This window comes from Rhyacophila brunnea, unplaced genomic scaffold (assembly GCF_057557595.1).
Source record: "Rhyacophila brunnea isolate RB1 unplaced genomic scaffold, BYU_Rbru_1.0 scaffold_13, whole genome shotgun sequence".
NCBI lineage: Eukaryota > Metazoa > Arthropoda > Insecta > Trichoptera > Rhyacophilidae > Rhyacophila > Rhyacophila brunnea.
In genome coordinates this window covers 16,814,181-16,886,269 of record NW_028232785.1, presented here as the reverse complement: position 1 = coordinate 16,886,269, position 72,089 = coordinate 16,814,181, and the positions used below count along the sequence as shown (strand labels likewise).

General features: G+C 34.0%; 2 protein-coding genes and 1 long non-coding RNA gene across 4 annotated transcripts in view; 1 reads left to right on the top strand and 2 right to left on the bottom strand.

The window, feature by feature from the left end:
• Nucleotides 1–15,421: 15,421 nt before the first annotated feature.
• On the bottom strand, nt 15,422–22,745 carry LOC147076685 (uncharacterized). Its single transcript, XM_085940407.1, has 3 exons — nt 22,565–22,745; nt 19,566–19,715; nt 15,422–18,327 (listed from the first exon to the last, which is right to left on the bottom strand). Exons 1-3 carry the CDS (start codon nt 22,724–22,726, stop codon nt 17,011–17,013), a joined length of 1,629 nt encoding a protein of 542 aa, XP_085796533.1. The 5' UTR covers nt 22,727–22,745; the 3' UTR covers nt 15,422–17,010.
• Nucleotides 22,746–29,084: 6,339 nt separating this feature from the next.
• Nucleotides 29,085–37,594, bottom strand: LOC147076684 (uncharacterized). The gene is made up of 3 exons (XM_085940427.1): nt 37,377–37,594; nt 32,304–32,447; nt 29,085–29,177 (listed from the first exon to the last, which is right to left on the bottom strand). Exons 1-3 carry the CDS (start codon nt 37,551–37,553, stop codon nt 29,145–29,147), a joined length of 354 nt encoding a protein of 117 aa, XP_085796553.1. The 5' UTR covers nt 37,554–37,594; the 3' UTR covers nt 29,085–29,144.
• A 29,811-nt stretch (nt 37,595–67,405) lies between these two features.
• The window catches only part of LOC147076683 (uncharacterized), a 7,729-nt gene continuing 3,045 nt past the window's right edge, over nt 67,406–72,089 (top strand). Inside the window, exon 1 of one of the 2 annotated variants that reach the window (XR_015069360.1) lies at nt 67,406–67,542. This is a non-coding gene — a long non-coding RNA (uncharacterized LOC147076683). Of the gene's footprint in view, nt 67,543–70,317; nt 70,751–72,089 lie in introns of those variants that run through there. The other variant, XR_015069359.1, reaches the window with a different exon arrangement.

The window sequence follows — 72,089 nt, the reverse complement described above, 5'->3', positions numbered from 1 at the left end:
TTTATCTTATTGAATGTCGTTTCGTCATACTATTGTCATATAATATTATTTATCCTATTATTAAACTAAACAATTCTGCTGTTGTTTCAGAATCAAAATAGACATAACCCTCAATCTGTATGTTTATATTATGACAAGAAGTGTAAGAGGCCATGTGCGTATATTATATTTGTCAAAACAATGTTTCCTTTTATAAATTAATAGTAGGTAAGAAAACGTTGCGAACTTAGCGTTTCCCTTGTCAGCTCTAGTATTTTTGACTAGTTTTCGATATTTGTAACCTGGCGCATGGTGTTAAATTTAGTGTTTTTCGACAACGCGCGTCAAATATCTCTCAAAAACTAGAATATTACACGAGGTTAACTTGAAAATGAATGTGTCCGGCTTTTGTTTCTTTTTGTCAAACAATATTCATCACGGATTAAGTATATTGTTTGCTTTGTATTTATATCGGTCATGTCGGTTATGGGGAAGCCAGCGGCAAGCACATTTTGAAAATAGCTGATAATACTAGATTATTTGTTAGGTTGGGTTAGTTTAGGTTAGGTGAAGTCCTTTTTATCTACCATGTCTTATTTAACTGTGCTATCTGCCATATTATTGTAAATACCAATTGGGAAACTATAATACGTAGTGCGTTCACGATGGAAGAGTGGTCAGTGACCTTCGTGGGGGATTGGCAGGTCATTCGTTGCATAGGGGCGGCGAGTGAGGGAACGAATACAAACATTATAAGATTTGAGAGCAGTGACGGTTTTCTATGAAGCAGATGACGCTGTAGCATCATTATAACAAATCAATATCTCATTTAAAAAATAATCGAAGCATAAAACCCTGATAATATAATTATTATTGTACTGTAATTGATACCCACTGTAATATATATTTTAGGTGTTGGCTTATCACCCAAGATAGCCGAGCGGCTTAAGCGTCGACTTATCATGTGTATCGTGGGTCCCAGGTTCGACTCCTTGGTCTGTCAAACACACATGTTGTTTTTCAATTTGTGTTTGGAGTTAGAGTATGAACCTAATAGGTTGAGCAAGTGGCTAAAATCTATTTTTCATAAAAAATCTGTTGATACAACCTCCACTCTGAGGAGGGCCATATTATGATCCTTTTCCGTTCGAACATGGTGAAGTGGTAGTAGCTATCACACAAGCAGCTTTTTAACAAGGTTGCCTCCAAACCTGTCAGCGCCACGAACGTCCACGTACCTAAAATTACCAGCGTTTGAGAGTAGATTTCGTGGAATGCTCCAATTCTCAATTGGTGTGTATGTATTTGTCAGTTTAATATAGCCGAAAATATATAATGCTATAAGTAGGTACCTACCTAAAGAATTTACTGATAATTTGTAACTTATAATGTAAGGCCATTTAAGGGCGGCACAGTGCCTATGGACGTCACAACGAGTGGTAGTGGGTTGCGGGCTAGAATCCTGCGTCTGTCAAATTCACATGTTTTTTCTATTGTTTGTTCGGACAAATCATGAACAATGGTTGACCATAATAATGGTTAATAACAATTGAGTCGCCTAGCGCTAAAACTCACATTTGACAATTTTGTCATTTTAAGTTAAATATAAAGGCATTAATCGATATAAAGGAAAATAGTTGGCTATCAAAAGTCACCTTAAACTATGTGTAAATTGTTGACAGTGTTGGCTGTCAGTGTCAAGTTTAGATACTAATTACTCGCCGGACTAAATTACTCGACTAATCCGAACCGGCCTTTAGGTACGAATGTGGTGCCGACAGGCTCGCAGGCACACTACTTGTGAAAATACGGTGGAATGGCCAGATCGTAATTGTTAAAACTATTGATTGACTGGTTTGGGAAGTCTGCTATCATGGAGTTGATTTTTTTAGACAGTTTCAAGACGTGGTTGTATATTATGGTTTCCTTGTTCAAGTATCTATGAATAGTGGTATTGCGAATGAACCGTGTGCAGTGACGTCTCCAGATAAAATGCTGCCCCTAGCCAGCGCTGAAATGCTGCCTCATTTTTTTTAACAGTATTTTTATCATCCTTTCATGAGTCCAATATCTAAGAAATGTGTTGTAAATAATACATTACTAATACAATATCAGACTAATTATTCGAAAATCTGCACGTGTCGTTTCTGGTCACCAAGGACGTCGAAGGGCAGCGGAAGTAAACTAGATATCGCGAACCCGATAAAACCAGTGAGCTGATTTTTTTAATGGAGAGATATTTTCGATATACCTACGATGCCCGCTCGACTTAAGCGTCAGCCTATAGCGACGTAGGTCTCAGGTTCGAATCCTGAGTTTGGCAAGTAAACATATTGTTTTTCAATTTGTGTATGAGTCAGAGTATGGTCCTAATAGGTTAAGCATGTGGCTGACATCCATTTCTCGTAAAAACAAAATCTGTTAATACAAACCTCCACTCTGTGAAGGCCCATAATTATGATCTTATTAGGATCGGACATGGTCGAAAAAAATCGTTAGTAAGTACTAAGTTTAGGTAGCTTTTTCTATTTTTTTCTAATGATTCTCCTCGATTTGTCGCCCTTCGAGTAACTGCCGCCCCCAAGCGACGCTCAATCTGCCTACCCCCGCTGGACGTCGCTGACCGTGGGGCATCTGTGATCATTCTTAGACAATTTTATGTATAATCTGAAACGTTTCAAAATGTTTACAAGATAAACGACTTATCGACGCTTAAGTATGAAAGACAAAAAATGAGACGAAAATGATCTCTCTCTCTCTCACTCTATGACTATTCAATGATAGTATAAGGGAACACAGAATTAATGAAAACTGAAATACCTAACGGGTGTGGAGTAACAGGTAACCGATCCCAAGTGTGGAAGATTATGGGATATACTTAAACACGTGTCAAGAATACGTCATTCGTTCTGATATCATCGGTTTATGGGCATTTTCGCCAAAGTTTATACATGTTTGAAATTTGGGTAATATTATTTTTTCACGCAGTTTAACCATTTTTATTTAGCTAGCAGATTCCTTGTTCTATTGCTGAATTGGTGATAGCAATTTTTCAGCAAAATATTGATTAATACAATATTTATATCAGTTTTATTATGAAATTGGGCATAATAAGTTTCCGTTCCGTGACTACGAAACTAAGCTTATAAAACATGAATGAGACACTTTTTATCACTTAAAAGAGCTCTATTAGATTAAAAAAACCATACACTTAAAAATAAAACTACAAATAGTCAAAAAATATAATTGGATTTTAATTCTTGGGCACATTTCGTTCCACTCCGTTACCCTATGTCTATAATGGCAGAGCATTTTTCCTTTAGTATTTGAAAAAACCAATCAATGTTCGTTCTGCTATTTTTTTAAAGACAGTAATTACTTTTACTAAATTTTATTGGAAAAATACATAAGTTTCGTTTTTTAATAATCAAATGAAAAATAGTTAACGTTCAACTTTTTTGGGGACATTTTCGGAATGGAACGAAATGGTAATGGAATGTAATTTGTAAAGCTAAAGTTACATGCTACCATAAAAACAAATTTTTGTTTTATGAAATTTATTTGAAATTTTTGATAGTCAGATATATATTCAACGTGCGTCACAATAACAAAACAAATCAAACCTAATCACTAAAATAGACATATTTTAACATAAATTTCACAATACTAGTAAAATAAGGTAAGTAATAATTTTGACACACTATATATTACCTAAACTTTTATTTGGCATTTATATTATTTGTAACTCAGGTAAAAAATATTTTAAAGCAAATTAACAATATATGAAAAAAATTAAATCAGCAAGGGATTCGGACGCGAGTTCCTAGCGCGGCACGGAGTATATAACTTTTACGAAAATAATTACAGTCGAACTCGGTTATTACGATCTCGGACATAGCGAGATCTCGGATGTAATAAGGAAACATTTGGTTTATGATTTTCGCCATATATTTAATTTATTCACTGTTATAACGAGCAACTTATCGGATATTCCGAGCTAAAATACTGCTAATGTGTCGATCGTTTTAAAACATTTCGACCCTAAGCAATAAAATCCGATTGGACAGGATGTTGCTGGGGTCGGATTACGTTTATGACACTAGTAAAGTGTCTAAGTACCTACCTTATTGGTGTTTTGCCGACAATAATAAAAAAGTATCCACGCGTATGGTTGAAAAATCCAAGGTTTGTGAAGTCCGTAGGTACCTACCAGCGTTCATTACAATAAACAATTTCTTTTGTAGTTTATGAATGCCATGCTAGTTTTGCGGATTTTTACGATGGTTTCCAATTTTTTTATTTTCGACTTTTTGTGTAATGTGACATGCTCATTTAAAAATACATATTTTCTGATATAACGAGTAACACTTATAACAAGCAAATTCAGTCGGTCCCATCTTCCTCGTAATAACCAAGTTCGACTGTATGTTGTCTTGAAATTGACTTGTATTCATCAACATAAAATGTAGCTATACAGGTTGATTGTAATCAAGACGTACTTTTCTGACATTTCGCGAATACCTACAGTTCCAGGTATTAAATCTAATATGGTACACATTTCTGTTAAACGTGACAAAAAAAATACTTTTTCATACATTTTTATAAATTTCTATGCCTAAAATGTATGGAGAGTTTTAAATTTTGGGTGGCTTATAACAGAAAGAGTATGACAGAGCCAGTGCCTGTCTCACAATTATTTCAGTCTTGTGTTTTTTCTTTTCCTTCTGTTGTTTTTTTTATCTTTCCATACTTTTATCTGCGCTAGTTTTGCGTATTCAGAAATATCACATACTTTTTTAATCTTTATTATATAGTCAGGTTATTTTCTATATTTTTTAATGAAAATATTTTTGTTTTTCATACAAACAGACAAAATAAAACTTTTTATAATCTATGAAGAACTAAACACACAATGTAAACCCAACTTTATGCATTCCATTTCGTTACTTTTACATTCCACATATACGCTACTACCAAAAAATTTCGGAATGGAAGTAACGGATTCTGTTTCAGAAGTGTTTGAAGCCAAAATTTAGCTTAGTTTTATTGTGAAACCTGCGAAATGTTTTATTATATCTGTAGTATGAAAGATAAGCTCCATATGTATAGTATGTGAAATAGAAATATGTGATTCTTACCTTAAAAATCGTGGTAACAGTAGTGGAACTTCTTAAATGACCAACCCAGAAAGCAACCTGTTCCGATAGCGATACCGACACACACAAACATTTTAAATTGTAAATGGCGATCAGTGTTATACAAAAGTGTTGCTACATTAAAAAAAACATATTTATAGTGGAAATTTTTCGCCTTCATGCTAAAATCGTTATAACGGAATGTGGAATTCCACTTTTTCAAATATCCTGGGACACACTTTAAACGTGATTTTTTTCAATATTCGTCCAAATTTACGGAAAACTATATAATTTCCAAAAATATATAATGTAAGCTGTTGAAGACACTACGAGTTTAATTTTACACACTCAAAATTAATGACGAAATCAGACTTTGTTTATTTGAATTTAGGGGTGGGACATGGTAAAAACACACTACATTTCGATCTAAATAATCAATTAAAAATATATACAGGTCAGACAGTTGTATTTAACTGATCGAATAAAGTAAATAATAAATTTACATGTTAAAAATACATAACTTTCCAATATTTTATAATATAATAACTATGAAAAAATCAATCAAAGTCATGGGACATGCCAAAAACGCAATGTACAAACTTTGGCGAAAATGCCCTTATGCAGTTACTCTCATTCAATATTGGCAACGCACACTATTGCATGTCTATAATGTGTATTTCCATTTTCGTAGGACACTCACACATTCAAAACCCTGTTTCAAAATGTAGTGTATTGGGGTATAGCCTATCGGAATTATATTTATTTATCTGTTCTGTGGATAATACCTTCTTACTTGAAAACCGCATTTGTTTACTTTTCTGCAGGCCATTATGGATTGTTTCCGTGAATCTGAATCACTTTATGCCATAATAGCGCCTGTACACGTGCATGGATTTACTGTCGGCAATAGTGCATATTTTAAACTAACGTGACAATAACTGTTTACACGTAAAAGTGCTCACTCTCTCCAATCTTATTCTTCAAGAATAAGTGAGACACGATGTTCTCATTTTATACTACTATTTTACAGGACGTATTGAAAATCGGTTAACTTCAAAGCAGATCTTACTTGCGCATAGAAAATCAGAACAATTCAGAAGCTTCCAAACTTGTTTGATTCACGCACGCAATCTTGCCAACTGCAGGATAATACCTACGTTTCCCCATACATTTTATTATTGTGCACAGTAAATCCATGCAAGTGTAAACGGGGTATAATGCCGGCGCTCCATTGGCACTCAAGTCAGACGATAATTTACAATTTTTTTTTCGCGTGGAGCACCTCAGATCTGAGGACTTTTCAATCCGCAGACCAGACTCGTTGGATTTCAAACATGTTTGATATTTTACTCTCCTAGTTGCCAGTCTTCGTCTGTCGATCACTATACAAATTCGATTTGACACTTATACGCGAATTTCGGACCGAAAAAATTTGTAATTGTTTTAAACATTTTCATTGAATAATTTGTTGATTTACACAATAGAAAATGAGAGATTTATCAATTATTTTTTAATTTGTATTTATGAAATCCATAAAAGAAAACGTAAAACTTGTGTTGTTTTCACTGCTATATTATTTTATGCAAGTCTACATATAAATAACACAAAATTATAGGAATATCGGAAGACATTACGATAATCGCAACTTTTGACTTTTAACAGTTCGAATTTTTTATTCGTTCGTTGATCAGTAGCAGAGTCTAGATAAATCGGACGATTCCTCGGATTTTTGGCTCGCCAATGGAGCGCTGGCATAAGCAATTACCTTTATAAATAATGCACATGAACAAATAGGATCCGCTTGACATTGTTATATATTCTAATGGATTCAAGCTCTGTACTATTCCATTTAAGTCGTTTTTTGCGACCCGGGTTTCGGTTTTCTTAGAATTAACGATTTACACCTCTTGAATGCAGTATTTTTATTGTTCATAAAGACTAATGATCTATTGTTATGTTTTGACGATTTATTATAATATGCTATCGAGTGTATTGTAATTAATAAGATAGGGTTTTTACTAATTAGGTTTTTTACTGACACTTCAACTATTCATAATATGTTTATTGTATTTTTTGTAACCTTTGACTTGATAGGTAGGTAATGGAGTACCTGCTTTATTGTATTGATTTATTATATAAGCTAGAGTAAAGAGAGTTCGTTGTTTGTGTGTGTTTACCTTTGGTGAGTGTACACGGCGCCTGAAGATTCCCAAAGGCGAAACCCGGGTCGCAAAAAACGACTGGAATAGTACAGAGCTTGAATCCATTAGAATTTAAATTCAAATTCCATCAAGTACCTTCATTAGATAGTATTAATATTGTTATATATTTTGAATTTCATCTTTGTTTCTCTGGAATAAATATATTTTTTTTCCTTTTTACAGTTGTCCTTCATAGACTGCAACAAGGTTCCAAATGAAAGCCCTGACGGTCGTTTGCGTCAAAATATTGACAACAACAATCATTATCAGACCAGACTACTTGATATATCTAAGATAGAGACAACGGCGCCGCACTTCGAAATCGAAATCGACGAACGTGTTATTAAAAGGGAAGTATCTCTGACACCAGAAAAAAAACTCGACTTGAAGATAAAAAGAACTTCATTTAATAAAGAGAATTTTGTATGTGGCGTCTGTTTTGAAATTTTCTTAGATAAAAATATTCTAACAGAGCACATAATCGCACACGGTTCGTCTTTGTCTGGTAATAAGGACAATGAAGGTGACACCAAGCGATTTGATTGCAATAAATGCGATTTTACTGGGACTTCAGCTTGTCAGTTGGACACACACAAACTAATCCATAAGGAAGAAAAACGATACAATTGTGATAAGTGTGATTACACATCTAAACAAGCAGCTAATTTAAGAATACATGCATGGTATCACATTGGTGAAAAACCATTCATGTGCGATTATTGTTATAAAAAATTTACTTCAACCGCTCACTTAAAAGTACACGAAAGGCAGCATACTGGAGAAACTTTCATAAAATGCGATAATTGCAATTTTAAATGTAAAAAGAAAACCGGTTTAGAAAAACATATGCTGTTACATAGTACAGAAAGAAAGTTTGCGTGTGATGAATGCAATTACAAATTCATTGATAGGAGTACTTTGCAAAGACACAAATTGGTTCATAAAGATGAAAAACGCTTCAAGTGTAACTTGTGTGATTACAAATGTAACAACGCCACTCACTTGAAAAGACATCAAACAATTCATACGGATGAAACACCCTTTGTTTGTGATGTATGTGAATACAAATTTAAACACCCAGATTACCTTAAATCGCATAAGACCAAATGCCATGGGATAACAACTGAAAAAAGTGGTGTACAAGTGACAACAGCTATTTTAATTGAGTAAATTTTTGTTAACTCATTTGCGACATGGCAAAACTGTATCGAATAAATTTCGATTATTTATGGTAACATTAAAAATATTAGTATATGTTTATATTATAGATATATTACTATATTAGTCAAAATATCCAAACCTGTTTCGACATTTTTTTTAGTATTCACTATTAAATAAATTGTGCCTGTCTTAGGGCCGTATGTTTGAGATTCCGAAATTCTTTATAAGCTATTTAACCGATTTTCCACCATATAGCGTATAGCACTGTTTGTGACGTAAGCAATCTGACGTCACAAACATGTCATTCAAAATGGTTGTTTTATATGTCACTTTCAAATATTTTAATAATGCATTCATTACAACAAACGTTTGCTTGAGGCCCTCGTTCATTTTGTAGACTCTGTAAAACATTAGCGAACTTTAAAAACCGTTCCTAGTCGTGCTGTATATTCATTTCATTCATTCATTTATTCTTATTCCGTTTTGACATCTCATATTAGAAGTGATTGAAGTGGAGTTAGTCATAATATAACTGTATGTATTGCCACCAAATGGAAATGTTTACTGGTAATACTCTATCCTTTCGTACAGTAGAATTATAAAATAACTGATAAATTATTTAAAGTTCATAATAATTATGAAATTTATATGGTACCGTTCGCACACCTTCAGACACCTTCAGACACATTTACAATTTCAAATTATTAAATTAATGATCGGGGAATGAAGTATGCCATTATATTAACCAACGGATTACATTTGCACTCATGCATACAAATGAGCAGTATTTAGCCTATAAAGTATTTGGTAATCTCATGCATACGACACATAGTATTGCAATTTAAAGCTATGTTCCGAATGCAAGGTACAATGTATCCGCGGTGCGCATTCAAATAAACGACCGATAATACAAATAATAAATCAGGTTCGAATCCTGCTGTATTTTCTTTTTAAAAAGAATTTTTCTATTGGTTTTATATTTCTCAGAAGTATTTTCAAATTATGTATAAAAAAATGTTACATTCTAAAATCTTGTAAATTTTTCTTTGAATAAAAAACATAGTTAATTAAATTATTAGTGAGTTCAGGTAAGTTACAATAAAAAATATTGGAGTGGTCGATGACGTCGGTTAGTAATTAAGGTAATTAATACATACTTTGATTTAAAATACAAAAGCCGATTGCCAATAGTAACTCAATTTAGAAAGCGTTGTAAGAGCCATTAGTTCCAATTTGGCGTAATTAGATGGGGTGTCTATAGCATTGTGGTCGATGTGCGTGAGCGCGATTCCTGAGAGATGTAAATTCAAATCCTGCTGGATATCGTAATTTTTTTCAAAATGATTTTTTCTATTGATTATATTTATCAGAAGTGTTTTCTTATTATTTATGTTCGATAAAAATAATGTAACATTCTTAATTCTTGTGAATTATTCGTTAAATAAAAACATAGTTAATCAAATAGTAAATGATTATTTTAAACTTAATATTAACTATTCATATTTGATTAGTATATTAAATGTTGTGGAACATGTGATATTTTTTAAATGGCAATACTCGATCGTAAAAAACGATGTCTTTTTATGTTATGTTTGGCTTATTTTGTTATAATTAGTATATTATGTGTCAACTTTACTTTACAATGATTTCATAATAATATAGTTAGGTTAATATAAAAATGTTTACAACTTCGCACCTGGCACAAACACTGTTCTGTTGCAAATATCGTTTAGATATTATTTAGTTAGATGTTAGAATCACTTAAAGAAATAAGTGGGGACTGTATGATTATATTAATTCCAGGGACATTAGAGGTTCTTACGCGTCTAAAAAGTCCAGTAAGAACCGTATTTATGTCCTTTTGATGTATTTAGTATCCTCTGTCATTATATGAATAAAGATTTGATGATCATTAATATGTACCTATAAATAATGAAATTGTATTGTTTTAAATTTTAGAGTACCTAGGTTAATATTATTATATAATACCATTTGTATTTCTGACTGAATGACATAATAATATGTCATTTCATAATTGTATTTCTAATTATCGTAGCTATATGATTGGTTTATCGAATATCCGTTTTTGTTGAAATCGACCTTTTAATGAAGAATGATTTTTTGTATCTAAATGGACAAGAAACACCCTTTTCTTTAAATTGATTTGTATTAATAAACAACAATTTAAATACCTTCGTGTTTTAAATATAGGATTATTAAATTTGTTTTTCGTCTCCTGAACATTTGACATTTGGTCTTTTCGACAAACCAATCTACAGCGACGTTATGTCAACTTGTGCTTCACTAGTGCAATATTTTATAATATCATACATGTCTGATGTGTCGATCGTGGGACAATTTTTTGTCGTTCGCATAATAGGCATTAGAAATTGAATTGGGAAAATATAAATTTCGTTTACATTTAGTTGTAATATTATAATATGATTTTACTGACGTTTTGAAGTGGAAGCATTACATATTCCTATTTTACAACGTTTTTCTTAGCTCTTATTCTTATTTGTCCGGTGGTACAAATTTTTCAAACGATTTTTAACTAACTTCCCGACTAGCTAGACATTTGAAACTTTTAGAATATATCAGAACACGATGCCAATGCACTTTTTTAATACTTTTAGCTATCTTTAAGTGGAATTGAATTCATTTTCAGTTAATTCTGTTTTGTATGAAAAATTATTTCGACATCATTATTGGTTGCTAGGGGTCTGGGGTCCTAGCAACTAAATTTTTAATATATACGTGCATTACTATGAAAATGAATATGATTGTCAAAATTACATTTCAGTATTATTTCTATCAAGTACAAATGTTTTTGATCGTTTAAGCTATTCAAGTCAAGTTTATATGATTCAACAGAAAATTTAAAAAACGTTGTATATAAAAAGTTCTTTTTATCTTGTAATTATTTATACATCTAATCAGCTGATGTAAAAATCGTAGACATTAAAATTACCACGAGGAAACCTACGTGACCTCATCGTATTGCATCACTCACGGCCAACTGCAGGAGTAGGAGAAAGGAAATATGTGAATCCTTACGCTGTTTAGACTAAGGCGTAGTTTCTTCTGACAGTCGCGCAGTAGAGTCTTTGCATCGTTAGATAATAGCTGGAAGAATGCATAAAAGAAGATCAAAACTTATTATCTTCATCATGAATGTGAAATTGAGTGTTTATTTGTAATGGTGAAAGTGAAGTGTTTTTGTTTAATTATTAACATAGCAAGTGTAGTAGATTACTGCTTATTTAAAATGCCTAGATACTTAATAGTATTGTAGTTTGTCATTAATTCGTAATTATGAAGAAAAATGAAGATTCTGCGACGGACTGTGGTGTAATATAATATTCAGTGACGTCCCTAGACAAAATGCCGCCCCTAAACTTTTAAAGTGTTAAACTTTTTGTGCCTCCCTTTGCGACACTCCGCGCCTCCCAGTTTGGAAATCGCTGCATTAAAACATTGTTATATTATATTGTATACACCTGGTCTGTACCTATTTATAATCATATTTTTTTTAATACGTATAAACCATTGGCGAAGAGTGGGCAAGATATTATGTGTCATGGCCCGGCATGCATAATATTATATTATAGATCAGTGGCAAAGGGTGGAGGTAGGCTGTTAATATCCAACATAAATAGTGCACACAAAACTTTGTCAGTCGAACCTATTCGTTTTCATTTAACTAAAAACTACAATGTGTAGATAGTGTGTCAGTTTTTAAAATGAAAGAAAATCTTGCCAAATCCAAGCCATAGTATATAATAGTAAAAAAAATCGTTTATCTATAAAATATTTTTTATCGATTATGGTTTGGCAAAGGCAGGTCTTAATGAATTGAATGAATGAATCTACAAACTGTATTCTTAGTTCAATGAAAACAAATAAGTATGCTGAGAAAGTGTAGTGTGCAATATTTATGTCGTATCTTAACACGCTACCTCCACCCTTCGCCATTGCTAGATAATAAACATTGTTATAATATTATTTTATACACCTGGTTTGTACCTACGAATACTCATGTATTTTTTTACATATGTAAAACAACCAACAAGAATCATTAAAATTCTGTTTTATTATTTTGATTCTGCATACTAATAATACCTATACAAGAGATTCTAGAGCTATTTTTTTTTTTATTGAAAATGTATAATTTTGATTAAGTACAATAATTTTACCCTGAACCCAAGTGGATTTGAGCTCACATCTATGACTGCTGAGTGAGTGCACTTATCATTTGGCTTCCGATCTGTCTATGATTAATATACTTAAATTAATTTTTAAACTGTGTTAACAGAGTTTTTTTTAATTTAAATGTTCTTATATTCTCGTCCATGATGGCCAAACGGTTTATAATGTGGATCTGGGAAATTCATATGTTGTTTTTCATTTCTCGAAAAAACAAAAATATCTCAATGCAAACCTTTACCCTGTGGAAGTCCATATGATCCTATTTGGATCGGGCATGATAAAAAAAATAAATTGTGTTATTAGTATATAGTTGTATTGTGTATTTTACCAGTATGTTATTGTATTTTCCTCTGTCTTTTTCTGTAACACATATTATATTATGTATGTGTATGTATTTAACATGATACCTTTGGAATACTCGCTTTCTATGGATTAATAAATATCATTTTAATTAAATTTATTGCTGTATTCATTTTTTAGCACAATTTTCACTTTCTCTTTTACCAACTGCCCCTTTCCATGACATACGTAGGTACTGTATTCATCATTGGACGTCGGCGATTTTTCGAGCAACTTTCCCTATTTAATGTGTGGTTGCTTTAGAAGGTAAATATGCACAATTGATTATAAAGCAGTCTGAAATAATTCTTTGTTCGATGACGTCTTGGCATGTTGTGGCGGAAGAATACAATATGCAAACCACATTCCCTGAGAATGTCTTATTGTCTAAAATACCCTTTTCCAGCTGTTTGGGCCGTCCGACATAATCGTCATAAAGGCCAATTTAATACACTTTAAAAATTGACAGTGTCCTACTGTGAACGCGAAGATCTCTTCACATGGTATATTAACTTTTTTTGTGTAACTTTTGTGATACATATTATTGTTTATAATTCTTATTTTTGTTATTAAAGAAGACAGTATAGTTAAACTAAAACAAAAGCACATTTAAGTGATGAGATGACGCTTTACATCCAAACATGGGGTCTCATGATTCCACCGATTAACATTGATCGTGGTACGGGGCAGTTTCGTTTGGTGGGTCCATGACTGTTATACAAGGAAGTCCTTCTTTTTCCGGGGCATCGTTTACAAGAATTTTTCTTTTGAACGATAAGGGGCAGTAGGAAGCTAACGTCTATCAGAATGCTGTATGTAGGTATGTCAATTTTTTAACTTATTAATTATTTTACTAACTAATTTTGTAACTATGTCCACACACTTGATACGGAGCATACGTACGTACACCCACATTTCAAAAGCTCCAAGTGCTCTGAGTGTAATCTTTTCATTAAGTGGTCTCCACTTTATATAGCAATACCGAAAAGACAGCAATATACACTTAACTTTCTGATTGCCAAGATAATATTGTCATGGATCCATATCAGCAGGCAAACATAATCATTTAATACCTTAGAATATTTAGACATCGTGGTAAATACATCTTCCTGCAAACTAAGTATACAATAATAATTGTTTATAAATCATGGCCATGGGGGCCATAAAGCGTGCCTTCAGACAAGGATCTTGGGCCACCCTACCTATGGCTAACTTTAAGATTAGGGAAATGCTCTACAAATCTTCAGAATCGTTCTCCAACTGGAGGTAAAATTAACACTCTCTGTCTATTTCAAATGTCAAATGTCTATTTTGAACGACTTTATGTATTGTTTTTTTTTTAATTAATCCACTCGAAATATTGAGTTGTTGGCACTCGGTATCGATTAAAACATTGCTTGTCAACCATTTTTATGTCACGACCTCCTTTTGCAGCAAACCTGTGACCATGCCACATTAAAATAAAAAAGGATTTTTGCAAAAAGAATTATAAAATAAAATGTTACAATTTCATTATATAAATATAATCTTCATTTACTTTGTCGATGTATACAATTAGGTATGTTTATTTAGCATTCATCACATTTTACAACCATAATGTCGTTAAACCACTTTTCTTTCTTTCAGAGACCTAAAATTTGCCTTTAATAGCAAAAATTATGGTAGTTCACGATTACGTCGCTGTAGGATTGGTTTGTCGAATAGACCAAATGGCAAATGTTCAGGAGACGAAAAGCAAATTTCACTATCCTATATTTGAATACATGGAGGTATTTAAATTGTTATTTTTACAGCTTATGAATGCTGTATTCATTACAAACCAATTTAACGGAAATGATCTTTCTGGTCCATTTATATACAAAAAATCATTCTGCATTAAAAGGTCGATTTCGACAAAAACGGATATTCGACAAACTAGCCCTACAGCGACGATTAGGTACAGCACTAAATATTTCGTATAGATAAAGCATTTGAGAGCATCTTTACATTTTTTTGAATTTCGAACATTATACAGTTATAAAACATTAATTTGTACACCTACAGTGGCCGCAAGGCTTAAGCGTTGGACTATCACGCCGTGGGTCTCAGGTTCGAATCCTGGGCCTGGCAAGTAGACATAAGGTTTTCAATTTGTGTGTGAGTCAGGGTATGGACCTAATAGGTTGAGCAAGTGGCTGACATCCATTTCTCGTAAAAAACAAAATCTGTTAATACAAACATCTACTTTGTGGAGGCCCACATGATCCTATTAGGATCGGACATGGTCAAAAAAAAAAATTGTACACAAAAAAGGAAGAAAAACACTCATATTTGTGTATTTATTTTTGAAATCATTTATTTAGCCATTATGTGCACACAATTATTTATTACAATAAAAATAACTATTAATAATATACTTAATATTATTATACATACTTACCATAAAAACTAAACATATTATAAATATATTAAAATAATGGATTATAAAGCCCGTGCAAGTCTTGTGATCGATGACATTAATATGGACGAAGCATCTGGAAAAAAAATGACACTCACTTTTTTGTCGGGTCTGCCGAATGGCATAATCTGTTCTAACGCCATTACAATAAAGGTGATATTGCTATAAATACCCGATGCTTTTTGTCGAGTCTGCCGAATGTTTCGGTCAAATGAATATTGATACTAGAAACACTGTTCTAACGACATTACAATAAAGGTGATATTGCTATAAATTCCCGAGTGATTATTCAGATTCAGAGTAAAATTAAAGGTGATATTGCGTGACGTCTACCTATGCACGTGCGAATGTCGCTATGCGTGAATTTACTTGCTTGCTACTGTACTGAATGCGTCGTCCATTAATAATGTCATTGCTTGTGATAGATACAATATGCGTTAAAGCCGTCCCACAGAACCAGATTAAAATGTAATACACCCACCAAATTATCTACAAATACCATATTATTGATATCTTTGGATTCTTTGTTTGCTGTGCTGCTAAACGTCTCCAAGAAAGGTTTAACCAAACCGTCTTTAGTCAAATTAACATTATTTTGATCAGCGAAATTAATACCTAGTCAAACTGGCTAAATGAATGTCCTATACATTAGTCTTGACAGTTACTTTTGAATTAAATTCTTCGGGAACAACGGTTAAGAGCGTACTTCAGTGAAACGGCAGATAATTTTCAACAGTAGGTGCGACGAAATTTCTCACTAGTCGCCAATCGGAGACCGACAGTCGAGGTGTCTGCACGTCGATTTGTTTTGTCATGGCGTCGGATGAAAATATTTTTAATCGCGTAAAGATGACTAAAAAACTTTACGTATGTAATTAAAAAAGAAAACATGTAAATGAAAATACTATTATTATTAGTAATATAATAATAAACATAGCATTAAATGGACGCATGTTGGATTTTTATGACAAATTATATTTCGTTCGGCACACGTTATTTGCACAATTCGCACATCGCCTAGCCACGATTTTTTTAGACCATGCCTATACTGAAGTATAGCCTTAACTGATGGGGACCAATGGGTGCGTAAGAGGCACAGCTGCCAATTCGATTCGTTGAATGATTAAATAAACAACACAAACATAAACACCTCCAAACCAAGCCGCCCTGCACTATACTTAGTCTTAATCGAGCGTATCACTGGAACATACGTTTGAGTCTGAAGCATCAGTACTTATCAGCAGATACCCAAGACTGAGGTCGTCACTCACTCATGTGTACTTTGACTGAGTTTGGTTAGACTTTCTAATAACAAGTGGTAATGAGTGAGAGAAGCACGGTGGACTAAGACTAATTAATAAATATATGGTACAAAAAATAACACGGACATACAAAACTATTTCAAGAGATCTTTACGTTCGCAATCAGATGGCGTTAAATTTTTAAACGTATTGGAATATTAGGTAAAGTTTTGCTTGCTATATTTAGACAGTAGACGTGAAGAAAAAAAAACAACTGATTGAACGTCGTGTCAATATATTATGTCCATTTAAGGTGCAGGCACGCTGGTAGATGATGCACCATGAGTCGAATTATGAGTTTTCATATCACGTTTCTTTCTACACCGATACGGACATAGTTCACATTTAAGTGGGGTCTCAGTACTGTGTATTTGCTTGTGCAATTTTAGATGCCCAACACGCGTGAATTTTGATTCACATTGATCACACTTGAACATTTTCGGCTTACAATTGTTCGCCTTGTGATTCTCCAATCGTACCGAAGAGCTGAATTTTGAGTTGCAGATGTCACACTCGAATGGCTTTTCGTGCGTCAGGATCTTATGGCGATTCAAATTTCCCTCAGAAGCGAAACACAAACCGCACATATCGCATTTTACAATCTCATTTGCGTCCACGTGCATGGCTAACTTGTGTGCTTTCAAATGTACTATTTGCCTGAATTTTGCATCACAATCCTTACACTCGAACAGTGTCACTGTTTTGTTTATATTTTTATGAGTGATCTCATGTCGCTTGTGATCTCCGGCGCGTCTAAATTTTAAAGGACAAAGGTCACAGTTAAAAGGGAACAAATCCTCATGTATCATCTCGTGTGACCTCAAATGGCACAGTTGTCTGAAGACCGAAGGGCATTTTTCGCAATGGTAAGGGCGTTCATTCTTGTGACACATTTTATGTCTTTTTAAGTTACTCGAGTTTCTGAACTGCAAAGGGCACTCATCGCAACCGAACGGTGTGACTTTGCTATGAATCAATTTGTGCGATTTGAGATGGCACGCTTGCCTGAATTCCGATGAGCATACTTCACACTTGAAAGGTTTCGTAGTGCTGTGAATAATTTTGTGCCGAGTCAACGAATTGTTCGCTTTACATTTGAATGAACATAAGTCACATTCAAATATTTTTTCAATTACACCAAATTGATTATTGATGATTTTTTTCGTTTGATCTTCCGGCATAATGACATCATTTCTGACATTAAATTCACCGAATTTGTAGTGTCCAAATACGATTTTATGATCCTTTAGTAATTTCTGTGTATTGAAAACAGAGCAGCAATTTGTGCATACAAAATTCTGAGGGAAATTTTTCACCTTATTCAACTTAATGCACGCAACTTTATCGGAATCCAAAATTATTTGCCTGATACTTTTCCCCATAAAAGTTAATTCATTATAGGGGATTTTATTTTCTGTGCTGTCCACACCGGATAAACCGTTCGCACTATAGTCAAACAAATCAATTGCTGGATTCTCTGTTACGGAATAACTACTATTTCCTGTTATATTATATGTGTTCTCTTCATGAATATCTCTTTTGATCCATATTGCACTGGCGATGTTCTATAAAATAATAATACATAATATAATCATATTAGTGTACAAAGAATTTCGGGAGGGAACGTTTATATTTCAGAAAGCATTATAAAATAATATAATATGTCCAAATTTTATTTAGTGTGGGGATAGTTTTGTCATATTGGTTAATAATTCCCCGTCAGAGAAGTCGTTGCGTACCGTGTCCGGAAACTTGTACGTATGCAGTTCGTCGAATCATACTTCACCGTGAAATATTGTATCGGAATATATGGCCGTATATTAAAGACCGTCCAACCTCTTTGGATCGTATGGTACTGACATAAAATTCATGTCTAAATAAAACACGGTTTTTTTCGGTTTACACTTTACAGGAAGCCAGCAGCAAACAAATTTTGAAATTAGCAAATATAGTGGATTATTTGTTAGGTTAGGTTAGGTTTTCATTCTTGAAGTCATGAATTTTGCCAAAATCAGCTATGGAAATTGAATTATTGTTCGTATTGAATCTAATAAAATTGGAGACCGTATCTCTTTCCGATAAAAGAGCTCACGGCGAACTGAGCCACGGTGAAATGTTTTACGTACAATTTACACGTAAGCGTTGCATTTACACAGCTCTAGTACACAGTAACAATATAATAGGTATACCAAAAGAATTTTAATTTATTCAAGTGACGATTGTATGAAGACACTTTCATTTTGAATACAGCTGTTTGAGTGTTAGCTATAAAACGTCCTGCGAAATGTATTGAAGACGTATTGTCTGCATTTTTTAATGTTTACAAAATAAAACCACATGAAAATCTTTAAACAGTTCCAGCAAAGATCCCACTACCAACATACCATGCAACCATCAATTGAAAAAGGAATTATAGTCGGTGGTGGATTTTAGGAGACTATTACCGAAGTGAGAAGAGAATAAGGCCCGTTTCACACAGGACACCGGTATAAAGACACCGAAGTATCTAGCCATTCGATATTATAGTGGCTACTGCAGATTTCCTTTATTGTTTTATTTATATGAACGCCTCAGTAGCGAATGAATCAACGCATATTTTCGCGTCATAAATTAGAAATACAAACAATAGAAACATAAAAACTGGCTGCGGTATTAAAAAAGTGTCGGAACAGAGTCTCCACGGTGCGACACACGAGTGTTTCCGTCTGATCGCGCATTTATGTATAAATGCAGCCTCTCGACACACCAGTGTCTCATGTGAAACGGCTCTAACACAATAACATAAATAATATCAATTAAGTACCTGTAGATTCGTATGTGTGCCAGCGTTCGAGCACTCTCCCAATTCTGCATTTTTGTCGTCGTCTACGCCATCATAGAAATTCTCTTTGTATTGAGACCATTCTGCGTCAGATACTTCGGTCTTTACTGCCACTTCCTCCTTAATAAGAACCTGAGAATAATTCACAATGCCTGTTAACCATTATTGTGACAAACCGAACATATTTTGGCGGTGGATCACCTAGAGTTGTGACGACTAGAGGTTTTCGATTTTTAAGATTTTTTATACTTACCACCCAATGACGATATAAATGGACGAAACATCTGGAAAAAAAATGACACTCCCTTTTTTGCCGGGTCTGCCGAATGGCATACTCTGTTCTAACGCCATTACACTAATGGTGATATTGCTATAAATTCCCGACGCTGATTTTCGGGTCTGCCGAATAGTTCGGTTCGAACGGGTTCTCTCAAATGAACATTGATACTAGAAACACTGTTCTAACGCCATTACAATAAAGGTCATATTGCTATAAATTCCCGATGCGTGATATCGCACAATGGAATTTGCGTGACGTCCACATATACATGTGCGAATGTCGTTATGCGCGAATTTACTTGCTAGCTACTGTATTGAGTGCGTTGTCTATTAATAATGTCATTATTACTACCAGTATAAAAAAATACTTAGTATCGAAACTTGTTCCAAATTACTTACTAGTATTTGGGATATTATGTAGAGCGATTGGCGTACTTGACTTTTTAGAAGCCATTTTAACACAAATTGTTTATATATCTATTTATTTATTATCCATTTACACAATCCCGCACAAATTTGAATTCAGTTTATAAGTTCCAATTATAACACTGAAAAATCGAGAAACTCGACATGACGAAACCAAATAAGCTCGTAAATACTAATTATCAAAACTCGAGCACTAGTACCTAGTCCGGGACACGAGATTCGATATACTAAGTCTCATAGTCAACTGGAACTAAAACTAACTCCAAATTATTACTATAAAATGAACATGTCACTATGTCTGTCTTTCACTATACAAACTTTACAACTGGGGAGAAGGGAGAGCAATGACAGTTGAGTATATCACGGCTAGATATACTTATATTATGCTATCTCGCTCACGCGCATTAAATGTCGATAGTATTGAAAGACTACCAGCAGTACCAACTGGCGAGCCGTGGCGATGATCTCATCGCATGCGTTCGAAATTCGAACAAGTTTATTGGGCCACACGTTTTGAGTATGGGTAGAGGTAAATCGTTTTACAGTGGCACCATGGGTACGGCAAATGCGGCTTGCAGTTGTAGTGGTATTGTTTGCTAGCATTGTAATAGGCATTGTCGCAAGTAATTCAATACACGCGTGAATCGCCTATGGTGCCACTGTAGAATGATTTACCTATAGTATATGACTAGACTTGAGTACGCAAACTGGTGACAGTATTTATAACTCACCTCTAGTGACGACCCGTGATGGTAGGCAGGTCATGCGTTCTAGAGGAGCGGTAAATTATAAAGGACGTCGAATGAAGGAATGAATATAATTATTGAAAGCAGTGGCGGTTTCCCATTAAGCAAACGGAACTGTCACATCATTATAAAGTACATATCTATCGATATGTTAGTAATATATATAGAAATAATCAATGCATAGAACATTCTGACAAAATAACTAATATTTTATTGTCACAAATAGTGTAATGTGTTTCGCAAGGGTGCCTACAAGCCTGTCACTGGTACATACTAAAACCACCACTGTTTGTGCATATGTATCGTGGAAATGATCTAATTCTCAGTAGATGGTGTCTATGTTAATTAATAAGTTTTTGGTGTATTTGGTAAAGGTAGCGGACAGCGCCCGAAATAGATAATTTTCCAAAAATATTAACATAGTTGTCTAATTTTATGTATATTTTATAAAAATAAATGTAACCGGAATGCCACTCCGGTCCATTTCGAACCCTGGTAGCGGAAATAAAAGATAAAGATGTATACAGGTCAATACATAACGAATTTGCTTAAAGATAAAAAGAACTTTTTATATACAACGTTTTTAAATTTTGTGTTGAATTATTATGCTCAATATGCTCAAACTTGTACTTGATATGAAGTAAATAAAAAAACAAACAAACAAATATAGAATACTGAAATGTCATTTTGATTTCCATATTAACGCACGTATATATTAATAATTTAGTTGCTAGGACCAACCCCTTAGCAACCAATAATAGTCTCTTACTTTTTACGGATTTTTCTGAAATAACTTTCCATACAAAATAGAATTAACTGAAAATGTATTCAATTCTGCTTAAAGATGGCTAAAAGTATTAGAAGAATGCATTGGCATCGTGTTTTGAGATATTCTAAAAGTTTCAAATGTCTAGCTAGTCGGGAAGTTAGTTAAAAATCGATTGCAAGATTTTTGTACTAGACAAACAAACACAGGACAAACAAGAATACGAGCTAATAAAAACGTTGTAAAAAATAAAAGGAGACAGCGTTCCAAGTCTATTTAGGGGTGGCACTTAGGAACGTCAGCAGATATTTCCAAAATATACCTTGAGTAGGTACTTAAATTCATAGTACCTACCTAGTGCATATTGTATAGTTAAAATTGACTTTAATTTGACATTAACTGCATCTCACATATTGCCATATCAAATTAGAGATTTGATTATATAACTTAGCTGTAATTATCTGCGGAAAGATAACGACGTAAAATACCGATAGACGCGAACGCAATGATGCAAACAAAGCAACAGCCTATCTCCACCCTTCGCCAGTAGTATTTGAAATATTGAAGTATGAAATAGGTGATAATAATAGCAAGATGTTTTACATTGAGATCATGGCGTTTAACTGAATATTAGGAATAAAATTCGTATAACTTTTTTATAAAAAGATGCAATGGAATCTTTTTTTACAGTTTAAACGTACACAGATATGTAGAAACGTATTCTAAGTTGTGTATTACTGCCTCGATAATCAAGCAAAACTCACATCACAATAGTTTCCTAAAACATCACGTGTCTCCAAGCAATGCCTGTTTTCGGTGTCTTCTTGGGTCGGCAATTCTTCCATTGGGACATTACTAAAACTTGAAGCAAGATACTGTATGCCAGTGGCATACGAATCGTCTTCTGGTTCACATTTGATATCCATTTTTGGAAAATTAACTGGAACGCAGTTGATGTTTGACGTTTCGGCACTATACCATAGACAATAGAGAAGCGTAAGCAGTGTTGTCATCCTTAAGCGTGGAAAATTGCAAAATCAGAAAATTATGATTGGTAATAGGTAGGTAACTACCTACGAAAGTATAAAAGCATGCCAAACAAAATTATTATTAACCAATAAAATATAACGATTTTATTGAAAAACAGAACAATCATGTTTACGTCAAAATGAAAAACGAACGTCTTTTCATACAATTATTATTATGTTTTCATATTGTTTTGTATTCCGACATATTGGATAGAAAATGGGTAGGTATCTTTTTGTTACTCATGGCAAAGAAGCAATAATTAGCTTTGAATGTACTATCCACATTTTATTTGAATACTTATTATATTTGTATCATTATTATTATTGTGCTTGTCACGTAAACGATACCTACGCTTATTCAATAGTGGTAATCTTTTAACATACTCGAAGCGCTTTATGTAATACATTTGATTTTTCCTCCATCTCGTTACGCAGGCGTATATTGTGGCGTAACAAACGTTAGGCGTCCTTCATAGTTGTGCCGAGAGTGTCCCAGGAGTAATTTCTTAAAACCTTGATTGGTGTGCACGATTCCTGCTTTAAAATGGTAATTTAAATTTGTCAATAATAATTTATCGATAAGAAAATTTAGACCTTACTCGCCGTAAAATGCCGCAAACTTTTTGATAGCTGAGAAATTGACAATATGTAATATAGGTACACAAAGACGTAATACACTTTCGGGCTTCAAAACTTAGTCCACGGCGACAGGCTTTTACATTTCTGTCTTATTAATCTTCTCTGTGTCTATGTGGATGTTGAACGTGTTGTTCAAGATCCAAATCCATAGGTATCGAAAGAACTCGTTAGTTTGATAAACGCTGGACTCGATCGAACCCGTGAACTCTTTTGTTGTGCTCATTTTCCCTACACTATCGCACACCTCAGATCACATTTTTTTATTTCAAAATATATGGCCTTTAGGTGCGGTTAAAACTTATGCATTTTATAGGTCTGTACTTTTTAATGATTTACCAAAAACCTGCTGTCGGAAATTTTGCAAATTAAATTCATTTTTTTTTCAGTCAATGCCAAAGATTCGCAAGCCACAAATACCGGAAAAGATGGACGTTGCCATTCGCTCTAAAGATATAGGTATCGAGAAACAGCGCTCCAACAACGAATTCCTTCGTTTCTCCCTTTACATCTCGACTGTGTATGAAAGCGTAAAAGGTCTCTATAACAATCAAAAGTAAAAATAAAATTCTTCTTCGACAGGTATTAAAAATCAGTAATTTAGGTACCTACCTATTATATTAATCAAGAATTATAAAAAAGGGAAATATTCTTCGTGAAGGCATTGAAGAATTATTATTGTGTTCAATAAACGTTCTTAGCAAAGTTTTTTAATTATAATATTAATACTTTCGACCGATGGTACTTGATGTGAATTTGAATTTAAATTCTGATGGATTCAAGCTCTGTACTATTCCATTTAAGTCGTTATTTGCGACCCGGGTTTCGCCTTTCGGCATCTTCATGCGTCGTGTACACTCACCAAAGGCAAACACACAATGACAACGAACACCCTTAACTCTACCTGATATAGTAAATCAATACAACAAAGTAGGTAAAAACTCCATTACCCACCTATTTAGTCAGAGGTTACAACAAAAATACAATAAACAAAATATGAATAGCTGAAGTGTCGACTAATATCTCATTAGTTAACTCGATTAATTATTTTTCTTAGAATTGACGATTTACACCTCTTGAGTGTAGTATTTTTATTGTTATAAAGAATTTTGACCTATTATTAGGTTTGACGATTTATTATAATAATATGCTGTCCAGTGTATTGTTATTAATAAGATAGGTTTTTTACTAATTAGGTTTTTTTTACTGACACTTCAGTCTGCTATTCATAATTTATTTTGTTTATTGTATTTTTGTTGTAATATCTGACTAAATAGGTGAGTAATGGAGTTTTTACCTACTTTGCTGTATTGTTTTACTATATAAGGTAGAGTTAAGGGTGTTCGTTGTCAGTGTGTGTTTACCTTTGGTGAGTGTACACGACGCCTGAAGATGCCGAAAGGCGAAACCCGGGTCGCAAATAACGACTTAAATGGAATAGCACAGAGCTTGAATCCATTAGAATTTTTAAATTATATTATGGTGTAGGTAGGTAGAAACCAAGTTTTCCTGGCGGACTCACTTCTCGGTTCAGAAACTCAGAAAATACGCTATATTTTACTCTCACCTCTGCTTGCATAATGCATTAGTATTTTGTTTACGTTCACTGATCAATAGTTTCATCTAGTACATATTCCTTTTAAATATATCGTTTAAAGTAGGTAATGTTTTTTTGTTTAAAAAAAATCTTATTAAAAATCGTGAAATAGTGAAAAACTGGACAATCATCATAAAACTTCTTGGAAGGAACTTCTTGCATCATCAGTGAATAATGTATAGGTAGGTACTTTACGCCGAATGTGTGAAATTGCGTATTACATAAAATCGGCAAAATTTTGCCTATTTCATGAAAAATACAAGCCTGTTGCCTTATTTATGAATTCGGCAAAATATCTTCCGAGTGCGTGAATTCGGCATTAGGCAAATTATATAGTAGCGCTACGGTGGTGTTTTTTGCAACTACCTAATCAAACTAACCAAATGTGTCAAATAATGTTATTGATTATAAATAAAAATATACCAATCAATAACTACAATGACGTTCATATCCATTTATTATGCCCAAAAAAATCTAGAACAATAATATGATAACGGAAGAATTTTATTAAAAGGTATTTTCGCGATTTGATTCGTGCTTTCGTGCAATGTGCAATGGTCGATTGTTTGTTTGTATAGTATGATTTGATAGTTTGTTGACACTTCTTGTTAGCTAACATCAAAATGGACATTCAGTTGAATTTAGAATTACGAAACCTAACCTAATAATAATAATAATATTATATTATGTCCAATAAAACCATCCGTATTAAATTTACTTTTTCTACCGTAATGTTGACAGTTTAAGAATTTCATACCCTGACAAATTCACGTACTCGGCAGATAAATTGCCTAATTCATGAATAATGCAAGCCCGTTGCCTTATTCATGAATAAGTCAAAATATTGCCGATTTCGTGTAATACGCAGTTTCACACATTCGGTGTAACATATACAATAGGACATGATAATATTCATCTCGGATAACAGTTTCAACATAAGCTTGAGGTTCACCAGATATGATTGACTCTATTTCCTCCACATGAATCACCCCTTGGATTTAATTAATATTGAATTCTTGTTATTCTCTCAAGAATCTCGAAGTGCTTAGCCAGAATGAACGTGCGGGCAGCGGCGCATGAAACGAAAACATATATAGGTGTAAGTACCTATATAAATAATATAAAATATAAAAAGCCTTTTTATTTCTTACAAACAAAAGTAAATGACAGTTAAATGACCATATCTAATGAATATAATATATTTTATTATATCCTATGAATATATCTATTATGTATATCTATTATGTATATATATATATATATATATTTATAAATCTATGGTTATTTTTATGGTCATTTTTATAAATTGAACAATGGTAAGTATGTAATTAGTTTTTTTGGTTTGTAAGAACCCCTCTTCGGGTGAAGGCCTCCTTCAAAGTTTTAATCTCTGCCCTCTCTGGTTTCTTTCTCCATACCCGTTTGATTTCGTAGCTAAGTATTCGTCTTGTCTGGGTTGGCCTATTTTTGCATTTAGGTCGCCCATTATTCTAAAAGTTTTGTGTGCTTAGTTAATAGCTTTGTTTATATTTGTATGAAAAGTATCATTTTCTTCTTCTTTCTCTATTTATGTGAGTGCGTATACTTGTATGAGAGATAATTCGTTTCCTTGTATTTTTAAATTCAATAGTGCTACTCTATCTGTTATAGGTACCTATGAAGTTTTCTATGTTGTTCTGTTGAGTTTTTATGTATTATGAATCCGACGCCATACTTTCCAGGTGTAAGTCCTATGTGACATAGAATATGATTGTCATATTCCTCTAACTTTGTTCCTTGGCGTCTCGCTTCAGATATTCCGATTATGACGATTTTTTTATCTTTTATTGCCTCTCTCAATTCAATTAAGCGTTTGTTCGATGACAGTAATCTTATTTTGTAGGTTAGTATGTAGAGCTTGCTTAGTGCCCATACGCACTTGCGGTAGGCCGCCGTGGCTAGCCGCGAGGCGGCCTGCTGCAAGTGCGTATGGGCACTTAGTGAGATATATGTAAGGTTTGTTAGCGACGTTGTATTTTTCTTTGGAGGGTTTTGGTCGTGATCTTCCTCGGTGACCGACCGTATTGGAAGGTGGTTTTTGTTTTTTGTTATAGTATGTTCATGTATGAGATCTTCGTGGGAGGGGTGGGTTGGTTGCTATGTGTCCTTGCTTGGTTGTTTGTTATAGTGTTGGTATTTTTGTTGACCAATAAGTTTAGCCTACCCGATTTTGGGGCTCCTTCTGATAAGCTACTTAATCTTCGAAATTATGTCTGTGGTTGGAGCGTTTTGTTCTTTTTGGTGGCTTGAATGTTTCTATCGTTCTGTAGTAGGGGGTTATTTTTAGGTGTTGTAGGGAGTGTTCTTTTATTGTTAGGTTTTACTATGATCAATTTATCATATTTTATTCTGACTGTATTGCCTTTCTCTTTCTCTAGGATCATTTGCTGTTGTAATTCTTTTCTTATTTCTAAAATGTACTGTGGATAGTCCTCCTTCATATAATATTGAGTGTCTTTCAGCGCTCTCTTTTGTTTAAATATGCTAATCTTGAGACCGAGAGTAGTGAGAGTTAATATTATTGGGCAAGGTCTTTCACCTTTTCTTCCAATTCTCTTTACCTCTTGAATGTATTTATGGTTTAATCTAATAGAAAAGCTGTATGACCGTGTATGAATGACACTCTACGGATATTTCACAATATACGGTTACACACTCGAGTTGCAAACACCGACCCCTCGACCACTGTGTTCTACCACTAACAGTTTCTATATTAGGTACTGCCATCTACAAAATATGTTGTACCTAACTTAAAAGATTGAAGTGTTTAAAGAAAAATCTTCTTTTGTCGATGAAGTAGTTAACCGAAAATATCAGATGCTGTGGGTTCAGTTTTTCGAGCATAGCCCTCAATTTGGTATGTAGATTCAATGATAGATAATATATTCAAAATAATAAATACTACATAAAATTAATGTGTTTGAATTATTTAATTATCATGTTATAATATTGTTGGTGTTCGATGTCCCACTCGGGGTCACCACTGTAGTGTTCGATGTGTGGGTTATCACTTTGGGAGTCGTCGATGTGTCGTAGGTTATGGTGTTTAGGATAATGATGAAGAAGTCTAAGATGTATGCAGGAGCGAGTTTTATTAGGCGTCACGGTTGGTACAATAGTATGTTACAGCAGTTATGTTATAATACTAAACTTATGATCGGTACAATCAGATGTTGGGTGAAGCGATATAGAGACTGCGATGGTAACAGACTGGAAACATATATTCGAGTAACATTTTGATAAATCATTATTCGTAATGTATAGAGTCAAAAATAATACCTAAACCTTATATTCCACTACATATTATATTGAACGAGTCAGCGGCTTAAATACGAGTAGCTGTGAATTTTATTTATTATTACAGTCATGATATAATAATATGATACTATGGGATTGGATATTAGACTAATTTTCCATTGCGATACCGTATTTAATATCGCCAATCAATCTGCTGACACACGTAATAAATTGTTTACCGGAATATGAATCGGTGAGAATTTATTATTGCGGTCAAATAATATGATACATTATAAATAGATATTTGATCAATAATATACTGACAGCTACAATATTATAAATATTGACAAACATACAATAGCACATGCTAGTATCCTTTTTGCCTGGTAATTAAATTAAAGTTTGAAGATATAAGTGAGCGCATTAAGCAGCCTCCCACCTAACTTGCATATTCTTCAGGCCGACCGAATTCTGGCGTCCACGAAGGCAGCTAAATACCATCCAAATAGTACAGCAAAACTACATGACGCGGTGTCATTGAAAGATGCTAGAACATTGGCGAGCAACATGGATTCGTCGAGGTGTCGTATGCTATCTATATGCTCTAACTGAGAATGAAAAGACTGAAGAAAGTTTTTTTTTTGCGTACATTTAACATTTATTTGCGTAAGAAATGATATCACTTATATATTACAAGGAAAAATATATTGCAACTAACTTAGGTACAGATAACAAAAAAAATATAATGATTGATATCCAGTAAGTTATGTGTGCCCACGGTGGCCGCGCGGTATAAGCGTTGGACTATCATGCCGTGGGTCCCACGTTCGAATCCTGGGTCTGGCAAGTACACAATATATTGTTTTTCAATTTGTGTGTGAGTCAGGGGGTATGGACCTAATAGGTTGAGCAAGTGGCTGACATTCATTTCTCGTAAAAACAAAATCTGTTAATACAAACCTTAACTCTGTGGAGGCCCATATGATCCTGTTGGGATAGGACATGGTCGAAAAAAAAAAAAGAAAGTTATGTGTTAAAATTATTGACATGGCAAGAAATTCGTTTTTCATACAAAATGAAGCACGTCTATGTACAAAAGTAATTAGTCAACACTATTTATACTGTAATCATACGTGTTAAATACGGCGAGTCTTTCGTCTACGTTATTGTGAGTTTTCACTAATATGTGTCATTTGATGTTTTTTAAGATTAAAATTTTGTTTGAATTTTTTTAAACATAGATCGCATTGATACGGTTTTTCACCAGTATGTGTCATTTTATGTTTATTGAGATAATCAAGTAACAAGAATTTCTTAAAACATATATCGCATTGAAATGTTTTTTCACCACTATGCGTCACTTTATGTTTTGTGAGATAACGATTTGTCAAGAATTTTTTAAAACATACATCGCATTGAAGTGTTTTTTCGCTAGTATGCGTCTTTTTATGTGTGTTGAGATAACCAATTCGAGTAAATTTTATAAAACAAACATCGCATTGGTGGGGTTTTTCACCAGTATGTGTCATTTGATGTGTTTTGAGTTCAGCAATTCGTATGTATTTTTTAAAACACACATCGCATTCGTGGGGTTTTTCATCAGTATGTGTCATTTGATGTGATTTAAGATCACCAATTCGTATAAATTTTTTAAAACACACATCGCATTTGTGGGGTTTTTCACCAGTATGCGTCATTTTATGTATTTTGAGTTTAAATATTTGTCGGAAGTTTTTAAGACAAACATCGCATTGATGGAGTTTTTCACCGTTATGTATGATTTTATGTTTTTTGACATCACCAATTTGACGGAATTTTTTAAAACACACATCGCATTGATATGGTTTTTCACCAGTATGTGTCATGTGATGTCTATTGAGATCAACGATTTGTATGAATTTTTTTAAACATACATTGCATTGATGGGGTTCTTCACCAGTATGTGTCAGTTTATGTAATTTGAGAAAATGATTTCGATTGAATTTTTTGAAACATACATCACATTGATGTGGTTTTTTATTAGTATGTGTCAGTTGATGTGTTTTTAGTTCAACACTTTGTTTGAATTTTTTAAAACACACATCGCATTGGTAGGGTTTTTCACCAGTATGTGTCATTTTATGTAATTTAAGATAATGTTTACGATTAAATTTTTTTAAACATACATCGCATTGGTGTGGTTTTTCACCAGTATGTGTCATTTTATGACTTTTTAAATGACCGATTTGAATAAAATATTTAAAACACACATCGCATTGGTGGGGTTTTACTTCAATATGTGTCATTTTATGTAGTTTGAGAAGATATTTTCGATTGAATAATTTTAAACATACATCGCATTGGTGGGGTTTTTCACCGGTATGTATCATTGCATGTAATTTGAGATCATGATTTCGCTTGAATTTTTTAAAACAAACATCGCATTGATGTGGTTTTTCACTAGTGTACTTTTTGTATGACTGCTGAATCTTCATACATGAGATGTTGTGACAATTAAGATGATTTACAGATTCAAAAACTCCATAACAATCATTACAAATAAAGTTAAGTGGAAAATATGTAACTCTTGTCAACATAATTCGAACCTCTTTTGGCAAGCATAATTTCTGAAATTCATGTTTTATGTTTTGTTTATCTATAGTTATCTCTGAATTCTGTATCATGAATTTATTGGTTGATTGTGTTACAGTGTTGTTGGCCAGGTAGTCAACCATATCTTTTCTCACGATGTCCAGTGGTTTACTGTGACTTCTTGTGAAATATTGCTGGGTAGGAATCTAGAAAAAAATTGGCACCCATGATCAATTCAATAATCTTTAAATATATAAAATATGATTATATTCCTTAATGTTGCATAGATTCTATGTGTTTAATAGTTACACCCACGATGGCCGCATGGCTTAAGCCCCGGTCTATAGTGTCGAGGGTCCCAGGTTCGAATCCTGGGTCTGGCAAGTACGCATATTAATTTTCAAATTGTGTATGAGTCAGAGTATGGACCTAATAGGTTGAGCAAGTGGCTGACAACCATTTCTCGTAAAATACAATCTGTTAATACAAACCTCCACTCTGTGGAGGCCCATATGATCATATTAGGATCGGACATGGTCAAAAAAAATATTTAAATATTATGAATAAAAATGGTAAATAAACTGAGATCACTTTTTGACTAACTGTATGATTAGCAAAATCAGATAAATCATCATGGATGATTAGACCCACGCAACCAAATTGTCAAAACTTACTTCGAGCATTAGTCATTAATTCGAACAACTTGTAATATGATGTTATCGCAAAATTGCATTTAGCGATGAGGCTCACTTTTGTTAAACGGGTTTGTCAATAAATAAAATGGCCGCGTATGGAATGAATCCGATCCAGAAGAGTCATAAAAATGTACTGTTTGATGCTGTTAACAAGCTGGTGGCATCATCGGATAATATTTCATAAAAAATGAGGCCCAAATCTCACGTTACCGAACCATAATCATCGATGACATTCATCCGGACGAGATGTGGTTCAACAGGTGGCGCTATCTGCTATACGATCATTGATTTATTGAATTCATAATTTGGCGATAAGTTAATTTCGAGAAATGGTTGTTAATTGGCTTCCAAAGTCGTGCGATTTGACATCGTTGGACTATTTTATTTGATGTTCCGTAAAAACATCAGTTTATGTTGCTTAACCAGCAACCATTGACGCATTAAAAGCCAACAATGTTTGTGTTATTTGCAGTATATTATGGACAGCAGTGCTCAAAAAATACTGGTCTTAATTGGGCGTCCAGAATTTGTTGAGAACAGGTGCGGTGGCCATGTGACCGAAATAATTTTTAATTGTTAGTGCCACGAAAGTATCGATCTTTCAAATTTAAAAAAAAACTATTAAAAATTACTTGTTTCATATTTTACAATATTTAAAGATTTTTTGGGATAACAAAATAACCTAATTTGTTAAACGTACCTGTTCTAATGGCCTGTATTGTGAATTAGAGCAGCCAGGTTGCGGATTCTCATTATTGATTGCGTTTTCATCAAATTCTTCTTTGATAACGACTCCTTCATTATCATTCTCAGACATTATATTGATCAGATCGTTTTCAAGCTTCTGAAAATAACATTATTAATATTAGGTAAGACTATCATTACTATCTTCAGCTAGGGTCAACACACTGGAAGCGATACTTCCTACAGCTTTTGCTTTTGCTATCAGTGTACGCCAATTGGTGACGGCATTTGGCAAGGGAACGGGCACTGCATCACATCTGTCTCAGCAAACATATTTTTTAAAGTCTTGCATTACTGATAAAGTGCTTGGATGACATATTAAAGGTGATCAAAAACAATAGCCCTTAGTCGAGTTATAAAACAATTTGTAAAGGTTCAAATAGACTTTATGACGATCGGGCACATATATGCTAAGAGCGATTTAGTGATCATATCTATGCCATTCCGACATATTACACATATATATTGTATGACAGCTATGACATCGTATTTATACTCTGTGACACAGGAAGCCAACATAAGAAACGGAGTTTTTAGCATATATGTGACCGATCGTCATAGAGTCTATTTGAGCCATAATACTCGATTAAGATTCAGATACATATGGAGGGGATTCGAAACGATCGTTGCCGAGCACAGCTGCGAACTAATCTCTTGCATTTGCTACTAAATAACACAAAGCTATTATAAGCTAACTAAGCATACTTAATACGATGCACTGCGTCACTCAACAACTGGTTATTTTAAAAACGCAGTTAGCATTAAGTGTTTGCCAATTCGGCGTTTTTCTTGCCAAATCTAGCATTTTTGATAAGCATATAGCTTGCAAAAAACGCTTCTGGCTTGTGGCATTTTTACTAGCGTTTTACGTGATGCCTCCAACATCATTAAATGTGTTGGAAAAACGCTAAATATTTAGTTTATGTATTTTCATGCGCATCGAATTTCTGAATATCTGATACTTAATGCAAGTTTGTAGGTGCCAATTTTGGTGAGAATTAAAACACGATAAAACAATTTCATGAATTATTTAAGGTTTTTGTATATTATTCTGAATCTCCGCAAATATAAAATTATAATTTGACAAATATTTATCCAAAAGGTATGATCTCTAACTCCATATAAAAAAGAAGCTCTCGTCTTTAAGCATGAAACGAAGCCTGAACGCCATAGACACAAAATTGGTATTTCTTGTCAATTTTAAAATATATTACTGTGAAAATATGTGGTTTAAACATATTGACATTTATAATTAACTATTTCTTTCATTCAACGAATAATTCACAAGATTTAAAAATGTAAAAAGAAGAAATAATAAAGTTTGTCGCAAATAGTATGTCACTGCGTATCATAGAGGTAAATGCTAAAAATATTAAAATAAGTAAATTCACATGTAATTTTATTTTCACAAAATCTAGCGTTTTTTCCTACCAAATAGCTTATTTCATACCCCGTCTGCATGTTTTTGTCAACGACAATTGGCAACAATGTTAGTAACTATTTATTTTTACAGTACTTATTTAGTAAATACAGGTTCGTTCCATTGAAACTGAATCGAATAAATCCAACGAATCCAACCAATGGTTGGATTATGGACCATTTGGCAGAATTCCCACGGGAATACGATTTCTGACGATTAATTATTCTTGCCAGTACTTAAAATTAATCCAACAACTTATTTGTCCACAAAACAGTTACATATTTATTGAAATGTCTACTTGTTGTGAAATTCTAACCTCCTTTAGGTCGTAGTCTACAATAGCACAATTTTGGCTGTCGTATTCAATTATTTAAAATGTACAAAATATAAATAATGCTTCATCAAGCCATTTAGTTCATTAATTTATAAGGTTTGACAAAGGTTTTTAAAAATTACTTTTGCCCAAAGCTTTTCATAATCGCCCACTTGTTTAGATTGTTTTCATGTCGACAATATGATATTGTGACTTCCGACAATCAAACATAAGTTGATAATAAAATTCGTTAGATAATATCTGTACCTCAGAGGCAGACGGATGCAAATCCAAATACCCAATTGTTCAGGAGAGCCAAAAAACAATTTTTATTTTAAACGAATACTCATAACTTCTAAGAAAATATACATAGAATAATCATTATTTTTTTATATTCTAATTCAATTAAAGTACTTCTGGAATATGTAAGAAAGGAATAAATATAATACAATTTTATATCTAAAAAAAATAAAATAAAAAACGTAGTGTGGATTTGCATCCTTTCACTTTCATTTGAATCTGTTCACTGCTGGATGAAGGCCTCGCTAATCTCCAAGCTGATTCCACTTCTCTCGTTCCTGTGCGTTGCGTTGCCAAGTTTTTCCGCAGAACTTTATCATTTCATCGATCCAGCGGCCTCTAGGTCTACCTTGCGGATGTTTTTTACCTCCTGGATATACTACTGGATGACTAAATCTGTCCAACGATTGTCCTTTCTTCGAGCCATGTTCCAGCCCATTTCCATTTGAGGTTTTTGGCAAACTCTATCACATCATTAATCCTTGTCTGTTCCCTTATCCACTCATTCCTTTTTTGTCCTTTTGCGTTATGCCCAGCATGCACCTTTCCATACCACGTTGTGCTACTCTAAGTTTCTGGATCTCTCTTTTACTTAGGCTCAATGTTTCACACGCATGTCGTTACGGGAAGTACACACTGGTTGAACACTTTGCACTTTAGGCATTTTCGAAGAAATTATTCAGGCGGCCAAAAGCACTTCAGCCTAGCTTTACTCTGCGAACAATTTCATCAAATATACATCCATCTATAGACACTATATAGTGCCAGATAGATGTAGTTTTTCACCCGTTCAAGCTGAATGCCATCGATGAGGATCTCTTTTTGGCCCGCAAAACAGTTGAACATGACTTTATTCTTTGATACATTTATTTTCAAGCCTACTTTGTTGCTTACTCCAGCAAGTTACTGCATTTTGCTTTGGAGGCCTTCTGAGTCTTGCAAACGACTATTTATTGTTATCGGCAAATCGTAGATGACTCACGTATCCTCCATTTATGGGGACCCGTGTCATTCCAGTCAAGTTGTCTAAATAAGTCTTCAAATGTAGCCGTAAATAGTTTAGGTGAGATTGTATCACCTTGTCGGACTCCTTTGCTGATAGGAAATGCGCGATGGTTTATGGAGATGTTGTTGCGCTACTGTATATAGTATTGAAAATATTTATATAGCGCCCGGGGATTCCTTGATTTCTGAGTGCATCGAGTATTGAAAATTTCTTTATGGAATCGAACGCTTTCTCATAGTCTATAAAACCCATGGATAGCGGCAGCTTGTATTCCTGTTTCCGCTCTGATTTCTCTGATGACTTGGATAATATGGTCCATAGTGATGTATCCTCCTCTAAAGCTCGTTCTCGTCTAGTACATATTGCAGACGGTTTGAGAGAATTTTATCTTAGTGGATTATTGGATTTGCATCCTTCTGCCTCTAAGGTAGGTATGGCACTTGCATCTTTATTCTATGCATATCTTGGACTAGGACTTTCATCTCTCTGCCACTAATAGATAAAGCCTTTAACATGACGATTCTTAAAAAAACTCATTTTCCCCAAAAACGGAGTTGCATCCGTCTGCCTCTGAGGTACAGATATAAAACTTGATCATTCCGGGTTGATTTAACACAGTTTGTAGTTTAGAATCTCCGTTACAAAATATAAATAAAATGAAAACATTGTTGGTCTGACATGATAATGGCTGGAATTTTGGGATATTAAGACCAAAAGCGGTTTCTTGATTGCGTATGATTACATATGAATAATAGGTATTGATTATTAAGCTATAATATACATACTTCAAGTGAACTAACATGGTGTAAATGTCTATAATATTAATATGAACATCTCACGATATATAAATACCGAATGCTTGTCATCTGAATTTCCTTAATCCTAAAAATATTATAATGTTCATAGGTAACGCAATATGTCAAGAAATTGACAGATACGGAATATAGTAAAAAATGACAGTAATATTTAGGTTAGGTCCTGTCTGGGCCATCATCACTTTGACAGATCGTCATAAGTCCACATTTAGTCACTTCATCACCACTTCCTCTTCAACTTTTAAATTCTGATTTTAAACCGAGAATTTTTGTGCATGCGCAGAGGAGATGAATCCGTTTTACAGTCTACATTCGTTCATCAGAGCTTTCACTTCGTGAAGTCATATATATTAATATACCTGCGCTTCAGTTTGTTCGTATAGTCTCTATGGGTTATATCCCATTATGCGCAATGTGCCTTATACTCCTCAATAAAATTCATTGTCATCATTTCAGTCGACATTTTACAAAAAAAATCTTAATATTTCAATACTAATATGCATCCAAAATGATCAATTATTCTTAACATCGACTAGGTAGCAATAGAAACAAATAAAATATATATTTATTGACAAGCAACTGCACGAACCTCCCGAATCTTACCGAAAAAATACGAAGCTGCTGGGGTGTTGAACAGAAATCCAAGCCGGTCGGATAGCAGTGCGCTAGTACTTTCATCACAAAATGGCGGCCATTTTCAAACCGATTTGAGGGGTGATGACGCATGCCTTGTGTTCAATTCGTGAGACGTACGAAAAAGCCCCGAGTGTAGACTTGGATGTTAGTCTATGGATCGTCAGAAGTGGTTTGACGTTTTATTCCAAACCATTTCTGATGGTCCGACAATGGTTTGATTTTCAATGGAACACTGAACCAAACGTCAAATCTCAAACCGTTACCGGTTTACTTTCTACCCATACAATTTGTACGTATATTATCTATCGTTTAGTTCATTGGTTTGAATCAGTTTCAATGGAACGAACCTTAGGAAGAAAAAATCACTGTATAAACCTTTTTTTTCCCTCATATTTTAAAACAACGTGGATCAGCAATAGAATAATCGCAATTATTGTTGCTAACCTTGAAGAGTATTTTACTTCCGTATAGAAATTGACTGCGCAATTGTAAACAAAATTATGAATAACCTCGCCTAACCAAAGTAGGAATCTACTTACCTCTTTAAAGTTGACACTTTTGCTGTCGTCCTCGATATTTTCTTGTTTGACTGACACGTCAAATGGACTGTTGCTTTTGATATGTTTTATGTCTATCCATTGGTATGCACCGTCGCCCATCACTTCCGCCGTTTCATCAGGCAATATTTTATCGTTTATTTCGGTTTTCACTTCCATTTTATGCGGTATTTGATATCAAATGCTTGACGACATCAGGCGCCGTGCGAACGTGTTCACCGGCTATAATGACATGGCAGTGTTACCAAGTCAAAATTTATAATTTCAGTATATTTGACAAAAAATATCAGTACCTACCTAGATTCTATAAAATATCACTATGTATGCAAAATATTAGATATAATTTAAAATATGAAGAGAACTCGCATTGCGGAGATAACGACTTCATAATGGGGAATATATATTCGCACAATTGAATAGACTGTTTTCACAAAGCGCTGACAACATTTAAAAAGATGTTCGTCACATCGGAAATGGATGATATTCACAAATCAACTACAACACTCAAATGATCGATTTGCACTAAGGAAAAAGTAGTCTTCACGTATCAATATACTATTGTAACCAATTAATCGTAAAAGAATACAAACACTATGAAAATTAGGTTTATTGATTTTAAACAATATTTTGGCAAAACATAAGTATGTATTAGGCACCTACTTTCAGATTCAAATAATACTATAAATACCTATTTAGAAAGTGACGTTAATTAAAAGTTAGGTAATTGCGCCGCAGATGCCGTCATGAGCTTTTATGATTTTTTTTACGAAAACAGTTTATTCCAGTAGACAATTATAATAAATACCTTTTTCTGTCGGCACATAGGTTTTACGATCCAATAATTGTTAATTTAAAATTTGAAATGCTCATAGATTTTGATACTTCATTATCACAATCTAAGATTATATTATTAGGTAAGTACCTAATATTAGGTTGGGGTAGGTTAGGTTAGGTTAGGTTAGGTTATGTTAGGTTAGTGACGTTCACCCCGGTCCTGGAATAGTTTCAAAGGTACTTTATCTACAACCCGTCATGCCCTCGGACCGATTAAGAACCTTCGTTTGGCTAGCTCGGCACTATTCGGGGAGAGGGTGATCAACTAAAGTTCTTGATTGACACTTTTGGAATACACTTGATCATTATTATTTAACTTTATATTATTTAGGACCACTACCTAGCGATAGGTTAGCGCCTAGATCATTAATTGTCTGATTGTCTTTCAGATCGAACTTATTTTCGTAAATATTTACGTAAACGTCAAAGACAGCTGACTATCTGTCACTTCCCTTAGTATTAGATGTTTTTCATAAAATGTTTCGTTAGTTGTTTTTCAAAATAAAAAATGAAAACTCCTTTTGGTAATTCAATTCAAATTATTTATTAAATTATTCTCGATAAACAAATTTAATTTCTTTTTAATTAATTATAATCGACAATTATACACTTTAGTTTAATTTCGAATAATTACATAATTATTTTATAAATCTTATTTAAACTAGTTATTAAATAAAGTTAATCAATTATGATTATTTTATGTTTAATTAATGTACGATTACACACTTATAACTATGAGTCGCCGTCCGTAAACTTTAAGAAGCTTTGCTCCTTATATATATATAATAGATCGCGAATGGATGACGCGTACTATGACGATATGTTTACTATATCATCTGACAGCCCGAACCGCGTGTCGTCTACGATGACGTTTCAACTCGTGACGCGTCGGGGTAATCTTCGTGAACGAATTACTTCGCGAAAATAATTAAAACTATGTGAATTTGGTGCGCCCTCAGGCACAACCTCACGGTGATATGAGAAAATCGGCGACTGACGGTACATGAAATGCAGGACGTTATATAGACCCACAGCGGGAAAAACCCGAGATTTTGACGTCATTCGAAATATGAACCAATAGGAGATCGTTCTATCCCTCCACAGAGCTAATGGCCAAAGTTTCGGACCAATCATAGAAAAGCCGTTTATTTTCCGGCTTTTCCGGAAAATTATGATCATTCAATAGAATAAAAATATATAATTAATTAATACCTATAGGCGGTACAAGTTTGATAACAATCGTGAAAGTCCTTATAGTGCTTTTGACACAAATTGTCCAAATATCTGTTAGTTCGTTTATCGAGCTAACGGAAAGGAAAAATGAAAATATTTTCGCTAAAAATAATACGCAACAGAGGCGGGAGTTATTAAAATCACCGTCCAAGGGCGTGGATATAATAAGACTGGCAGAAATCGCAGTTGTTCCGTTTCTTTTATGCAGAACTTTTGCGGGCCAATTACGGATAGCCGGAAAGGGTTGCGATTAAAATTTATTCAATTATATTTATAGAACACTTCAACTTAAAGGTATAACATTAGTTTAAATCAAAATTTCTACGACAAGTCTTCATTTATTGAGTTTGAAAATTACCTATTTCGGGTAATTTATTATTGATCTGTCGAGGTTAATTGACAGATTTAAAGAATAATTTTTATTCGTAAATTAAGAGAGCAACCGAGTCCTTAGACTTACATTAACAGAATTCTCATTTTCTAAATTCCTTCATTTAACTTTTACAAAAGTAGGTACTTAAATTGGTACCCTTTTTATTACAATTCGAAATATTATTTTATTATTTAAATTAAGTGTGTGTAATTAGTACTTACAAAACGTAATCATTAGATTTTAATTACGACAATATTTGATATCATAATTTATTTATTTAAGTTACTTTGGTGTCGGCAAATAGATCGAGGCCAAATTTGAAAAAAAATAAAATTTATTTTTATATAATTCAAAATCAGATTAAATACAAATGGACATTTATTTACAATGTTTAGCAAATGATATCCCATAAGTCGTTTACAATTTATTATCTATTTTTAACCTTAATCCTATACATTTCAATTACTTACATTCCACCTTATAAGACCGTTTGGTCCCCTTGGAAGAAAATTCATCCGTAGTTCATTCTGAGGGGCTATAAGTCACTCAGACTGTACTACGGGACTCAATACACAATAACTATAGCTTTGTTTAGAGATTGGGCACGTATTTTCAAGTAAAATCGACATTCACGGTCGGATCGAAAAGTTGTGACGTCACTAATTTATTAAGGAAAAATGCCGGCTGAGGGCCTACATTTTGGGGCCGTGTCATTAGGTTAGGTTAGGTCAGGTCAGGTTAGGTTAAGTTGGGTTAGGTTAGGTTAAGTTATATTAGGTTAGATTACGTTAGAATAGGTTAGGTTAGGTTTAGTTCAAAAATGATACTTATACAATCTCATGACGGCATCTGCGCCACATTTACCAAAATTTATATCGATGAACCGAAAAAGATATACCTAGGTGGTGTTATTTGGTTGTAGATTTACATCAAATAATATATGAACGATAGCAGCACGAATATACACATATTTATATTACTGCGTTAAACATTAATTATATTGACACCTAAGCATCATTTTTGCGATTGCCTTCTAATAAATTGTATTGCTGCTACAATTATTAGTTTGACATTTGTGAATTTCTACCTTTTCTTTGTGATGAACAATTTTACAAATGTGTGCAGTTGTCAAAATTGAGTGAACTTATATTTACAATGAGTGATTTATGATTTTTGTTTTGTGAAACAAACTATTTTATGTGATTTCATCTATTTATTTGTGAAATCATTTAATATATGTGAAAACCACTTTCCAAATGTTAAAGTTATTTTTTTTTTGTGAATTTTGATTATTGCATTGTGCGATTAATTCCCACCCCTTCATAATAATATGCTCGTTAATAATTATGAAAAATTACAATAATAAAACTAGGTAGGTATTCAATAGACATGAGCCGTTTGTAAACATTTTAATAATGTCGCTTGTTATATAATTATTCAACTTAGTTAAATTTCATTTGTTGACATTTTTGTGATGGATTAGTATATTGTTATATTTTGTAAAACAATACCTAATAAATAACATTTTACCTATTTTATTAGGTATAAACAATGATAATGTCAGTGGGTAAAATGCAGTGGCGAAGGGTGGAGGTAGGCTGTTAAGATTCGCTATAAATAGTGCACACTAAACTTTGTTAGTCATATGTATTTGTTTTTATTGAACTAAGACTACAATTTACAGATGGTGTTAGTTAGTTTTTGAAAATCAATTAAACCCTGCCCAAACGAAACCATAATAGTTTTGGCCTAATTTGGGCGATACGACAAAATTGTGCACACTTTTTCATTCATAGTTATTTGTTTTCCTTGGGTTAAAAAATACATATTACACATATTGTTGGTTCATTTTTTTTATTTCATTAAGCCCTGCCTAAACTAAACTATAATAAATAAAAAATATTATTCTATCTATAAAATATTCAAAGTTATGTATGATTTAATTGCATAATTTTAGATATTTTATAGATATACATGTATTTTTTGACTATTATCTAATATCGCTTGGTTTCTCAGGGTTTAATTTAATTTTAAAAACTAACCAACACTTTCTGTGAATTGTAGTCTTATTTCAATGAAAAAAAATATGTATGTCTGAAAAAGTTTATTGTGCACTATTTATGGCGGATCTTAACAGCCTACCTCCACCCTTCGCCACTGGTAAAATGGTAGGTACTCTACTTTGTCTCGCAAAGCTCCACCCGGTCATTCCGGAGAAATTCGTATCTGGTACAATAGTCTCCCAGCTTCAAAATCCACTCAGGATTGTACCAGAGCACCTGCAGTCGATGACAGCCAATTAGAATGTTCAGAAAATGAATGATAATAATAACTTTATATACTATTTAAAAATTCCACCAAAATTAAGCTGGATCACCCCTCGGAAGGAATATTTTATTGGTGTATTAATGACAGAGTGATAATCCTACACTTCGAGTTCCTTTATTATGTTTTTATTTTTAATTAATTACCCAGATAAATAGTTTTATTAAACATGATTAACTGACTAATCATCACCATCCTCACCAGAGGCGCGACAACCCGGTGTGGGTCTTGGCCTCCTCCAACAGCTCCCTATCCAGTGTGGCCGCTTTCCAATTCGGTACCCCCAGAATACGGTAGTCACTCATGGCAGCTCCATCCAACCAGCGAATTTTTGGCCTGCTTCTTCTTCGCTCTCTTTTGTTTAAATACCTATGTTAATCTTGAGACCGAGAGTAGTAAAAGTTACTATTATTGGTCGAGGTCTTTCACTTTTTCTTCCAATTCTCTTTACCTATTGAATATCTTTATGGTCTATTTTAATAGAAAAGCTGTATGACCTTGTAAGAAAATGCCAAATAAATGACACTCTACGGATATTTCACAATATACGGTTACACGCTCGAGTTGCAAACACCGACCCCTCGACCACCGTGTTCTACCACTAACCGTGGCCATCTTGTTGTGGTTTGTTTTGTCTTTCAATGTTAAAGTGGGTTAATGTGGAATGTATTTTCTATATTAGGTGCTGCCATCTACAAAATATGTTGTACCTAACTAAAAAAATTGAAGTGCATATAGGAAATCTTCGGTAGTCGATTAAGTAGTTAACCGAAACTATCACATGCTGTGGGTTCAGTTATTCGAGCACAGCCTTCAATTTGGTATGTAGGTTCAATGATAGATAATATATTCAAAATAATAAATACTACATAAAATAATGTGTTTAAATAATTTAATTATCATGTTATAATATTGTTGGTGTTCGATGTCCCACTCGGGGTCACCACTATAGTGTTCGATGTGTGGGTTATCACTTTCGGAGTTGTCGATGTGTCGTAGGTTATGGTGTTGAGGATGAAGATAAAGAAATCTAAGATGTATGCAGGAGCGAGTTTCATTAGGCGTAACGGTTGTTACAATAGTATGTTACAGCAGTTATGTTACAATACTAAACTTATGATAGGTATGGATCCGAGGTTCGCATCTCGGTACAATCAGATATTGGGCAAAGCGATATAGGGACTGCGATGGTAACAGACCGGAAACGTATATGCTAGTGACATTTTAACAATAATAATTCATAATTTATGTAGTCAAAAGTAATACCTAAACATTATATTCCAGTACATAATTATATTGAACGAGTCAGCGGCTTAAATAGAGTACCTGTGAATTTTATTTATTAATACAGTCATTATATAATAATATGATACTATGGGATTGGTCAAATAATTTGATACATCAAAAATAGATATTTGATCAGTAATATAATGACAGCTACAATATTATAAATATTGACGAAAATAAAATAAAACATGCTAGTATCCTAATGCATAGTAATAAAATTACAATTTGAAGATATAAGTGAGCGCACCAAGCAGCCCCCCACCTGACTTGCCTATTCTTCGTGCCGACCGGATTCCGGCGTCCCGGAAGGCAGCTAAATAACATCCAAATAATACAGCAAAACTACATGACGCGATGACATGGAAAGATGCTAGAACATTGGAGAGCAACATGGATTCGTCGAAGTGTCGTATGCTATCTATATACTCTAACTGAGAAAGAAAAGACTGAAAAAAGTTGCACATTTATTTGTGTAAGAAATAATATCACTAATATATTACAAAGAAAAATATATTTAAAAACTTAGGTACAGATAATAAAAAAAATATAATGCTTGATATCCAGTAAGTTATGTTTTAAAATTATTGACATGGCAAGAAATTAGTTTTTCATACAAAATTAAGCATGTCTATGTACAAAAGTCATAAGTCAACACTATTTATACTGTAATCATACGTGTTAAATACGGTGTCTTTCGTCTACATTATTGTGGGTTTTCACTTATATGTGTCATTTGATGTTTTTTAAGATTAAACTTTTGTTTGAATTTTTTTAAACATAGATCGCATTGATGCGGTATTTCACCAGTATGTATCATTTTATGTTTATTGAGATAATCAAGTAACAAGAATTTCTTAAAACATATATCGCATTGAAATGTTTTTTCACCAGTATGTGTCACTTTATGTTTTGTGAGATAACGATTTGTCAAGAATTTTTTTAAACATACATCGCATTGAAGCTTTTTTTCGCTAGTATGTATTTTTTTATGCATGTTGAGATAACGAATTCGAGTAAATTTTAAAAAACAAACATCGCATTCGTGGGGTTTTTCACCAGTATGTTTCATTTGATGTATTTTGAGTTCAGAAATTCGTATGTATTTTTTAAAACACACATCGCATTCGTGGGGTTTTTCACCAGTATGTGTCATTAGATGTATTTTGAGTTCACCAATGCGTATAAATTTTTTAAAACACACATCGCATTTGTGGGGTTTTTCACCAGTATGCGTCATTTTATGTATTTTGAGTTTAAATATTTGTCGGAAGTTTTTAGGACAAACATCGCATTGATGGGGTTTTTCACCGTTATGTATGATTTTATGTTTTTTGACATCACCAATTTGACGGAATTTTTTAAAACACACATCGCATTGATGTGGTTTTTCACCAGTATGTGTCATTTTATGTAATTTGAGAGAATGATATCGATTGAATTTTTTGAAACATACATCGCATTGATGTAGTTTTTTACCAGTATGTACCAGTTGATGTGTTTTGAGTTCAACGCTTTGTTTGAATTTTTTCAAACACACATCGCATTCGTAGGGTTTTTCACCAGTATGTGTCATTTTATGTAATTTAAGATGATGTTTACGATAAAATTTTTTGAAACATACATCGCATTGATGTAGTTTTTTACCAGTATGTACCAGTTGATGTGTTTTGAGTTCAACGCTTTGTTTGAATTTTTTCAAACACACATCGCATTCGAAGGGTTTTTCACCAGTATGTGTCATTTTATGTAATTTAAGATAATGTTTACGATTAAATTTTTTTAAACATACATCGCATTGGTGGGGTTTTTCACCGGTATGTATCATTGTATGTAATTTGAGATCATGATTTCGATTGAATTTTTTTAAACAAACATCGCATTGATGTGGGTTTTCACTAGTGTACTTTTTGTATGACTGGTGAATCTTCATACATGAGATGTAGTGACATTTAAGATGATCCACAGATTCAAAAACTCCACAACAATCATTGCAAATAAAGTTACGTGGAAAATATGTAACTCTTCTCAACATAATTCGAACCTCTTTTGGCAAGCATAATTTCTGAAATTCATGTTTTATGTTTTGTTCATCTATAGTTATCTCTGAATACTGTATCATGAATTTATTGGTTGATTGTGTTACAGTGTTGTTGGCCAGGTAGTCACCCATATCTTTTCTCACGATGTCCAGTGGATTACTGTGACTTCCTGTGAAATATTGCTGGGTAGAAATCTAGAAAAAAATTGGCACCCATGATCAATTCAATAATCTTTAAATATATAAAAGATGATTATATTCCTAAATGTTGCATAGATACTGTGTTTAATAGTTACACCCACGATGGCCGCATGGCTCAAGCGCCGGTCTATAGTGTCGAGGGTCCCAGGTTCGAATCCTGGGTCTGGCAAGTACGCACATTGTTTTTCAAATTGTGTATGAGTCAGAGTATGGACATAATAGGTTGAGCAAATGGCTGAGATCCATTTCTCGTAAATATAAAATCTGTTATTACAAACCTCCACTCTGTGGAGGCCCATATAATCATATTAGGATCGGACATGGTAAAGTTAAATATTATGAATAAAAATGGTAAATAAACTGCGATCACTTTTTGACTAACTGTATGATTAGTAAACTCAGACAAATCATCATGGATGATTAGACCCACGCAACCAAATTGTCAAAACTTACTTCAAGCATTAGTCATTAATTCGAACAACTTGTTATATGATGTTATCGCAAAATTGCGTTTAGCGATGAGGCTCACTTTTGTTAAACGGGTTTGTCAATAAATAAAATGGCCGCGTATGGAATGAATCCGATCCAGAAGAGTCATACAAATGTACTGTTTGATGCTGTTAACAAGCTGGTGGCATCATCGGATAATATGTCATCAAAAATGAGGCCCAAATCTCGTTACCGAACCATAATCATCGATGACATTCATCCGGACGAGATGTGGTTCAACAGGTGGCGCTATCTGCTATACGATCATCGAGTTATTGAATTCATAATTTGGCGATAAGTTAATTTCGAGAAATGGTTGTTAATTGGCTTCCAAAGTCGTGCGATTTGACATCGTTGGACTATTTTATTTGATGTTTCGTGAAAACATCAGTTGATGTTGCTTAACCAGCAACCATTGACGCATTAAAAGCCAACATTGTTTGTGTTATTTGCAGTATATTATGGACAGCAGTGCTCAAAAAATACTGGTCCTAATTGGGCGTCCAGAATTTGTTGAGAACGGGTGCGGTGGCCATGTGACCGAAATAATTTTTAATTTTTAGTGCCACGAAGGTATCGATCTTTCAAATTAAAAAAAAAAACTATTAAAAATTACTTGTTTCATATTTTACAATATTTAAAGATTTTTTGGGATAACAAAATAACCTAATTTGTTAAACGTACCTGTTCTAATGGCCTGTATTGTGAATTAGAGCAGCCAGGTTGCGGATTCTCATTATTGATTGCGTTTTCATCAAATTCTTCTTTGATAACGACTCCTTCATTATCATTCTCAGACATTATATTGATCGGATCGTTTTCAAGCTTCTGAAAATAACATTATTAATATTAGGTAAGACTATCATTACTATCTTCAGCCAGGGTCAACACACTGGAAGCGATACTTCCTACAGCTTATGCTTTTGCTATCAGTGTGCGCCAATTGGTGACGGCATTTGGCAAGAGAACGGGCACTGCATCACATCTGTCTCAGCAAACATATTTTTTAAAGTCTTGCATTACTGATAAAGTGCTTGGATGACATATTAAAGGTGATCAAAAACAATAGCTCTTAGTCGAGTTATAAAACAATTTGTAAAGGTTCAAATAGACTTTATGACGATCGGGCACATATATGCTAAGAGCGATTTAGTGATCATATCTATGCCATTCCGACATATTACACATATATATTGTATGACAGCTATGACATCGTATTTACACTCTGTGACACAGGAAGCCAACATAAGAAACGGAGTTTTGAGCATATATGTGACCGATCGTCATAGAGTCTATTTGAGCCATAATACTCGATTAAGATTCAGATACATATGGAGGGGATTCGAAACGATCGTTGCCGAGCACAGCTGCGAACTAATCTCTTGCATTTGCTACTAAATAACACAAAGATATTATAAGCTTACTAAGCATATGACACGGCCTTAAAATGTGTGCCATCAGCCGACATTTTCATTCAATAAATTTGTGACGTCACAACTTTTCGGTCCGACCTTAAATGTCGATTTTTACTTAAAAATACGTGGCCTACCTCTAAACAAAGCTATAACAATTATGTAATGAGTCCCATAGTACAGTCTGAGCGGCTCATAGCCACTCAGAGTGAACTATGGATGATTTCTTTCAGATAGACCAAACGGTCTTGTAAGTAAAATGTAAGTAATTGAGAAGTCTAAAGTTAAAGGTTAAACATAAACCATTTCATGTAAATAACTTATGCGATATCAATAGCTAAACGCTGTAAACTAAAGCTAGTTTATAACTATAATCTTCTTTGCATTATATAAAATCATTTTACGTACATATACGTAATATTTTTAATCCGCGCGAGAGAGGATAAAAATAATCAACAACGTAATTGATCTATTTTGGGCAATGTAAAATCTTTAGTAGAATGATGACATTTTTATAGCATTCAATTGGTCGAATACGAAGACACTTTTGACCAATGGGCATCAGTATAAAATTAAACAAGAATGTCATCATCTAACTGGACTATGATTCGCCAGAAATGTTGTCATTTTCCCGATAGCGTCCAGGATCTTAATTTAAAATTTTTATTTTGAGAGTGGGAAAGAATAAGCCGCAGGGGAATGACGTGCCTTTCCTCTGCGGGGAAAAAGTTGAAAATATTCACTCGGGAAGAAAAGTCGAGATTTAATCGCGCAATCGAATGTGCATCGAGGCATTTATTTGTTTTCTGTGAGAAAGCCCTTGCCACGATTAGAGTTCGAAAGGCATTTAAAGTAAATATATCGTAATTGTGACGATTATCCCGCGTTCGATGTAAACAATTGCATCATCTTACGATGAGACCACTCATCATCAGCCGCGCATGACAACCGGTTTTCAATCTTAATAGTCGGTGCCTTAATAATACAATAAGCGCGCAGCCATACCTATAAATTAAATTAAATGTAAAAATAAATATAGATAGTTTTATATAATAAAATTAAGTAAATAAAACATAAGTTTATATAAATAATTATTGTTAATTTATTAGTAAATAAATTATAGTGTTAAGATATTTGATAAACAATTAAATATAATAAATTTATCTATTGAGATTAATTTAATAAATAATTTAAACAATATTACTGTTTTTTTATTTTGAAAATAATCTGCGAAGTATTTTACGAAAAATATCTGATACAAAAGAAAGTGACAGATAATCAGCTGTTTCTGACATTCGCGTATATATTCAAGAAAATAAATTTAAATTTGAGGTTAATTAAATAATTAACGACCTAGACGCCTACCTATTACTAGGTGGTGATTCTTTAAACATTATAAAGTTAAATAATATCGTCGTAGTGTATTCTAAAGGTGTCAGACAAGAACTTTAGTTGACCACCCTCTCCCAAATAGTACTGAGCTAGCCAAACAAAGGTTCTTAATCGGTCTGAGGGCAGGACCGGTTGAAGAAAAAGTACCTTTGGGACTATTCTGGGACTGGGTAACGTCACATACTTAATACGATGCACTGCGTCACTCAACAACTGGTTATTTAAAAACGCGGTTAGCATTAAGTGTTTGCCAATTCGGCGTTTTTCTTGCCAAATCTAGCATTTTTGATAAGCATAAAGCTTGCAAAAAACGCTTCTGGCTTGTGGCATTTTTACTAGCGTTTTACGTGATGCCTCCAACATCATTAAATGTGTTGGAAAAACGCTAAATATTTAGTTTATGTATTTTCATGCGCATCAAATTTCTGAATATCTGATACTTAAAGCCTCCCCCAAACCAAAGCGAATATTCGCAGCGAATTCGCAACGCCCTCGCTATCGCTGTCGCTACCGCTTGGATTTGATGCGAATTTCGCGTTTGGCCCCACACCAAAGCGTCAGCGACGCAGCCATAGACTAAATTATTTTATTTACGCGCCAGATTTAAAATTGTAAATATTATTAATATTTTACGCCAATTATTCTATAATTTTTATGAATTAAATATAAAAAATACACGTACACTATAGCGCTTTCAGAATTGCTACAACTTTTACCCACTTTGCGTAAAGTGTATTTTAATTATCTGAAACAAGGTGGCAGCATTGGATGCAGCCATAGACTAAATACATATACGAATGTCAAAGTGACAGTTGTGTGTTGACAAAATGTACACGTCTTCTGAATGCTTATTACACGCTGAAGATATAATGAGATGGCGTGCGACAAATTACATCGACATTTAATATAACCTTACTTTATGACAGGGCAAGATTGCCATGGCTCATAGGTAAGATAGATTTACTCAGTTTCATAACTGCACATATTATAAATAAGCATTTACCATGAAGGGTTAACAGGATTTGAAGGTAATATGCTATTGAAATAACATGTCTCCGTTATTTGAATTGTAGGTTTTGACTATTTTGCGTTTCTACGCAGAGGGAGCGTACCAAAAACGGGTAGGCCAAGTCTTCTGCGCAATGAGCCAGGCATCAGTAAGCAGATGCATAGGAAACGTGTCCGATGCTATAATAGCAGTGCTTAGTAATACTTACATACAGTCGCCATACAGCGCTGACAGTCTTTAGTGTTGTGTTGATACCCTCTGATCAATTTATACAATATTACAATGTACATGTCATGTAACTAGAGTAACTGCGCATAGACACAACAAGTAAATTACCTACTCAATAAGAATTTAACGGGAATATTATTTTGTGTCGGTAAAAATATTTTTTAATTTCAGACTTCAAGAAAGGGCAGGTTTCCCGAAAATCATTGGGTGCATTAACTGCACCCATGTGCGAATAAACCCGTCATACTTGGAGACTTTCAAAAATGAGCGCAGAAAATTTTCTGTAAATGTGAAATTCGTAATAAAATCTATGTTGTTTCTGATACATTCATATTCATTACGTATAATATCATAACATGACATTTATTTTTATGCAGGTATCTGACATGTCTGACATGGACATTCTGGCAGTGAGTGCCAGATTTCCTTTGAGTGTTTATGACCAATTCATATTTAGTGGATCGTTGGTAAAAACTGAAATGAAACATCTACAGAACGACAAGAATTGGGAATTTTGTTTTATTAGGGAAGTATGTTAAACTTTACTTTACTATGGCAGTACCAGTAACAAATATTTTTGTTTGGTTTATATTCATCCGTATTTTGTACAGGTACTTCAAAGGAATCAAAATTTTGCATAGGTATGAATATGATATTTAATGAAACAGTTTTTTAATTATTTAAATCCTGATTTCTAATATTTTTACAACTTTCAGTCGAAAACATATTCAAATTAACAGACTGTGTATATTGAAATCATTCTAGTGCCACCATAGGCCAGCCAGACTCACTACACGGCTGCCCGCTGTTTGACCAGGGATGTGATTGAGTGTTTTTGGATAATGGACCACACCAGATCGCATAGCTACAGCAACAAGTGCAAGACCAACCGTGGCTATACATACAGTATACATGTATATATTAAATATAATTTATGTATATTTATTTATGGCTTATACACCGAAACAAAATATGTCACTTAACTGTACTTGAATATTTTTGCAGGATCATTCAATAAAAAATACTTGGTTTAGGTTAAGAAAGTTTTAATAATCATTTTTGCACAGAATACAAGAAAAATATTTATATAATTATTAGAATTACAATGAGCTTTAAAAGTTACACGATATTGTAATAAAATGGACAAATATGAAAAAAAATAACAATAAATTGTATATAGATAGGAAGACAGGGTTCAGATGATTCTGGCAGTGCAGGCGACTCATTTAGGTGTCAGTATTGTTACTTTCAAATGACAATAACACCATTCCAATGTGATTCGGTCGTGCCAGAAGACTCTGTCCTTCCTCTATTTAGTAACCGGGCGTTTTACAACTTTAAATGAAAATTAAGTGGGTATATAGATAGTATATTTTTTCTAGTATAATATTATTTAATTAGGTGACTTTTTATTTCTTTATTACTTGAAATGGTGTTTATATGGTAGATGGATTATAATGGTTTTGAAATATAGTTATTTTTGTTAATTCTACTTTAACTGAGTCATTTACCTTGACAGCTGTTTCGGCACATAAACTCATTTTCGGAACATTCAACAATAATTTGTGATTATAAAAGAGCTACAGGTCACGTAGCAAATTAAATACGCTTAGTTAAATAATAAATACATACCAAATATTTTACAAAATACACCACATACATCCATCTAATATGGTATATAAAATACAGATTCAAGTATCAAATAATTCTTGGATAAATAGATGTTTATGTAAGTATATGTTTTTTTAAATACTTACATGATACTGTGTTGTATAACATTTAAATTTATATTTTTGATTTTGATTTACATACTTAAATGTACCTACATAAATTTGTAATGTACAGTAGGTACTTAATTACATTTTTAACATTAGGAAATTACCATTATTCGATTCTATCCACCCGCCATGTCTATAATCACCCCAACGCTGGATAGAAAGAGACATCACACAAAATTGGCTGTTTGATAATAAATGGTAGTTGAAAAATATTTTAGAGTATGATTATGTCCATAGAAACAGGTTTTAAGTCATTCATATTTGTCCGAATAATGTGTAGCAGAAAAATAGAAATTTTAAAAAGGGTCTATTCAGTATTCACCCCATTCTACGGCAAACATTTTTCTTAATAAAAATAGGTACATCAATAGAGGAATCATAAAATGGACCTTGGCCCTCGCCCACGCCTTATTCATCCTTGTATATTATATTATCACACTTAATGTTTTGGAAAATTCATTAACATTGTGCACAAATGCCACTTTTGTTGATTGACACTTCACTTAGTTGATCTCTTTGTTCACGTGAAGTACAATAAAAGTATGTAGCAGCGAAGAACTAGAGACCGAAAATAGTAGAAGGAGCTAGAAGAGGCTTTCATCTAGCAGTGGAATGACCCCGACTGATGTTGATGATGAAATATTATTTTATTCCTGTTAATGCCGGGGGTTTCATTTTTAATTTCTTCTGGTGCTTTGTACCTACGTTGAAAGGTTGAAGATCTTTGCTAAAATTAAATTCATCACAAAGCATTAGTATATCTCCAACATCGTTCAGGTAGGTATCCATGATGATAATATAATATTATGTACTTAGAGGAGGTACCTGACCTTTATATTTACATGCACATAAAATTATTAATCTTATTGCCTAATGCAGACCAAGATATACCTACCTACATAATATTACATGAACAGAAGTTTAAGAACATCTCAATTAAGTTTAAAATGTTTGTAGGTAGGTATACAAATTAATGTGAAACAGAAAACATTGGTTATGTTAGGTAGGTACATGGAACATGTAGATATTATCTTGGTTCGCGGTCGGCACTGGGCAAAACCAGTTTATTAGCTCAATATACCTATACATAATGAAGGAAATATATACCTAGTAGGTATATAGGTACATAATATCGTTTTTGTGATTGAGGTCTCTTGAGATCAAAAAACAAACAACCTAGGTACCTATGTCCTACTGTAAATAACCCGATAGTAAGTAGTATGTAAGGTTTTTGGTCTAAAACCTTACAAAATACCACAATGACGACATGGAGTACCTACTTATCTACCTATATGTATATTATATCTTTAGCTACAATAGAAATGCTATGCTGCATAATGTTAGATGCAAAAAAATAATCTTAGACTACCTATCTAACCTAAAAAAATATTATCAACGAATATAAAATGGGTATTTACGTGACCGATACCGAATATGATTGAAGTAGGCATTGTAAATGATACGTATCTTATCTATGAATGATACCTAATTATAACATTATTGATATGACTGCTCGAAAGTCGAAACCAAAACGTCAAACGATCGCAATAAGTTAGAACTGTCAGTGCCCTAACAATCAAAGTTATAAAGTTTCTGTTATTAAAGGCTGTGCATGACGCAAATTAATAATATGTATTTTTTAAATATCGGGACCTTAGATTAAAGTTATTTATTTATAATAGCGTATTCATCCTGTCAAAAAACTTTACATACTTTGGTTAGACAAAGATAAAAGATATTATTATGACGACCTTCATACCATTTTCAACAATTTCCCTGCCAATTTCATCCCATATCTTATCTTTCTTTCTCATGTTTTGTAGTCACTGTCAGAGAAATTATAAAGGATTGGATATTTCCGGACCAACTCGATCAGCTGCTCAATGTCTTCGCCATTTTGATTTTACTAATTCCCTTGGCGAAATTGTCCGCCGCGAATAAATTCGCTGTCGACAGAGTTCCCGAAAATCGCAGCGAATATTCGCTGCAAATTCGCACTCAAGACGCAAGGCGGTCGCGCAAGCGTGCTCTGTCCCGTAAGCCAATACGAGCTTGATTGGCGAATAATTCGCTGCGAATATTCGCCGCGAATATTCGCTTTGGTTTGGGGGAGGCTTAATGTAAGTTTGTAGGTGCCAATTTTGGTGAGAATTAAAACACGATAAAACAATTTCATTAATTATTTAAGGTTTTTGTATATTATTCTGAATCTCCGCGAATATAAAATTATAATTTGACAAATATTTATCCAAAAGGTATGATCTTTAACTCCATATAAAAAAGAAGCTCGTCTTCAAGCATGAAACGAAACCTGAACGCCATAGACACAAAATTGGTATTTCTTGTCAATTTTGAAATATATTACTATGAAAATATGTGGTTTAAACATATTGACATTTATAATTAACTATTTCTTTTATTCAACGAATAATTCACAAGATTTAAAAATGTAAAAAGAAGAAATAATGAAGTTTGTCGCAAATAGTATGTCACTGCGTATCATAGAGGTAAATGCTAAAAATATTAAAATAAGTAAATTCACATGTAATTTTATTTTCACAAAATCTAGCGTTTTTTCCTACCAAATAGCTTATTTCATACCTCGTCTGCATGTTTTTGTCAACGACAATTGGCAACAATGTTAGTAACTATTTATTTTTACAGTACTTATTTAGTAAATACAGGTTCGTTCCATTGAAACTGAATCGAATAAATCCAACGAATCCAACCAATGGTTGGATTATGGACCATTTGGCAGAATTCCCACGGGAATACGATTTCTGACGATTAATTATTCTTGCCAGTACTTAAAATTAATCCAACAACTTATTTGTCCACAAAACAGTTACATATTTATTGAAATGTCTACTTGTTGTGAAATTCTAACCTCCTTTAGGTCGTAGTCTACAATAGCACAATTTTGGCTGTCGTATTCAATTATTTAAAATGTACAAAATATAAATAATGCTTCATCAAGCCATTTAGTTCATTAATTTATAAGGTTTGACAAAGGTTTTTAAAAATTACTTTTGCCCAAAGCTTTTCATAATCGCCCACTTGTTTATATTGTTTTCATGTCGACAATATGATATTGTGACTTCCGACAATCAAACATAAGTTGATAACAAAATTCGTTAGATAATATAAAACTTGATCATTCCGGGTTGATTTAACACAGTTTGTAGCTTAGAATCTCCGTTACAAAATATAAATAAAATGAAAACATTGTTGGTCTGACAGGATAATGGCTGGAATTTTGGGATATTAAGGCCAAAAGCAGTTTCTTGATTGCGTATGATTACATATGAATAATAGGTATTGATTATTAAGCTATAATATACATACTTCAAGTGAACTAACATGGTGTAAATGTCTATAATATTAATATGAACATCTCACGATATATAAATACCGAATGCTTATCATCTGAATTTCCTTAATCCTAAAAATATTATAATGTTCATAGGTAACGCAATATGTCAAGAAATTGACAGATACGGTATATAGTAAAAAATGACATTAATATTTAGGTTAGGTCCTGTCTGGGCCATCATCACTTTGACAGATCGTCATAAGTCCACATTTAGTCACTTCATCACCACTTCCTCTTCAACTTTTAAAATCTGGTTTTAAACCGAGAATTTTTGTGCATGCGCAGAGGAGATGAATCCGTTTTACTGTCTACATTCGTTCATCAGAGCTTTCACTTCGTGAAGTCATATATATTAATATAACTGTGCTTCAGTTTGTTCGTATAGTCTCTATGGGTTATATCCCATTATGCGCAATGTGCCTTATACTCCTCAATAAAATTCATTGTCATCATTTCAGTCGACATTTTACAAAAAAATCGTAATATTTCAATACTAATATGCATTCAAAATGATCAATTATTCTTAACATCGACTAGGTAGCAATAGAAACAAATAAAATATATATTTATTGACAAGCAACTGCACGAACCTCCCGAATCTTACCGAAAAAATACGAAGCTGCTGGGGTGTTGAACAGAAATCCAAGCCGGTCGGATAGCAGTGCGCTAGTACTTTCATCACAAAATGGCGGCCATTTTCAAACCGATTTAAGGGGTGATGACTAGAGATGGGAAAACTGGTCGAATTTGAAGACTAAGTATACTTACTACCAGTATAAAAAAATACTTGGTATAGAAACTTGTTCCAAAATACTTACTAGTATTTGGAATACTATATAGACTGTTTGGCGTGCGTATGCGACAAAAGTTTCGTACTCAAGTGAAACTAAAACCAACTCCATATTAGTATTTGAAACACGTATCGGCTCAGGGAACTCAGACTATGTATAATTCTTCAATAGAATCGCTAAAAATACGCTGAGCTCCGCTTCTTGAAAAGTCCCATTAATTATAAAATTTTAAACACATTTTAAATTTATGAGTTATTTTTCTGTTAGGTTCTCTAATAAGGTTCTCTAATATTCTTGTTAACAAAAATGAATAACAATGATTTTTTTTATTGTAAACTGCGTCACCTCAGTCACCTCACCACATTTCCGAGGGAATAATATGCTGCTACAGAAAATTTATGACCTATTTGTTCACACATAAGATGATGTCATTTGCATGCATAGACTAATAAATTAAAATATAGTTGTATTTGAGTGCTACCTCGCTCGCGCGCATTTAATGTCAATAGTATTGAAAGTTTACCAACTAGCCAGCGACTCGCGATGATATCATCACAAGTTTTTTGGAATAAGTTTATTGGGCCACACATACTGAGTATGGGTAGTTTCATCCGAAACTTGAGTACACAAACTGGTGCCAGTATTTCCAACTCACCTCTAGTGATGACGCATGCCTTGTGTTCAATTCGTGAGACGTACGAAAAAGTCCCGAGTGTAGACTTGGAAATTAGTCTATGGATCGTCAGAAGTGGTTTGACGTTTTATTCCAAACCATTTCTGATGGTCCGACAATGGTTTGATTTTCAATGGAACACTGAACCAAACGTCAAATCTGAAACCGTTTCCAGTTTACTTTCTACCCATACAATTTGTACGTATATTGTCTATGGTTTAGTCTGATTGGTTTGAATCAGTTTCAATGGAACGAACCTTAATTTGTTCGCTCATATTTTAAAATTGGTTTATACTTATATACCCATGGTGGAGTAGTGGCAGGGCTGCTAAATTTCTAGGTTACAATAATTTGAATAAAGCGTCTCGAAAATCTGTTTATTGTTTTATCAAGTATAACAATTTGCTTTATATCTACCCCCACCACCTTACACACTCTTATATAAACGAGAAGCGCACTTCATATTTTTATTGAGAGCATCTTAGGAAAGATTTCCCAATAAGTACTCATTTTGTGACTAAACTGTGACTAAAATATTATAATATGTAACTCGGCATATTATTTACTGAAAATTTAATAATCATTATCCTTCGTGACAGCACAGCCGATTGGCCTAACTGAAGGTAGGAAAGATATAATATAGTTTTTCCTATTTAACTGAAATAATATAGAAACACTTACAGATAATGTGATTAGTTTTCTACGATTCTTCATACACACTTATGTAGGCCACGTTGTTAGGGCTAATCAGTAAAATCACCCATGGATGATTTGGATTGATTAAATGTGGACCAGCAATAGAATAATCGCAATTATCTTAGTTAACCTTGAAGAGTACCTAGTCTTTACTTCCATATATAAATTAACTGCGCATTTGTAAACATAATTATGAATAACCTCGCCTAAGCAACGTAGGAATCTACTTACCTCTTTAAAGTTAATACTTTTGCTGTTGTCCTCGATATTTTCCTGTTTGACTGACACGTCAAATGGACTGTGGCTTTTGATATGTTTTATGTCTATCCATTGGTATGCAGCGTCACCCATCACTTCCGCCGTTTCGTCAGGCAATATTTCATCGTTTATTTCGGTTTTTACTTCCATTTTATGCAGTATATGATATCAACTGCTACAGGCCGTGCGCACGTGTTTCACTGGCTATCAATGGCATGACAGTGTTACCAAGTCAAAATATATAATTGCAGTCATAGACTATAGATTTTGACAAAAAAAACAGTAGATTTTATAAAATATCAGTAGGTAGGTAAGTAGGTAGATTTTGGAAAATTCAAAATATTAGATATAATTTAAAATATGGAGAGTACTCGCATTGCGCAGATAACAACTTCATAATAATAATTATGCTCGTTATGAAAAATTACAACAATAAAACTAGGTAGGTATTCAGTAGACATGAGCCGTTTGTAAACATTTTAATAATGTCGCTTGTTATATTCCTTCATCAGATGTTAGCCTAATTACATCCGAAAATTGTGTGAATATGACCTGACAAAATTATGAATCCGCACCCAATTCAGTAGGTATTTTGTTATTACTGGACCGAATTGAACGAGGAAAAGGGAAGTGCAGACATTGGATCATGTATGCTAAAAATATACCTATCAGCCAGGTAAAAAAGAAAGATTTACCTACTTAAATTGTCTTGCAAAGTCCCATCCGGTCAATTCGGAGGAATTTCGTAGCTGGTACAGTTATAGTCTCCTAGCTTCAAAAACCATTCAGGATTGTATTAGAGCACCTGCAGTCGATGACAGCCAATCAGAATGTTCAGAAAATGAATGATAACAATAACTTTATAAACCATTTAAAAACTCCACCAAAATTAACCTGGGTCACGCCTCGGAAAGAATATTTTACTGGTCTATTAATATGAGTGATAATCCACTAAGTATTTTTTCTTTTCTAAATTTTCTTCGAGTTCCTTTATTATGTTTTTATTTTTAATTAATTATTATGGGCTTATGCCTACACTGCTAAATTGTTTTATTAAACATACTTAAATGATTAATCATCATCATCAGAGGCGCGACAACCCGGTGTGGGTCTTGGCCTCTTCCAACAGCTCCCTCCACCTGTCCCTATTCAGTGTGGCCGCTTTCCAATTCGGTACCCCCAGAATACGGCAGTCACTGGCAGCTCCATCCAACCAGCGAATCTTTGTCCTGCCTCTTCTTCTACGCCCTATTGGATTGCTGGAGATCACTCTCTTTGCCGGTTAAATTAAATTAAATTAAATGATTAATAAATGTTGAAAATCTATTTTAACATTGAAACAAAACTCCCCATTTTACGAATTTTTAAAAAATCTTAAAATGTGTTTTACTCAGTATCATTTTCACATCACAGATTTTAGTTGTAAGCCGACTATAATATGCTTCATAACTTTGCACTCCGGCTGTATGATAAAAATGATGTACCTAATAATAATTATTCTAAAAATATTTTGTTACAATATATATTATCTGTCTATTACTAATTACATATATTAATGAAAGTAAATATGTGGCACATAGTTTCAAAAGCCCCTAAAACGATTTTAGGTAGTTCTGAGAAAAATGAGAAAAAATCATATCTATTAAATCTGTGAACTTATTTATATATTATTTTTTAATTCGTTAATTTCTAAAGAGTATTTTGGCTTTCCATTTTAGGGGTATTTGAAAGGCATACCCAACCATTTTAGCGGGTTTTGAAATATACCCTTATTTTTGATCATACGAAGTTCAATCTTTGGCCATCATATAGGAAACAAAAATATCCATCCAAATACATATCTAACTCAAAAATTTTCAAAAACCGTTTTAGGGGCTTTTGAAACTAGGCGCTTCATATCAATTGATCTAATTTTATATGAGGTAATCGGGTAAAGAGGCGTATCAGTATAGGAAAGAGTGCAGTTATAAAACTTATACTTTACAGTCTGCATGTTTCGAATCTTTTCGCATGCATAGATAAATATTAAGTGTTGTATAAACCACTCATACCTAATCATTTGTTTAGAAATTATAAATATGACTTGTACCTACTCATTATTAATCCCCAGCACTTCAATAATATTATGCAATGTTACCTTCTCAAATCCTGTGAATTATTCGACGAATAAGAGAAACAGTTTATTAAATTGATAATATTAAAATAAAGTACCTACTTCAAGATGTTTTAATATTATTGGTACCTATAAATTTACTATTTTATAAATAAGATTATTTTTTTTTACTGATATCATGTTGACATTATCATTTACCTAACAAATTATTATGTCAATAAAGGAAAACAAGAAAATACAACAAAATTTTATGTTTTTATTTAACAGTAGGTAGGTACTCATTAATAATCCACAGCTCAGTGCCATCAAGTTTATGTGTATTCCGTCAATGACATTGAGCTATTTTAAGAGCTGCTTGTTGGCGAATTTACAATCTGTCTGTAAAGTCGGTGTCATCGTCGAACAAGCTAACAATCTACCGAGAAAAGTTGAAAGCCGGTCAACTTTACACGTTACACGCCGGAGTGTGGGCCTACTGCGTCTGCGCAGTAGAGCGTAGTTGCGACCTCCCGGTTAGAAAACGATCTACATTCTGTCAAAATAGTCGCTAGCTAGTTGGATTCTCAGCGAATGGAAAGTTTTGTGTCATCATCACAATCGCAGTAGCTGAATTGCCCGCTCTTAAATTCGCCAACAAACAGCTCGTAAAGTAGCTCAATGTAATTGACGCATATTCTGTGACTACCTATCAAATTTAATTTGGTAACTTCCATGCCCATACATCCATTCGATACTACATTGACACTTTCTTTAGATAAGCCTACTCATGATACTATATAGATGGCAACCGCCAGAAACATCAGCGAACGTTTCTATAATATTGGTTTGCAATAATTATTTGTAAATACATAGTAAGACTATTATATGAAATAAGTTTAGTAAAAATGATTCTGTATAAAACAAGAGCTTGTGATTTTACTTAAAGCTAAGCTTAATAATTTAAGCGGTTTCGTCCTACAATTGTGCAAGAGACAACACTGTGTGAAAAGAGTGGAGGTCATAATGTCGACTAACGATCGCCGTGTGTGGAGATTATAACATTCATAAGACGCTTTGATAGATAACAATAAAACCTATGGTAAACCACTATATTATTCAGTTTCAAAGAGTTAGATCTTTATAATACCAGTATAATGGCTTCTGTGTGTAACATAAAATTATAGAAACATGGTCAAACCGTTTATTCTAATAGTCTCAAAAATGCAAAGTATAAGAAATTTCCACTAAAAAATGAAAACTTTACCAAAGTAAAATTTAATAAGATTATAATTTTCTAAAAATAATCTCTGGATACACTCGACTTATATTGACTTATTCGCGATACTTTGCTCTGGGTAAGATTTCTTGGGGTTACTACTGTGGTGTTCGATGTGTGGGTTATGATGTAGAGGATAATGATGATGATGATGAAGCAGTCGAAGATGATGTATGCAGGAGCGAGTTTTATTAGCAGCGAAACGATCGATACAATAGTATAAATGCAATGAGAGTACATATTCTCTACTGAGATAGTTACGAGCCAGGTAGGTACTTAGATTCGAGTGACATTTTGATAAATTATTATTCGTTATTTATACAGTCAAAAATAATAAATAAACAGTATATTCCAGTACATAATTATATTGATCGAGCCAGCGGCTTAAATTTGAGTAGTTTGTGAATTTTATTTATTAGTACAGTCGTAATATAATATGAGACCATGGGAATTGATATTTGACTACTTTTCTATTGCGATAGCGTATTTCATATCGCTATTCAATCTGCTGATACCAATGACATTATTAATGAACGACGCACTCAATACAGTAGCTAGCAAGTAAATTCGCACATTCGCATGTATAGGTAGACGTCACGCAATTTCCATTATGCGATATCACGCATCGGGAATTTATAGCAATATGACCTTTATTGTAATGGCGTTAGAGCAGTGTTTCTAATGTCAATGTTCATTTGAGCGAACCCGTTCGAACCGAACCATTCGGCAGACCCAACAAAAAGCATCAGGAATTTATAGCAATATCACCTTTATTGTAATAGCGTTAGAACCCGGCAATAAAGTGAGGTTCATTTTCTTTTCCACATGATTCGTCCATATTAATGTCATTGGCTGGTACAGATAAAAGTTGTTTACTGGAATATGATTCGCTGGGAATATATTATTGCGGTCGAATAGTTTGATACATTAATATACTAACAGCTACAGATTTCATAATAATATTTCAGGAAATATAAATATATGATGAAAATTCTACAAACTCTATTTCAACACTCAGTGAGTTTACTTAAAATGGTGACAGGTTGGAAAATCAATTTTTTGTTGAAGGGGATCTGGAACAGTTACAATAACCTTTACTGTTATGTATCACGCAGGATTTGTTGTCTCATTATGTTTACTATGCATACTAAATTTATGTCTTCTCAACGAACACGACTGCGTACATTTGTATTCGCACAAATCGCACGCGTACGGTTTTTCACCACTGTGTACCATACTGTGTTTCTTCAAACTACTGGACTCAGTACATCTATATTCACATAATTTACACTTAAAGGGTTTTTCACCAGTATGTATCATTTTGTGAGTTTTCAACGCACTTAATTGCCTAGATTTGTAAGCACAATGATCGCATTGAAATAGTTTTTCGCCGGTGTGAATAATCAAATGTCTTTTCAGTTTATGAGCTTCTTTGCATTCATAACTACATTCAGTACATTTAAAAGGTTTTACTGTACTATGTATCATTCTGTGGTGTCTCTTTAACGTGGAGAGATGCGTGCATTCATGTTGACATATATCACATTTAAACCTCTTCTCTCCAGTGTGAGTTTTTATATGTTTCTTCATGTCAATAGAATTATTGCATTCGTAATCACATATTGAGCATTTACGAGGATTTTCGTCGACTATATGTATTTTTTGATGCCTTTTTAAATTACTTGGGTGTTTGCATCTAAAACTGCACTCATTACATGCGAGGCGTTTCTCGTTTTTATGTATCGGCATATGTTCTTTTAGATTAGCCTTGAGTTTAGATTCAAATGCACATTTATTACACTTATAAGGGTTATCGGTGACATGTACCATTTTGTGTAATTTCAAGTAATATGCTCTGGTGCATTTGTAGTCACATTCATCACAGCTGAACGCTTGTATTCCGCGTACTTTCTTCTTGTCATCAACAGAAGATGATGCGGTGCTATGTAAATCGGGAGACTGAAAATAAATATAAATCAAGAATTTAAAAAAATGATGCAAGGTTTCTAAGCAAAAGCATTATGAACGGCTCATACAAAACGCAATGTTAATTTATTTTATTTTGTTAACTGTCAATTCATGGTAAAACTGCATTGTATTGTTGTTTTAATTTAATAAAACGCAATTTTTTGTAGTACTTATTCCACTTTTAATCAATAAATTAGGACCGGGTTTTTCCGCCTCAGAGGGACATTTTCAACTTACTCAAAAAATGTCATTCTGAGGCGGACGAAACCAGTCTTAATTTTCTTATTAAAAGTGGAATACCTACTTCAAAAAAAATGCGTTTTATTAAATTAAAACAACAATATGCAATGTTAACTTACATCACAAGCTAACAGGGCATTACCAGAATGCGGACGACCAATTATATTGCTACGTGGTTATATCGATCTAAAATTTTCGCCAAACGATTCGACGGTGGTCGGTTTCTAGGTAGATGAGAATTGATTCGCGTGAATCATAGGCTGATCGATAGCTCAAAAGATAAGAGTACTCATTCAAACGATAGTCAAAGAAAAGCTCCTGTCACACGAGGTGTATTTATTTAATTTGTATTAATTTATATGAATAAAAAAATACCTCAATTACTGGATCGTTCTTCGAATTCAAGTTTTCGTCAAAAGTGTTTTCAATTTTGATTACATATTCTGGATCTTCATCTGACTCAACTTTGCATTGTATTGGCTGAAAGTTTTGAAAAATTTTGGTGACAATACTATTCTGTAAAAGAAATATAAATTATTTATTCACAATAATAATTATATTAAGTTTGTTATAAATGATAAAAGGATTCTGCATAGCAATATAAAGTGAAAGTATGACCACTTTCATGATGCAGGCGATGTCTCAAGGAACACCCAACTGCGAGATTTTCTTTACTCAGGGTCTCGCCAAAGGTGGCTGCTACCCTAAATGGTACCTAATTAAATCTTTATCCAAATATTTATATTAAACCAAAAATTTCTCTGAAAAAAATAAGGATCGGATGAAGAAAAATGTGTGCCAATGAAATTTTAAATTGTCCATGACGATAGGATCGACCAAGATGGATTACATGAACGTGTAGGTACTTTAATTTAATAAAAATGGAAATGGGGAAATATAATCGATTGCATTATTTAAAATAGATAGAGAAACTTGTGCCGAAAATTGATTTAAAATAAATTTCCATCCAATTGAAATAGAAACAATAATATCAGTTTAAGCCAATATTGTGTCAGATAAGATCTATCTTAAAAATCGGGAGCATCCGTTGTTTGTTCTATGGTGTAGAACTAACCTGCTATCGGTAATGCCGATTGGGAAAGCGATATTGGATGTTGATAATATATTACCCTTAAATGAGGGTGGATTTAGGCGGACGTTGTATTATAAGTCATAGAGTCTATCAACCTAGTTCACTCTGTGTACTTCCATAATATACTTTTATTTTTATTTTTTACTAAAATTAACCTGTATTTATCAACACTTATTTTTTCATGTCATGTCGTGAACGCTTTGGATGAATAATTTGTCATGTTCATTAAATTTAATATAAATTAATTTTAAATTAACTAGTATTGGGCAGCTTGTAACAGACAGTTTTCAAGAAATTGTGAAGCACATTTTGGAGTTAAGCACTGTATTTCAGACAATTTATTATTGTTAAATTGTAGTCAGCATTTTATTAACATATTATATTAATACTTTGGACGCTGAAGACGCACCTGGCGCTTAATGACCAGGCGGCCAATCGATGTAATTAACAAGCCGAATCATGTCATGAAAAGGTGCATATTGAGTAGGAATCACAAAATAAACCAATATATAAGGAAGCAGACGAGAGTACGCGATGTGATAGAGGTTGCCAAGAATATGAAATGACAATGGGCTGGACATGTCATTAGGCGAGTAGAAAACCGCTGGACAAATTCCGTCATACAGTAGTACCCAAGGGGCTCTAAGCGATGAATTGAATGTCGATGGATGTAAAGTTTGTGGATGTACGTGATAGGAAAGAACCCGTCACTAAGAAGAGTGTAGAGAGTTAGGGGAAGCCCTCATCCAGCAGTAGATCGACACCGACTGATTATGTTGATGATATTTTTTCAATAAATTGGTGAAAACATGTCTCTTTGCTATTTAAGTACCTAAGCTAACTACATAAATATCTCGTGTACCGATCCCTGCATCAGGCTCCTATAAAATAAACAAATTTAAATTACCTGGTCCACAGGGTTGGATTGTGGGTCAAAGGGTTCACCAAAAACCTTTTCATGTTTGATTGTATATTCCGGATCTTCAACCGATTCAACCTTGCATTGAATTGACTGGAAGTCAGTTTCAGATTTTATATTGGTTATAGTACTCTGAAAAAAAATGTCATATTGCGTGAAATAAGCATACAATTTCGAAGATACTAGAAGAAGCCTTATGATAACTTAGTATTACAGCAGTCAGGGACGTCACGTGAGGGTAGGCAGGTTAAGCGTTGCGTAGGGGCGCAATACGAATACAAAAATTACAACTTTTGAGAGCAATGGGATATTCTCATGAAGCAGACGATGTTTTATTGGAAAGTATTGGCATCTTGATTATAAAAAAAATATAAGCATAAAAACTGATAATGTTGAAATAATTGTTGTATTGTAACACCCATTACAATACACATTGCTGTCGCGGCTTATCGCACAGATATAATTTTCACAAGGGTGCCATCAAACCTGTCAGTGACAAAGACATTCACGTACCTAAAACCGCCACTGTGTGAGATTAAGTATCGTGAAAATGCTCCAATTCTAAGTTGATGGTGTGTTTGTTATTTTTTTGGTTTATTTTCTGTTAAAAATACATATTATTGCAATAGGTAAGTAGGTGGTACCTAACAAATTTGAAATTAAAAAGGACCGAGGACGGCATTTTAGGTAGGTATATTTAACAGTCAGTGGCATTTATAGTGTATTATCAAGTAAAATGCTACAAAACACCACATAACCTACTGTAAGCCAGATATAAGATTGTATTAGGTTTTTCGTTTGATTTTTTTTAGTTTTAAATATCTATCATTTGCCTCTGTCACTGTTCGGTTGAATTGAATCTTGTTTATGGTACCTAATAAAATACAATTTTTAATTAATGTATTAAGTATATTGCACAAACTTATCTGTCATATTACGTTAATTTTGCTTTTAACATTTAAAAATCGAAACCCCAGAGGGATTAACTTTCAGAGACAAGGGAACTGAATTATTTCTATAAATCTATAGCATGCTGTTGTTAAAAGACTAACCTCAAAACTATGATCGGCGTCTTTGCTATTGTTGGTACTACAAGGGTGGACGTCTGGGCTATTTGAACGCTTTATCGGTACGTCCAACCACGCAGGGCTTTGCGGCCCATCCTCCAGAATGGAATCTTCGTCATCTGGTTCTCTTTTTATGTCCATTTTACGTTTTTTGATGATAGGTATAAAAAATCCTCACCAAAGATACAAGATAGTGTCAAAACTGACAGCTAAAAATATCAATCCATAGACAATAGATTCATCACGAGAACAGTATAAAAATGTAGCCAGACTATAAATAAAATAATAAGGTTTCTCCACAATATTTAACATTAATAATAAAATATTAATTAATGATTATAATTAATACAATTATTATATAACAAATATTTTGTTTTGTATTTTTATTCGTACGAAATCAACATAGTCGCAAACAAGTTTTAATTAAATCGATTATCAATCGACATAGAATTTTACATGCAATTTAGGTAAAAAACTTTATAATGTGTAAGATAGGTAGTAACCTACCTAACCCATTTTTATTTGACAGACCAAATCAAATGCCACAATATGTTTTACATATTATTGATGAAGACACTTTCGTGGCGCCAAAAGCATGGAGGAATGGAACAAATCTGCAAAGAAGGCTGTCAAACAGTCGAAGCATTTGAATTAAAGTCCTCAATCATGAGGATGAAAAAAAAGAATAGGAACGATATTGTTTATTATTAGGTTTTTCATTAATTAAAGGGTGGGAATTAATCGCACAATGCAATAATCAAAATTCACAAAAAAAATAACTTTAACATTTGGAAAGTAGTTTTCACATAATATATTAAATGATTTCATAAATAAATAGATGAAATCACATAAAATAGTTTGTTTCACAAAACAAAAATCATAAATCACTTATTGTAAATATAAATTCACTTAATTTTGACAACTGAACACATTTGTAAAATTGTTTTCACCGACAAATAATATATTGCACAAAGAAAATATAGAAATTCACAAATGTCAAACTAATAATTTATTATAGCAACAATACAATTTATTAGAAGGCAATCGCAAAAATGATGCTTAGGTGTCAATATAATTAATGTTTAACGCAGTAATATAAATAGGTATGTATTTATATTCGTGCTGCTATCGTTCATGTATTATTCGATGTAAATCTACAACCAAATAACACCACCTAGGTACCTATATCTTTTTCGGTTCATCGATATAAATTTTGGTAAATGTGGTGCAGATGCCGTCATGAGAGTGTATAAGTATCATTTTTGAACTAAACCTAACCTAACCTATTCTAACGTAATCTAACCTAATATAACTTAACCTAACCTAACCCAACCTAACTTGACCTGACCTAACCTAACCTAACCTTTTTTTTTTTTTTTTTTTCGGCGGGGGGAAATCTTCTTAAGACACCACCAGCAGTCCGCGGCGACTGACTGATGGTAGTGTGGGATTCTTACCCACTAAAACCCCCCTCCTCTTCTCAGCTGCCCCCCCGGAATCCGCTTTTATGCATTACTTCAGGGAGGCAGCTATGTCCTTGCCTTTTGTTAGGTCACTTCTACCTGTTCTCCTCGCCGAGATCTTTCGTCTTCTTCTTTGGTCTTGAGGATGCACGATGCGAATTCTGCCCATGCTGACCATGCAGCTGTGCTTTCCAGCATTGAGGAAACCATGTTCGTCAGCGACATTGCTTCCTCGCTGACAATCCCTTTCAGGGTGTTTCTGGCTTCCTCCCAAGCTGGGCAGTCAAACAGCGTGTGCGCAGGGCTATCGTCATGGCCTCCACAGTGATAGCATTCGCGGGTCACTTCTTTCCCTATCCTGTGAAGGTAGTTGGAGAAGCATCCATGACCAGTGAGCATTTGGGTCAGGTGGTAGTTCAGCTCGCCGTGTTTCCTTTCGCACCACGCGTTTAGGTTTCCGACGAGCTGATGTGTCCACCTGCTTTTTGTGGAGGCATCCCACCTTTCTTTCCATTTTTGCATGGTCAGCTCCTTAGCGTCGACTTCTTTTTGACCGTTGTACACTGCTTGCCTTTCTTTGGCAAGCAGGTCTATGGGCGGGGTGGCAGTCAAGACGAGGATGGCGTCCTCCGACACCGTGCGGTATGCCGAAGCGACTCTGAGTGCACTTCTTCTTTGCACCCTTGCCAGAGTGAGCCTCGTGCTCTCTATTTTCGTGGCATCGGCCCATATTGGGGCGCCGTATAGGAGGACGGAGTGGACCACTTCGGAGTAGAGTTTCCGTCTCTTTTGTTTTGGTCCACCGATGTTGGGCATCAGCCTGGCAAGGTCTTCTGCAATTCTCGTTGCCTTGGACGCCGCCTTTTCTGCGTGCTCTGCAAATCGCAGCTTGTCGTCGATCTGTACTCCGAGGTACCGTAATGATCTGGAGAACGGCACCTCGAAGCCGTCGACCTCAAGTTTTGGCGGCACCAGCTTTCTGCGCCTTGTGAAAAAGACGGCTTCTGTTTTATGGACAGCGAGTTCGAGCCCTCTGCTGTCAAGCCATCTTCTGACTTTTCTTATAGTCTCCTCTGCAGCAAAGCGTAGTAGCTGGGTTGTTTTAGCTGTGACGAGGACGGCCACGTCATCGGCGAAGGCAACCAGAGTCGCTTCTTCGGGCAAGGGGATTTTAAGAAGGCCATCGTACATTACATTCCACAGAGCTGGCCCAAGGACTGAGCCCTGTGGAACACCCGCCGAAACGTTACGTTGCCACTTCTTGCCCGTGCACTCGTACTCGAGTACTCGCTCCGTGAAGTAGCTCTCGACGAGCCTGACGATGTGCACTGGTGCGCCGATTTCGACAAGCGCGTTGAGGGTTTGTTCCCAATTTGCCGTGTTGAAGGCGTTCTTGACGTCCAGTGCAATCAACACGACGTGCTTATTTGCCTTGACACTTCCTTGCCAGGCAAGTCGGATCGTCGCTACTACCTTCGCTATTGCATCGATGGTAGATCGACGAGGACGGAAACCGTGCTGGTTGTGTGACAGTCCTTTGTCTTCATCCTCCAATGACACCTGGAGTCGCTGAAGGATTAGTCTTTCTAGCAGCTTTCCGGCTCCATCGAGCATGCAGAGTGGTCGGTACGAAGATGGGCCAGGTGGCGTCCCTTTGCCCTTTGGTATGAGAACTAGTTTTTGCCTCTTCCAGGTCGAAGCGAAAGTTCCTTCCCGCAGACAACCTAACCTAACCTAACCTAACCTAACCTAACCCAACCTAACCTACCCCAACCTAATATTAGGTACCTAATAATATAATCTTAGATTGTGATAATGAAGTATCAAAATCTATGAGCATTTCAAATTTTAAATTAACAATTATTGGATCGAAAAACCTATGTGCTGACAGAAAAGGGTATTTATTATAATTGTCTACTGGAATAAACTGTTTTCGTAAAAAAAATCATAAAAGCTCATGACGGCATCTGCGGCACAATTACCTAAGTTTTAATTAACGTCGCTTTCTAAATAGGTATTTATAGTATTATTATTTGAATCTGAAAGTAGGTACCTAATACATACTTATGTTTTGTCAAAATATTGTTTAAAATCATTAAACCTAATTTTCATAGTGTTTGTATTCTTTTACGATTACATAATTGGTTACAATAGTATATTGATACGTGAAGACTACTTTTTCCTTAGTGCAAATCGATCATTTGAGTCTTGTAGTTGATTTGTGAATATCATCCATTTCCGATGTGACGAACATCTTTTTAAATGTTGTCAGCGCTTTGTGAAAACCGTCTATTTATTTGTGCTAATATATATTCCCCTTAATTGAAATATTATAAAAGTTCTAAAAGTTATTGCAAAATGATTGTATTTTTTTATTAGGTACCTACATAATGTGGTAACTATCTACTCTATGACAACATCTTCTTGGCTACGTGTTAAAACTATGAAGTAACATGCTTCTCCCATTTTTAAGCGCACTTCCATTATAAACTAACAAGCTCCTCCCATTTAGCGAGAACAGCGCCTTCCTTCACGCAGCCGAGAAGATGTTGACGTACAATACCTATAAAGCTGTGTCTATGGGCAAGTAGGTAGGTACCTAGTAAAGTGTTAATAATATTATCACAGCTGTCAATATAAATGTCACGATTCCCCGTTGGGTAAAGACATTATACTTTTGCTTCAAATACGTAAAATGAATGTGAAACGTGAACCAGATGAAATCGAAGCTAATGCAAAAGACCAGCATTGGTTTGACGTGCCAATATTGTATCCAAACAGCCCGGACGCTAATATAATATATATTAAACAAGAGTATTCGGAAGATGACGCCAACTGTGTTTCTGAGGTTAGTTTCTTTTTAAAGATAGTGAATTTTATGATATATATTTTTATTATGGCACATACAGTGGGTCTATTCTATACTTATCGACTGCTTAAGTGATAAAGTGATATATACGACGGCTCACTAGAGTGGGTTTGTATCTAAGTATTAGCACTTATTGTAACAATTAAGTACAATAAGTTGGTTGTAATTATTGTGGCAATAAGTGCTATATTTTAACAGAACCTCTCTGAGCTGTGATAAAATTTAGAGCGAGATAGACAGTTTTGACTGTTCAGACGACTAGCTTATTGCAACAATTATATTACTTCAATACAAATATGTAATAAATACCATCACTTTATCACTTTAGCGGTCGATAGTCGCCTTGTGTATAGAATAGAACCGCTGGAATCACTGTCGCTTGCGAGCCGTTGTGCGTCTTCCTTAGTCTTTCCTGATTTGTTCTAGTGGGTATTTGCATAAGATGTTTTCAGATTATGTACCTACATGTTCAAGATAATATTATGAAATGTTGCTTTCTGAAATCTTGTGAAGTATTGGTTGAATAAAAGAACTAGTTAGGTACCTACCTATACAAATTATAAATTGAATGCGTTCAAAACGTGACATTTAAAAACAAAGAAATATAATTCAGATGTAGTGTTATAAAAACATTATACCTATGGAGCAAATATCTACAAAAATTATACAGTAGAACTGATGGGTCATCATCATCATCAGGGGCGCGACAACCCGGAGTGGGTCCTGGCCTCCTCCAACAGCTCCCTCCACCTGTCCCTATCCAGTGTGGCCGCTTTCCAATTTGGTAGCCCCAGAATACGGCAGTCACTGGCAGCTCCATCCAACCAGCGAATCTTTGGCCTTCCTCTTCTTCTACGTCCTATTGGATTGCTGGACATCACTCTATTTGCCGCTTAATTGTCATTCATACGGTACACATGACCTAGCCATCGCAGTCTCCCAGTCTTAATTGATTGAACTGCGCACAGCCCGTAGAGCTCAGCATTATATCTTCTCCTCCAATTGGTGCCATCCCTGATCGGTCCATATATACGTCGGAGAATTTTTCTTTCAAAGATGTTCAGGGCTCGTTCATTTCGCAAAGTTAATGTCCAGGTTTCCGATGCGTAGGTGAGCACCGGCTTTACAAGTGTCTTGTAAAGAGTGCTTTTAGTTCGGCGAGATAGTATGCGGGACTTAAAATGTCTTAACAGGCCAAAGTAGCATTTATTCGCAGACATGATTCTCTTGTTGATTTCTTCTGTAATATCATTATGACGTCGAGTTACAAGAGATCCAAGGTATATGAAACTGTCGACCGTATCAAACTGATAGGTGT

Coding starts and splice junctions, on each gene's coding strand:
- LOC147076684 (XM_085940427.1), bottom strand. CDS start 37,553: ATGGAAGTGAAAACCGAAATAAACGATAAAATATTGCCTGATGAAACG. Junction 32,448..37,376: donor AAAGTGTCAACTTTAAAGAG/GTAAGTAGATTC, acceptor TGTTATTTTCAG/AAGCTTGAAAACGATCTGAT. Junction 29,178..32,303: donor AATACAGGCCATTAGAACAG/GTACGTTTAACA, acceptor TGTACTTGCCAG/ACCCAGGATTCGAACGTGGG.
- LOC147076685 (XM_085940407.1), bottom strand. CDS start 22,726: ATGGATATCAAATGTGAACCAGAAGACGATTCGTATGCCACTGGCATA. Junction 19,716..22,564: donor TTTTAGGAAACTATTGTGAT/GTGAGTTTTGCT, acceptor AATTATTCTCAG/GTTCTTATTAAGGAGGAAGT. Junction 18,328..19,565: donor GCACACATACGAATCTACAG/GTACTTAATTGA, acceptor ATTATTTTATAG/AACATCGCCAGTGCAATATG.